Genomic DNA, 72,089 nt, shown 5'->3' on the forward strand with positions numbered 1-72,089 from the left:
CTCAAATAAATTGATATACAATGGCATAAGACCTTGTACCTTGGATGATTGAATGTGGAAGAGAATATAAGAATATAAGCTATAGGAGGTAGGATTAGGAAGATCCTAATTCACTTTTCGTGGTGTTTCTTGCTGCTTCACTGGGAGTTTCCTATTGGCTTCATGAAATACTAGGAGTTCAACTGTCACACAGTGCTGGAGAAAGTTCTGTCACGTGTGCTGACTCAGGGTCCTAGGAGAATGCACCAACCAGGCTTCTATCCCACAGAGCTTGCCCCCTTGAGCATAGCAACCTGATTCTGAACATTGCCCTGAGACCTCTTCATATAACAAGATGCCTCTACATATAAGGGTCTTCTGGGTGCACCATGTCAGTCACAAGCCATTTGAAAGCCAATGGCACATCCACATGTCCCCACCATAGATGATTTATCACACACCTGCACACCACTGCTCTAGGCCCACTAATCAGCAGGCTCCACTTACTGGAATCTCTGTTCTATACCATTTTCATGAAACCCAGTCAATCTAGGCACTGTCTTGTACACTCATGATCAGCAAACAGCACATCCAAAGGTTCTCCAGAGCAACCTAGTCATGGGAATTTCAAAAATTTCATGGTATTTATCAAGCCATTTTTCAAGGATGAAGTTGAAGGGACTATGGGTTTGTATTCATTCAGGAACCACTAAATGGTGAGGAAGCTCATTTCAATGAAAGCTCTGGAGAAACACTCAGAGGCAAGGCTTGCCAAGAGTGGCCAAAAGGTCACATGAATCCAGCTCCCTTGAGGTCTACAATGTGAGGTTTATGTGTGTTTTGACTCTCAACTATGGCTGCCAGTTCTCTAAGAATAAAATCATGTAATATCCTGGCTGAGATTCTCACTGCTCTGTGGAAAGCCACCCTTGGCCTAGATCTCAGTTTCCAAGTGTGACTCTCATGTGTGGCCTCATAAAATTCCAAAACAATTTATGGCAATACTTCTCTGAGTTAAAATCCAGAACTCTGTCTCTAAAAGAAATCAAGCTAGAATTCAAGCCCAGGTGGACCCACTTATCCCTTCCAACCGCCTCACAAATGAGCACAATTGAAACCAAAACACTCTCACATGGCCCTCATCTTCTTCCATATAGACACTCATCATAACCTCTGGCTGGTGGTTTCCATGAGGGGTGCAGCCCAAGACAGTGTCAAAAATAACCTCCCTTGCTTTTCATTTGCCTAATCTCAGGGTGGCCTGGACACCCTTTCTGTGAATCTGGAGTGATCAAATATGCCTGCCTTTCATACTGCTCTGCTTCTCCAATTTGAGGCCTACTGACTGTCAGGCATAGATTCTTTGTGTGAATTGGAGTCATGAGAAAACCCAAGCAACTATTGGCTAGCCTCTGCAGGGCTTTGAAGAACTCATTTGACCCAAAGGATCCCTATTCTAACTTAATGGAGGTCAGGACCCTTACAGAGGAAGGCAAGAGACTTCATCCACAATGACTGCTCTTTTTGCCATTTTGGCTTTAGATGCACACATGGGATCTTTCTTAAATCCATCAGGTGCTGAGAATCTAAGCCACAGCCTCATACAGGGCCTAAAGGCTGATTCAGACACATCCCTTTGCAAAGCAATGAAGCAAAAAGCCACAGGTGATGCCCATTCATTTCAATTTAAAAACTGTTTTCATCAGGCTTCACAAAGGGCTGGCCTGAGGTAAAGACCTTCCTGACATTCAGAGCAACAGAACAATAGGTAAGTAAAAGGCCCAAAGCAGGCTTTCTCCACTGACACTTGAGTGGTCACACTGATATCTGATTTTCCTGAGATGCTCTTCATTCCCTTCAGTTATCCAATACATGGCCATGTCACAGAAATGGGAGGTGGTATATATTTTAGAAACAAAACCATGAGCCTATTCTGGAGAGTGTCCAGAATTCAGGAAGAAAACAATAACTTAGGAAGATAGTAGTTGTTGCCCATCCATAAGGCAAGCCACAGTAAATTCATAAATTGGGCAGGGTGAATGCTGGGAAGTTTTCTACTAGACAGAACACATCCATTGGTGCATTCTCTTTTCTCATGTCTACAACCAGGGACACAGTGGGATACACAGACATAGAAACACTCGCCTTCTTAAGGACTTACTAGAAACAGTCCACTCAGAACCAAACGAACTGCCTTTCCTACCTATTCTCAGATCATGAGACAAAACCACAAACTCACACGCACACCCACAAAGACACCTCATTCCCCCAAGTAGGTCTCTGACTATCCAAAGTGTCGTCTGACTGGTGGGCCATACTATGTTCCCCCAAAATGGCCTGTCCTCTCTCAGATCTGGCCTACTTTACCAACTCTGTGAAGTTGTCAGGAGCCACCAGTGAGCTACTCAATACCTGCTTCCTCAGGAAACTCCCTCTTCAGACATTTCCTGGCATTTCTTTATTGCTGCGCCTCTCCCCTGACTCAGGCAATGGCAAGGCTCTACTGAGGTGGATGGCGCAAGGCGTCCATCCTCTGGAGGAGCACAGTATGTTTCTGGGAATGGGCTGATTTGTTTTTGTATTCCTTTAATAGATATGGTTTGGATTTCTCATATGACCATTAAGTATGAAGGAAAAATCATGACTTTCCCAATTAATGTAACTACTTCTAAAGCATAGATCTGTTTGCTCTAAATGCAGTGATTCAGCTGTGGAGTGTAAATTGTTAATGTCTAAAGAAAAACTCCCTGTATTCCTGTCAAGGAAGTTTTTGAGAAATTAAATTAAAATCTAGAGAAGAAAAATTAATGTTAAGAAGATAGATTAGTGCTTAGTACTGGGCAACTTGTTCTTGTTCCTGTGAACAATGGTTTGTGCTCTTACTTTTGTTTGATTAAAAGTCATAACAAGTCAACCCCTTGCCATAACCATGGCACCGGTTACAGTCAGTAAGTCAAGAAAGAATAGTCAAGGTATAGGCCAATAGTTTGGGACATTTGTAACTATTATTAAAAGTTAACTAAGCAGAAACTGCTCAAAGCAAAACTCGAACTGAAAGTACAAATGCTTGCTTATGTAAGCCAAGATACATTCTTCTATTCTAATTGTAGCTATGTAATATTTTGTTTTGTTTGAATAATGATTCCTGTTTTGTAACCACAAAGTACTGTAAGCCTGCCAAAATGAAAAGTATATATGATCAACTTCACAAGTAAAGATTGGGATCAACACCTTCACTTTGGTGTCTGTGTTGTTTCTCCACCCCCTCTTTCGCCGACTCCTCACCATCCGTTCGTCTCCTGAGACCCCCTGTTGGAGCTGGTCTCCCACAGGTTATCCTCACATCTGTAGGTACCAAGAAACACTGACTCTGTCCTTGGTAAATCCAAACAAGTGAGCCCACTGGGACTGGGACTGGGACTGGCTCTGGGTGCCTGGCTTCCTGGTTTCCATGATCAGAGAGTTCCATCACCAAGGAAGTGAGATGAGGTCACTTCCTTCAGGAACTGAATGAGGTCACTTGCTTGGCAACCACTTTGTCCTAACAGTTGCTTCCAAGGGTCCCATGAGATGAAGGCTGCCCCTGCTTCCTGTGACACTTTCACAAATTAGAATGGTATATCCACCAGGGGCACCCAAGAACAGCTGTCCACATAGGCCTGGTTTGGTCCATCTTCTCGACACAAAGAAGAGAGAGGCTCATTCAGACACATCCCTTCATTCTGACCAGGTTGTTTGCCATGGAAGATGACTTTTGCTCTCTCAGGTCCTTCATAGCTACCTACATCTTCTTCAGAAATCATTTCTGCATGGACCTTTGAGGTTCTCAGCAGGTGGCAGATGCCCTACATTCCTGTATTGTAAGACCAACTCTGTCACTGCACTTTTGTAAACTTGGATTGAGGGAACAGTGTATGGTTAGGGGTAAGAACATGTTCCATTTGGGTTAGGAATCATTCTCCTGGGTGAAGAATGGTATTGGGAACCTGCGATATTTATAATAATATATAGGTGAAATATCTGTATGAAAACAGAAATCTAAGTAAGATTTGAAGCCCAGAAGGGCATTGTGCCCTTGATTGGGATACTTAGCTTTGAATTAAAATCTGCACAGATTTCTCAGATAAATTGATATACAATGGCATAAGACCTTGTACCTTGGATGATTGAATGTGGAAGAGAATATGAGAATATAAGCTATAGGAGGTAGGATTAGTAAGATAGTCAGTAGGTTTAGGAAGAAGAGTGAGTAAAAAATTTGGACCAAAAGTTCTTTAGCAGTAGGGTGTCAGTTAGAGAGTGAATGTAAATGTCAGCAAATATGAAGAGTCAGTCACAATGATGAACTGGGGAAATTATGTAGGAAAGCTGATATCCATAGAGACATTAGGAAATCAGGCAAAGTGTAAAGTGAGTGATAGGATTAGATATTTTCAACAGGGTTGTGGGTGAATATATAATCCTAGGAGAAGCAACTGTGTAGTCACCAATAGGATTGACATTTGAGAGCCTTTGGAAACCTGGACAAGGATGTTTTTAGTAATCCATGCTCACTTTCCATTTAGCCTTCGGTATAAACATAAGTTTGAACTTTGTATTTTGTGCTCAGAATATCACTGTGACAAAATGTTTATGTAGATCAGGTGACAGGAGTATTTCTTTCACCATTTCTGGGAGCAATATCTTGAGGACGTATTAATTAGTATTTGGAGGCACAAATAGGTGTACCCTGTGTCTATGAATAGAGAGATAATGCATGAATAGACCATACTGTGAGTTAATAATATAACTGGTTCCAAATTAAATAATGGATTGAATTGATATTTGAAAATATATAGGAAATCTAATATTGATACACAATCATTCATTCCAACCAGATATATTTCTAATGGTAATATTAGAATTATGGTTTACCATGAAGGGTGTGTGAGTTTTGTTTGAAAAGTGATTTTGGAAATCGAAAATAATGTGTTTGGAAAGAAGTCTCCTGAAAAGACCAGTCCAGAAACATACAGGAGTACATGTGTTCTGAAGCAGGAAGTGATTGAAAGTGAACCAAATGCCTGGAAATTTGGGAACATGTGGATGAAATATGTATCCAATGATGTGCATAAACTGAAGAAATAGTAATGTACCAGTGTAGAATAAAAAGGAACGTCAAAATACACATCATGTCTCATAGGAATCTACTTGCATTGATGCTATACTTTAGAAATATTAGGATTTCTATGAACCATACACTGAAGTTACTTTTCTGTACTAAAAAACAAATATGTATTTCAGGTGAATGAATATTTCTGAGAATAATGTTGTGAAAAGTTGATTATAAATCCACATACTAGAACATGAATGATTTTAGGGAGTGTATAATAAGACACATATATTTCATATTTTGAAAAATCTCGAGAATGTGTGTCTATATATATATATATATATATATATATATATATATAAACAAAACAAACACACACAGACAATAAAAAGTAGAAATATATATGCCAATCAAAAGTCATCATGAAATATATATCATCCACAGATCCAAAAATATTTACTTTACTGAACATGGATTTATGTATCATGATGTTCAAGTAAAAAGCTCACCCATAGGTTGAAGTTTTAGTTCCAACAGCCTTTAGGAGGAGTGGTCTCTTCTCAAAATTTGTACCTGCCTAGTCAGCCACCTCTCAAGTATGTACGTGGGATGCCAGGTAGGATTCTACATGTGCATATAAAAATACATGTGCTTAATAAGCTACAGAGAAAGGGAGACAGGAATTCACATATTTGTTAACTTTACAAACAAATGGAGAACTACTTCTCTTAAATTGGACTAGATTTATAACACCTAGCCATTATAATGCAAAACGAAAGGCCAACTCTACACCAGGCCTCCTCTGAACTGCTTGTATTGCTATTCTGTTTGGGCTATTTTCCTCCATTATATCAGGATTCCTAATCAGAGTCTAGTAGGGTATGGGTTATTGTCAGGGATTAAGTATTTCCAATGGAAAATAGGAAAATGAATCCAATGTGTATGCAATTATGAGCTACACAAATATCTTCTCACTCTCATCCAGAACAATGCCTTGACATTACTTTTGCCCCATGTAAGACACAATTCGAGGAGAAGAGTTAGAAAACCTGTGAATACATATCTGCAATGGAAAATGCTCAGGAGTTCACAACCTTGGAAATGGTAGAGGATTTTCCATAAGTAAGGGACAGGGTAAACACTCCACAAACATGGAGCTCTGCTGGCCTAAAGACTTCATGGGAAACTGCCTCTGAGGTGAAGCACTTGAAATATATGTTGTTGTCAGGAGCTTGAGCTTCCTTTGTAGTGATACCATCAAAGCTTGGTCTGCATCTATGTGAGCTGGAAGACATGGTTTCTGATTTTACAATGAACATGAGGCAGCAGTGCTGAATTCTCTCTTTGTAGGTAAACTGTGGCCACTGGAGTCTAAGTATATCCCCGTGTGGACTGTGAGGCCATTTGGTCATCCGCCACTTTTTGAAGTGTTTCTAGCTGCTTCACTGGGAGTTTTCTATTGGCTTCATGAAATACAAAGAGTTCAACTGGCACACAGTGCTGGAGGGAGTTCTGTCCCGTGTGCTGACTCAGGATCCTAGGAGAATGCACCAACCAGGCTTCTATCCCACAGAGCTTGCCCCCTTGAGCATAGCAACCTGATTCTGAACATTGCCCAGAGACATCTTCATATAACAAGATGCCTTTACATATAAGGGTCTGCTGGCTGCACAATGTCAGTCACAAGGCATTTGGAAGCCAATGGCACATCCACATAGCCCCACCACAGATGATTTATCACACACCTGCACACCACTGCTCTAGGCCCACTAGTCAGCAGGCTCACACTTACTGGCATCTCTGTTCTACACCATTTTCATGAAACCCAGTCAATCAAGGCACTGTCTGGTACACTCATGATCAGCAAACAGCACATCCAAAGGTTCTCCAGTGCCACCTATTCATAGAAATTTCAAAAGTTTCATGGTATTTTTCAAGCCATTTTTCAAGGATGAAGTTGAAGGCACTATGGGTTTGTATTCATTCAGGATCCACTAAATGGTGAGGAAGCTCATTTCAGTGAAAGCTCTGATGAGACATTAAGAGGCAAGGCTTGCCAAGAGTGGCCAAAAGGTCACATGAATCCAGGCCCCTTGAGGTCTACAATGTGAGGATTATGTGTGTTTTGACTCTCAACTATGGCTGCCAGGTCTCTAAGAATAAAATCATGTGATATCCTGGCTGAGATTCCCACTGCTCTGTGGAAAGCCACCCTGGACCTAGATCTCAGTTTCCAAGGGTGACTCTCCCGTGTGGCTTCCTAAAATCCCAAAACAATTCATGGCAATACTTCTCTGAGTTAAGATCCAGAACTCAGTCTCCAAGGGGAATCAAGTTATAATTCAAGCCCTGGTGGACCCAGTTAGCCCTTCCAACCGCCACACAAATGAGCACAATTGAAACCAAAACACTGTCACATGGCCCTCATCTCCTTCCATATAGACACTCATTATAACCTTTGGCAGGTGGTTTCCATGAGGGGCGCAGCCTAAGACAGTGTCAAAAATAATCTCCCTTGCTCCTCATTTGTCTAATCACATGTGGGCTGGACACCCTTTCTGTGAAGCTGGAGTGATCAAATATGCCTGCCTTTCATACTGCTCTGCTTCTCCAATTTGAGGCTTACTGACTGTCAGGCATAGATTCTTTGTGTGAATTGGAGTCAAGAGAAAACCCAAGCAACTATGGGCTAGCCTCTACAGGGCTTTGAAGAACTCATTTGACCCAAATGATTTCTATTCTCACTTGATGGAGGTCAGGAACCTTAGAGGAAGGCAAGAGACTTCATCCACAATGACTACTCTTTTTGCCATTTTAGCTTTGGATGCACACATGGGATCTTTCTTTAATCCATCAGGTGCTGAGAATCTAAGCCACAGCCTCACACAGGGCCAAGACTTTGATTCAGACACATCCCTTTGCAAAGCAATTAAGCAAAAAGCCACAGGTGATGCCCACTCATTTCCATTTGAAAACTGTTTTCTTCAGGCTTCACAAAGGGCTGGCCTGAGGCAAAGACCTTGCTGACATTCAGGGCAACAGAACAATAGGGAAGCAAAAGGCCCAAAGCAGGGTTTCTCCACTGACACTTGAGTGGTCACACTGATACCTGAGTTTCCTGAGATGCTCCCCATTCCCTTCAGTTATCCAGTACATGGCCACGTCACAGAGATGCGAGGTGGTACATATCTTGGACACAAAACCATAAGCCTATTCTGGAGAGTGTCCAGAATTCAGGAAGAAAACAGGAACTTAGGAAGATGGTAGTTGTTGCCCATCCATAAGGCAAGCCGCAGTAAATTCATAAATTGGGCAGGGTGAATGCTGGGAAGTTTTCTACTAGACAGAACACATCCATTGATGCATTATCTTTTCTCATGTCTACAACCAAGGACAAAGTAGGATACACAGACATAGAAACACTCGCCTTCTTAAGGACTTACTAGAAACAGTCCACTCCAAACAAAACGAACTGCCTTTCCTACCTATTCTCAGATCATGAGACAAAACTACACACTCACATGCACACCCACAAAGACACCTCATTCCCCCAAGTAGGTCTCTGACTATCCAAAGTGTCGTGTGACTGGTGGACTATAATATGTTCCCCCAAAATACCCTGTCGTCTCTCAGATCTGGCCTCCTTAGCCAAGTCTGAGAAGTTGTCAGGAACCACCAGTGAGCTACTCAATACCTGCTTCCTCAGGAAACTCCCCTCTTCAGAGCTTTCCTGGCATTTGGCCTTCCTCACATCAGTAGGTACCAAGAAAGACTACTCTGTCCTTGGTAAATCCAAACAAGAGAGCCCACTGGGACTAGGACTGGGATTGGCTCTGGGTGTTTGGCTTCCTGGTTCCCAAGATCAGAGAGTTCCATCACCAAGGAAGTGAGGTGAGGTCATTTCCTACAGGAACTGAATGAGGTCACTTGTTTCGCAACCACTTTGTCCTAACAGTTGCTTCCAAAAGCCCCATGAGATGGAGGCTGCCCCTGCTTCCTGTGACACTTTCACAAGTTAGAATGGTATATCCCCCATGGGCACCCAGGAACAGCTGTCCACACAGGCCTGGTTTGGTCCATCTTGTCTACATTAAGAAGAGAGAGGCTCATTCAGACATATCCCTTCATTCTGACAAGGTTGTTTGCCATGGAAGATGACTTTTGCTCTCTCAGATCCTTCATAGCTGCCTACATCTTCTCCAGGGATCATTTCTGCATGGACCTTTGAGGTTTTCAGCAGGTGGAAGATGCCCTACATTCCTGTATTGTAAGACCAACTCTATCCCTGCTCTTCTGTAAACTTGGATTGAGGGAACAATGTATGGTTAGGGGTAAGAACATATTTCATTTGGGTTAGGAATCATTCTTCTGGGTGAAGAATGGTATTGGGAACCTGCGATATTTACAATAATATATAGGTGAAATATCTGTATGAAAACAGAAATCTAAGTAAGATTTGAAGCCCTAGGAGGGCATTGTGCCCTTGATTGGGATACTTAGCTTTGAATTAAAATCTGCACAGATTTCTTAGATAAATTGATACACAATGGCATAAGACCTTGTACCTTGGATGATTGAATGTGGAAGAGAATATGAGAATATTAGCTATAAAAGGTAAGATTAAGAAGATAGTCAGTAGGTTAGGAAGAATAGTGAGTATAAAATTTGGACCAAAAGTTCTTTAGCAGTATGGTGTCAGTTATAAAGTGAATGTAAATGTCAGCACATATGAAGAGTCAGTCACAATGATGAACTGGGAAAATTAGGTAGGAAAACTGATATCCATAGAGACATTAGGAAATCAGGCAAAGTGTAAAGAGAGTGATAGGATTAGATATTTTCAACAGGGTTGTGGGTGAATGTATAATCTTAGGAAGAAGCAACTTTTGAGATTGACATTTGAGAGCCTTAGGAAACTTAGACAAGGATGTTTTTAGTAATCCATGCTCTCTTTCCATATAGCCTTTGATATAAACATAAGTGTGAACTTTGCATATTGTGTCCAGAATATCACTGTGATAAAATGTTTATGTAGATCAGGTGACATGAGTATTTCTTTCACCATTTCTGGGAGCAATATCTTGAGGACGTATTAATTAGTATTTGGAGGCACAAATAGGTATACCCTGTGTCTATGAATAGAGAGATAATGCATGAATAGACCATACTCTGAGTAAATAATATAACTGGTTCCAATTTAAATAATGGATTGAATTGATATCTGAAAATATATAGGAAATCAAATATTGATACACAATCATTCATTCCAACCAGTTATACTTCTAATGATAATATTAGGGTTATGGTTTACCATGAAGGGTGTGTGAGATTTGTTTGAAAAGTGATTATGGAAATCGAAAATAATGTGTTTGGAAAAAAGTCTCCTGAAAAGACCAGTCCAGAAACATACAGGATTACATGTGTTCTGAAGCAGGAAGTGATTGAAAGTGAACCAAATGCCTGGAAATTTGCGAACATGTGGATGAAATATATATCCAATGATGTGCATCAACTGAAGAAATAGTAATGTACAAGTGTAGAATAAAAAGGAACGTCAAAATACACATCATGTCTCATAGGAATCTACTTGCATTGATGCTATACTTTAGAAATATTAGGATTTCTATGAACCATTCACTAAAGTTAATTTTCAGTACTAAAAAACAAATATGTATTTCAGGTGAATGAATATTTCTGAGAATAATGTTGTGAAAAGTTGATTATAAATCCACATACATGAACATGAATGATTTTAGGGAGTGTATAATAAGACACATAAATTTCATATTTTGAAAAATATGGAGAGTGTGTGTCTATATATATATATATATATATATATATATATATATATATACAAAACAAACACACACAGACAATAAAAAGTAGAAATATATATGCCAATCAAAATTCATCATGAAATATATATCATCCACAGATCCAAAAATATTTACTTTACTGAACATAGATTTATGTATCATGATGTTCAAGTAGAAAGCTCACCCATAGGTTGAAGTTTCAGTTCCAACAGCCTTTAGGAGGAGTGATCTCTTCTCAAAATTTGTATCTGCCAAGTCAGCCACCTCACAAGGATCTACGTGGGATGCAAGGTAGGATTCATTATGTGCATGTAAAAATAAATGTGCTGAATAGGCTACAGAGAAAGGGAGACAGGAATTCACAAATTTGTTAACTTTACAAAAACATGGAGAACTACTTCTCTTAAATTGGACTAGATTTATAACACATAGCCATTTTATGCACAAGGAATGTCCAACTATACACCTTGCCTCCTCTGAACTGCTTTTATTGCTATTCTGTTTGGGCTATTTTCCCTCATTATATCAGGTTTCCTAATCAGAGTCTAGTAGGGTATGTGTTAGTGTCAGGGATTCAGTATTTCCAATGGAAAGTAGGAAAATTAATGTAATGTGAATGCAATTATGAGCTACACAAGTATCTTCCCATTCTCATCCAGAACAATGCCTTGACATTACTTTTGCCCCAAGTAAGACACAATTCGAAGAGAACAGTTAGAAAATCTGTGAATACATATCTGCAATGGAAAATGCTCAGGAGTTCACAACCTTGGAAAAGGTAGAGGAGTTTCCATAAGTAAGGGACAGGGTAAACACTCCAAAAACATGGAGCACTGCTGGCCTAAAGACTTCTTGGGAAACTGCCTCTGAGGTTAAGCACTTGAAATATATGTTGTTGTCAGGAGCTTTAGCTTCCTTTGTAGTGAGACCATCAAAGCTTGGTCTGCATCTATGTGAGCTGGAGGACATGGTTTCTGATTTTCCAATGAACATGAGGCAGCAGTGCTGAATTCTTTTTTTGTAGGTAAACTGTGGCCACTGGCGTCTAAGTATCTCCCCGTGTGGACTGTGAGGCCATTTGGTCATCCTCCACTTTTCGTGGTGTTTCTTGATGCTTCACTGGGAGTTTCCTATTGGCTTCATGAAATACAAGGAGTTCAACTGGCACACAGTGCTGGAGGGAGTTCTGTCCCGTGTGCTGACTCAGGCTCCTAGAAGAATGCACCAACCAGGCTTCTATCCCACACAGCTTGCCCCCTTGAGCATAGCAACCTGATTGTGAACATTGCCCTGTGACCCCTTCATATAACAAGATGCCTTTACATATAAGGGTCTGCTGGCTGCACCATGTTAGTCACAATTTATTTGGAAGCCAATGACACATCCACATGGCCCCACCATAGATGATTTATCACACAACTGCACACCACTGCTCTAGGCCCACTAATCAGCAGGCTCACACTTACTGGCATCTCTGTTCTACACCATTTTCATGAAACCCAGTCAATCAAGGCACTGTCTGGTACACTCATGATCAGCAAACAGCACATCCAAAGGTTCTCCAGTGCCACCTAGGCATGGGAATTTCAATAATTTCATGGCATTCATCAAGCCATTTTTCAAGGATGAAGTTGAAGGCACTATGGGTTTGTATTCATTCAGGAACCACTAAATTGTGAGGAAGTTCCTTTCAAAGAAAGCTCTGGAGAAATACTCAGAGGCAAGGCTTGCCAATTGTTGCCAAAAGATCACATGAATCCAGGCCCCTTCAGCTCTACAATGTGAGGTTTATGTGTGTTTTGACTCTCAACTATGGCGGCCAGTTCTCTAAAAATAAAATAATGTGATATCCTGGCTGAGATTCCCACTGCTCTGTGGAAAGCCACCCTGGGCCTAGATCTCAGTTTCCAAGGGTGACTCTCATGTGTGGCCTCCTAAAATCCCAAAACAATTCATGGCAATACTTCTCTGAGTTAAGATCCAGAACTCAGTCTCCAAGGGGAATCAAGCTAGAATTCAAGCCCAGGTGGACCCATTTTTGTTCCATCCACCACACAAATGAGTACAATTGAAACCACAAAACTGTCACATGGCCCTCATCTTCTTCCATATAGACACTCATCATAACCTCTGGCTGGTGGTTTCCATGAGGGGTGCAGCCCAAGACAGTGTCAAAAATAATCTCCCTTGCTCCTCATTTGCCTAATCTCAGGGTGGCCTGGACACCCTGTCTGTGAAGCTGGAGTGATCAAATATGCCTGCCTTTCATACTGCTCTGCTTCTCCAATTTGAGGCGTACTGACTGTCAGGCATGAATTCCTTGTGTGAATTGGAGTCATGAGAAAACCCAAGCAACTATGGGCTAGCCTCTGCAGGGCTTTGAAGAACTCATTTGACCCAAAGGATCCCTATTCTCATTTGATGGAGGTCAGGAACCTTACAGAGGAAGGCAAGAGACTTCATCCACAATGACTGCTCTTTTTGCCATTTTGGCTTTAGATGCACACATGGGATCATTCTTTAATCCATCAGGTGCTGAGAATCTAAGCCACAGCCTCACACAGGGCCAAGAGGCTGATTCAGACACATCCCTTTGCAAAGCAATTAAGCAAAAAGCCACAGGTGATGCCCACTCATTTCCATTTGAAAACTGTTTTCTTCAGGCTTCACAAATGGCTTGCCTGAGGCAAAGACCTTCCTGACATTCAGGGCAACAGAACAATAGGTAAGCAAAAGGCCCAAAGCAGGCTTTCTCCAATGACACTTGAGTGGTCACACTGATATCTGAGTTTCCTGAGATGCTCCCCATTCCCTTCAGTTATCCAGTACATGGCCACGTCACAGAGATGGGAGGTGGTACATATCTTGGACACAAAACCATGAGCCTATTCTGGAGAGTGTCCAGAATTCAGGAAGAAAACAGGAACTTAGGAAGATAGTAGTTGTTGTCCTTCTATAAGGCAACCCACAGTAAATTCATAAATTGGGCAGGGTGAATGCTGGGAAGTTTTCTACTAGACAGAACAAATCCATTGATGCATTCTCTTTTCTCATGTCTACAACCAGAAACACAGTGAGATACACAGACATAGAAACACTCGCCTTCTTAAGGACTTACTAGAAACAGTCCACTCCAAACCAAACAAACTGCCTTTCCTACCTATTCTCAGATCATGAGACAAAACCACAAACTTACACGCACACCCAAAAAGACACCTCATTCCCCCAAGTAGGTCTATGATTATCCAAAGTGTCTTCTGACTGGTGGGCCATACGACGTTCCCCCAAAATGGCCTGTCCTCTCTCAGATATGGCCTCCTTAGCCAAGTCTGTGAAGCTTTCCGGAGCCACCAGTGAGCTACTCAATACCTGCTTTCTCAGGAAACTCCCCTCTTTAGAGCTTTTCTGGCATTTGGCCATCCTCACATCAGTAGGTACCAAGAAAGTCTGACTCTGTCCTTGGTAAATCCAAACAAGTGAGTCCACTAAGACTGGGACTGGGACTGGCTCTGGGTGCCAGGCTTCCTGGTTCCCAAGATCAGAGAGTTCCATCACCAAGGAAGTGAGGTGAGGTCACTTCCTTCAGGAACTGAATGATGTCACTTGCTTGGCAACCACTTTGTCCTAACAGTTGCGTCCAAGGGTCCCATGAGATGGAGGCTGCCCCTGCTTCCTGTGACACTTTCACAAGTTAGAATGGTATATCCACCATGGGCACCCAGAAACAGCTCTCCACACAGGACTGGTTTGGTCCATCTTGTCTACATTAAGAAGAGAGAGGCTAATTCAGACACATCCCTTCATCCTGACCAGGTTGTTTGCCATGGAAGATGACTTTTGCTCTCTCAGGTCCTTCATAGCTGCCTACATCTTCTCCAGGGATAATTTCTGCATGGAACATTGAGGTTCTCAGCAGGTGGCAGATGCCCTATATTCCTGTATTGTAAGATCAACTCTGTCCCTGCTTTTTTGTAAACTTGGATTGAGGGAACAGTGTATGGTTAGGAGTAAGAACATGTTCCATTTGGGTTAGGAATCATTCTCCTGGGTGAAGAATGGTATTGGGAACCTGTGATATTTATAATAATATATAGGTGAAATATCTGTATGAAAACAGAAATCTAAGTAAGATTTGAAGGCCAGAAGGGCATTGTGCCCTTGATTGGAATACTTAGCTTTGAATTATAATCTGCACAGATTTCTCAGATAAATTGATATACAATGGCATAAGACCTAGTACCTTGGATGATTGAATGTGGAAGAGAATATAAGAATATAAGCTGTAGGAGGTAGGATTAGGAAGATAGTCATTAGGTTTAGGAAGAAGAGTGAGTATAAAATTTGGACCAAAAGTTCTTTAGCAGTAGCGTGTCAGTTAGAGAGTGAATGTAAATATCAGCACATAGGAAGACTCAGTCACAATGATGAACTGGGGAAATTATGTAGGAAAGCTGATATCCATAGAGACATTAGGAAATCAGGCAAAGTGTAAAGTGAGTGATAGGATTAGATATTTTCAACACGGTTGTGGGTGAATATATAATCTTAGGAAGAAGCAACTGTGTAGTCACCAATAGGATTGACATTTGAGAGCCTTAGGAAAACTGGACAAGGATGTTTTTAATAATCCATGCTCACTTTCCATTTAGCCTTTGGTATAAACATAAGTGTGAACTTTTCATTTTGTTTCCAGAATATCAGTGTGATAAAATGTATATGTAGATCAGGTGACATGAGTATTTCTTTCACCATTTCTGGGAGCAATATCTTGAAGACGTATTAATCAGTATTTGGAGGCACAAATAGTTGTACCCTGTGTCTTTGAATAGAGAGATAATGCATGAATAGACCATACTGTGAATAAATAATATAACTGGTTCCAATTTAAATAATGGATTGAATTGATATCTGAATATATATAGGAAATCTAATATTGATACACAATTATTCATTCTAACCAGTTATACTTCTAATGGTAATATCAGGGTTATGGTTTACCATAAAGGGTGTGTGAGTTTTGCTTGAAAAGTGATTATGGAAATCGAAAATAATGTGTTTGGAAAGAACACTCCTAAAAACACCAGACCATAAACCTACAGGTTTACATGTGTTCTGAAACAGGAAGTAATTGAAAGTGAACCAAATGCCTGGAAATTTGTGAATATGTGGATGAAATATATATCCAATGGTGTGCATCAACTGAAGAAAAAGTAATGTACCAGTGTTGAATAAAAAGAAACTTCAAAATACACATCATGTCTTATAGGAATCTACTTGCATTGATGCTATACTTTAGAAATATTAGGATTTCTATGAACCACTCACTGAAGTTAGTTTTCAGTACTAGGAAACAAATATGTATTTCAGGTGGATGAATATTTCTGAGAATAATTTTGTGAAAAGTTGATTATAAATCCACATACATGAACATGAATGAATTTAGGGAGTGAATAATAAGACGCATATATTTCATAGTTTGAAAAATCTGGAGAGTGTGTGTCTATATACAAACAAAACAAACACACACAGACATTAAAAATTAGAAATATATATGCCAATCAAAATTCATCATGAAATACATATCATCCACAGATCCAAAAGTATTTACTTTACTGAACATGGATTTATGTATCATGATGTTCAAGTAAAAAGCTCCCCCATAGAGTGAGGTTTCAGTTCCAGCAGCCTTTAGGAGGAGTGATCTCTTCTCAAAATTTGTATCTGCCAAGTCAGCCTCCTCACAAGGATGTACGTGGGATGCCAGGTAGAATTCTATATGTGCATGTAAAAATACATGTGCTGAATAGGCTACAGAGAAAGGGAGACAGGAATTCACATATTTGTTAACTTTACAAAGACATGGAGAACTACTTCTCTTAAATTGGACTAGATTTATAACACCTAGCCATTATAATGCAAAAGGAAACTCCAACTATACAACATGCCTCATCTGAACTGCTTGTATTGCTATACTGTTTAGGCTGTTTTCCTCCATTATATCAGGATTCATAATCAGAGTCTAGTAGGGTATGGGTTAGTGTCAGGGATTCTGTATTTTTAATGGAAAATAGGAAAATGAATCCAATGAGTATGCAATTATGAGCTACACAAATATCTTCCCACTCTCATCTAGAACAATGCCTTGACATTACTTTTGCCCCAAGTAAGACACAATTCGAAGAGAAGAGTTAGAAATTCTGTGAATACATATCTGAAATGGAAAATTCTCAGGAGTTCACAACCTTGGAAATAGAAGAGGAGTTTCCATAAGTAAGGGACAGGGTAAACACTCCATAAACATGGAGATCTGCTGGCCTAAAGAATTCTTGAGAAACTGCCTTTGAGGTTAAGCACTTGAAATATATGTTATTGTCAGGAGCTTTAGTTTCCTTTGTAGTGAGACCATCAAAGCTTGGTCTAGATCTACGTGAGCTAAAGGACATGGTTTCTGATTTTCCAATGAACATGAGGCAGCAGTCCTGAATTCTCTCTTTGTAGGTAAACTGTGGCCACTGGGGTCTAAGTATCTCCCCGTGTGGACTGTGAGGCCATTTGGTCATCCTCCACTGTTCGGGGTGTTTCTCGCTGCTTCACTGGGAGTTTCCTATTGGCTTCATGAAATACAAGGAGTTCAACTGGCACACAGTGCTGGAGGGAGTACTGTCAACGTGTGCTGACTCAGGGTCCTAGGAGAATGCACCAACCAGGCTTCTATCCCACAGAGCTTGCCCCCTTGAGCATAGCAACCTGATTCTGAACATTGCCCTGAGACCTCTTCATATAAAAAGATGCGTTTACATATAAGGTTCTGCTGGCTGCACCATGTCAGTCACAAGCCATTTGGAAGCCAATGGCACATCCACATGGCCCAACCACAGATTATTTATCACACAACTGCACACCACTGCTCTAGGCCCACTAATCAGCAGGCTCACACTTACTGGAATCTCTGTTCTTCACCATTTTCATGGAACCCAGTCAATCAAGGCACTGTCTGGTACACTCATGATCAGCAAACAGCACATGCAACGGTTCTCCAGTGCCGCCTAGTCATGAGAATTTCAAAATTTTATGGTATTTATCAAGCCATTTTTCAAGGATGAAGTTGAAGGCACTATGGGTTTGTATTCATTCAGGAACCACTAAATGGTGAGGAAGCTCATTTCAATGAAAGCTCTGGAGAAACACTCAGAGGCAAGGCTTGCCAAGATTGGCCAAAAGGTCACATGAAGCCAGGCCCCTTGAGGTCTACAATGTGATGTTTATGTGTGTTTTGACTCTCAACTATGGCTGCCAGTTCTCTAAGAATAAAATCATGTGATATTCTGGCTGAGATTCCCACTGCTCTGTGGAAAGCCACCCTGGGCCTAGATTTCAGTTTCCAAGGGTGACTCTCATGTGTGGCCTCCTCAAATCTCAAAACAATTCATGGCAGTACTTCTCTGAGTTAAGATCCAGAACTCAGTCTTTAAGGGGAATAAAGCTAGAATTCAAGCCCCGGAGGACCCAGTTATCCCTCCCAACCTCCACACAAATGAGCACAATTGAAACCAAAACACTGTCACATGGCCCTCATCTTCTTCTATATGGACACTCATAATAACCTCTGGCTGGTGGTTTCCATGAGGGGCGCAGCCCAACACAGTGTCAAAAATAATCTCCCTTGCTCCTCATTTGTCTAATCTCATGTGGGCTGGACACCCTTTCTGAGAAGCTGGAGTGATCAAATATGCCTGTCTTTCATACTTCTCTGCTTCTCCAATTTGAGGCCTACTGACTGTCAGGCATAGATTCTTTGTGTGAATTGGAGTCATGAGAAAACCCAGGCCACTCTGGGCTAGCCTCTGCAGGGCTTTGAAGAACTCATTTGACCCAAAGGATCCCTATTCTCACTTGATGGAGGTCAGGTATCTTAAAGAGAAAGGCAAGGGACTTCATCCACAATGACTGCTTTTTTTGCCATTTTGGCTTTGGATGCACACATGGGATCTTTCTTTAATCCATCAGGTGCTGAGAATCTAAGCCACAGCCTCACACAGGGCCAAGAGGCTGATTCAGACACATCCCTTTGCAAAGCAATTAAGCAAGAAGCCACAGGGGATGCCCACTCATTTCCATTTGAAAACTGTTTTCTTCAGGCTTCACAAAGGGCTGGCCTGAGGCAAAGACCTTCCTGACATTCAGGGCAATAGATAAATACATAAGCATAAGGCCCAAAGCAGGCTTTCTCGACTGACACTTGAGTGGTCACACTGATATTTGAGTTTCCTGCGATGCTCCCCATTCCCTTCAGTTATCCAGTACATAGCCATGTCACAGAGATGGGAGGTGGTACACATCTTGGACACAAAACCTTGAGCCTATTCTGGAGATTGTCCAGAATTCAGGAAGAAAGCAGGAACTTAGGAAGATAGTAGTTGTTGCCCATCCATAAGGCAAGGCGTAGTAAATTCATAAATTGGGGAGGGTGAATTCTGGGAAGATTTCTACTAGAAAGAACACATCCATTGATGCATTCTCTTTTCTCATGTCTACAACCAGGGACACAGTGGGATACAACGACATAGAAACACTCGCCTTCTTAAAGACTTACTAGAAATAGTCCACTCCAAATCAAACAAACTGCCTTTCCTACCTATTCTCAGATCATGAGACAAAACCACAAACTCACACGCACACCCACAATGACACCTCATTCTCTCAAGTAGGTCTGTGACTATCCAAAATGTCATCTGACTATGTTTTCCAAAAATGAACTGTCCTCTCTCAGATCTGGTCTCCTTGGCCAAGTCTTTTAAGTTGTCAGGAGCCACCACTGAGCTACTCAACCTGCTTTCTCAGGAAACTCCCCTCTTCAGAGCTTTCCTGGCATTTGTCTATCCTCACATCAGTAGGTACCAAGAAAGACTGACTCTGTCTTTGGTAAATCCAAACAAGTGAGCCCACTGGAACTGGGAATTGGACAGGCTCTGGGTGCCTGGCTTCCTGGTTCCCAAGATCAGAGAGTTCCATCACCAAGGAAGTGAGATGAGGTCACTTCCTTCAGGAACTGAATGAGGTCACTTGCTTGGCAAACACTTTGTCCTGAAAGTTGCTTCCAATGGTCCCATGAGATGGAGGCTGCCCCTGCTTCTTGTGACACTTTCAAAAGTTAGAATAGTATATCCTCCATGGGCACCCAGGAACAGCTGTCCACACAGGCCTGGTTTGGCCCATCTTGTCTACAGTAAGAAGAGAGAGGCTCATTCAGACCCATCCCTTCATCCTGACCAGGTTGTTTGCCATGGAATATGACTTTTTCTCTCTCAGGTCCTTCATAGCTGCCTACATCTTCTCCAGGGATCATTTCTGGATGGACCTTTGAGGTTCTCAGCAGGTGGCAGATGCCCTACATTCCTGTATTCTAAGACCAACTCTGTCCCTGCTCTTTTGTAAACTTGGATTGAGGGAACAGTGTATGGTTAGGGGTAAGAACATGTTCCATTTGGGTTAGGAATCATTCTCCTGGGTGAAGAATGGTATTGGGAACCTGCGACATTTATAATAATATATAGGTGAAATATGTGTATGAAAACAGAAATCTAAGTAAGATTTGAAGCCCAGAAGGGCATTGTGCCCTTGATTGGGATACGTAGCTTTGAATTTCAATCTGCACAGATGTCTCAGATAAATTGATATACAATGGCATAAGACCTTGTACCTTGAATAATTGAATGTGGAAGAGAATATCCAGTCAAAAAGTGATAGTAGGTAGGATTAGAAAGATAGTCAGAAGGTTTAGGAAGAAGAGTGAATATAAAATTTGGACCAAAAGTTCTTTAGCAGTAGGGTGTCAGAGAGTGAATGTAAATGTCAGTACATGTGAAGAGTCAGTCACAATGATGAACTGGGGAAATTATGTAGAAAAGCAGATATCCATAGAGACATTAGGAAATCAGGCAAAGTGTAAAGTGAGTGATAGGATTAGATATTTTCAACAGGTTTAAGGGTGAATATATAATCTTAGGACGAAGCAACTGTGTAGTCCTCAATAGGATTGACATTTGAGAGCCTTAGGAAAACTGGACAAGGATGTTTTTAGTAATCCATGCTCACTTTCCATTTAGCCTTTGGTATAAACATAAGTGTGAACTTTGCATTTTGTGTCCAGAATATCACTGTGATAAAATGTATATGTAGATCAGGTGACATGAGTATTTCTTTCACCATTTCTGGGAGCAAAATCTTAAAGACGTATTAATTACTATTTGGAGGCACAAATAGGTGTACCCTGTGTCTATGAATAGAGAGATAATGCATGAATAGACCATACTGTGAATAAATAATATAACTGGTTCCATTTTAAATAATGGATTGAATTGATATCTGAAAATATATAGGAAATCTAATATTGATACACAATCATTCATTCCAACCAGTTATACTTCTAATGGTAATATTAGGGTTATGGTTTACCATGAAGGGTGTGTGAGTTTTGTTTGAAAAGTGATTATGGAAATCGAAAATAATGTGTTTGGAAAGAAGTCTCTTAAAAGACCAGTCCAGAAACATACATGAGTACATGTGTTCTAAAGCAGGTAGTGATTGAAAGTGAACCAAATGCCTGGAAATTTGGGAACATGTGGATTAAATATATATCCAAATATGTGCATCAACTGAAAAAATAGTAATGTACCAGTGTAGAATAAAAAGGAACGTCAAAATACACATCATGTCTTATAGGAATCTACTTGCATTGATGCTATACTTTAGAAATATTAGGATTTCTATGAACCACTCACTGAAGTTAGTTTTTAGTACTAGGAAACAAATATGTATTTCAGGTGGATTAATATTTCTGAGAATAATTTTGTGAAAAGTTGATTATAAATCCACATACATGAACATGAATGAATTTAGGGAGTGAATAATAAGACGCATATATTTCATAATTTGAAAAATCTGGAGAGTGTGTGTCTATATACAAACAAAACAAACACACACAGACATTAAAAATTAGAAATATATATGCCAATCAAAATTCATCATGAAATACATATCATCCACAGATCCAAAAGTATTTACTTTACTGAACATGGATTTATGTATCATGATGTTCAAGTAGAAAGCTCACCCATAGGGTGAGGTTTCAGTTCCAGCAGCCTTTAGGAGGAGTGATCTCTTCTCAAAATTTGTATCTGCCAAGTCAGCCTCCTCACAAGGATGTACGTGGGATGCCAGGTAGAATTCTATATGTGCATGTAAAAATACATGTGCTGAATAGGCTACAGAGAAAGGGAGACAGGAATTCACATATTTGTTAACTTTACAAAGACATGGAGAACTACTTCTCTTAAATTGGACTAGATTTATAACACCTAGCCATTATAATGCAAAAGGAAAGTCCAACTATACACCATGCCTTCTCTGAACGGCTTGGATTGCCATTCTGTTTGGGTTATTTTCCTCCATTATATCAGGATTCGTAATCAGAGTCTAGAAGGGTATGGGTTAGTGTCAGGGATTCAGAATTTCCAATGGAAAATAGGAAAATAAATCCAACGTGTATGCAATTATGAGCTACACAAATATCTTCCCACTCTCATCTAGAAAAATGCTTGACATTACCTTTGCCCCAAGTAAGACACAATTCGAGTAGAAGAGTTAGAAAATCTGTGAATACATATCTGCAATGGAAAATGCTCAGGAGTTCACAACCTTGGAAATGGTAGAGGAGTTTCCATAAGTAAGGGACAGAGGAAACACTCCACGAACATGGAGCTCTGCTGACCTAAAGACTTCTTGGGAAACTGTCTCTGAGGTTAAGCACTTAAAATATACGTTGTTGTCAGGAGCTTTAGCTTCCTTGGTATTGAGACCATCAAAGCTTGGTCTGCATCTATGTGAGCTGGAGGACATGGTTTCTGATTTTCCAATGAACATGAGGCAGCAGTGCTGAATTCTCTCTTTGTAGGTAAACTGTGAGCACTGGGGTCTAAGTGTCTAAACGTGTGGACTGTGAGGCCATTTGGTCATCCTCCACTTTTCGTGGTGTTTCTTGCTGCTTCACTAAGAGTTTCCTATTGGCTTCATTAAATACAAAGTGTTCAACTGGCACACAGTGCTGGAGGGAGTTCTTTCACGTGTGCTTACTCAGGTTCCTAGCAGAAAGCACCAACCACCCTTCTATCCCACAGTGCTTGCCCTCTTATCCATAGCAACCTGATTCTGAACATTGCCATGAGACCTCTTCATATAAGAAGATGCCTTTACATATAAGGGTCTGCTGGCTGCACCATGTCAGTCACAAGCCATTTGGAAGCCAAAGCACATCCATGTGCCCCCACTACAGATGGTTCATCACACACCTGCACACCACTGCTCTAGGCCCACTAATCAGCAGGCTCACACTTACTAGCATCTCTGTTCTACACCATTTTCATGAAACCAAGTCAATCTAGGCACTGTTTGGTACACTCATGATCAGCAAACAGCACATGCAAAGGTTCTCCAGTGCCACCTAGTCATGGGAATTTCAAAAATTTCATGGTATTTATCAACCCATTTTTCAAGGATGATGTTGAAGGCACTGTGGGTTTCTATTCATTCAGGAACCACTAAATGGTGAGGAAGCTCATTTCAATGAAAGCTCTAGAGAAACACTAAGAGGCAAGGCTTGCCAAGAGTGGCCAAAAGGTCACATGAATCCAGGCCCCTTGAGGTCTACAATGTGAGGTTTATGTGTGTTTTGACTCTCAACTATGGCTGCCAGGTCTCTAAGAATAAAATCATGTGATATCCTGGCTGAGATTCCCATGGCTCTGCAGAAAGCCACCCTGGGCCTAGATCTGTTTCCAAGGGTGACTCTCATGTGTGGACTCCTAAAATCCCAACACAATTTGTGGCAATACTTCTCTGAGTTAAGATCCAGAACTCAGTTTCCAAGGGGAATCAAGCCAGAATTCAAGCCCAGGTGGACCCAGTTATCCCTTCCAACCTCCAGACAAATGAGCAAAATTGAAACCAAAACACTGCCACATGGTCCTCATCTTCTTCCATATAGACACTCATAATAACCTCTTGTTGGTGATTTTCATGAGGGGCGCAGTCCAAGACAGTGTCAAAAATAAGCTCCCTTGCTCCTTATTTGCCTAATATTAGGGTTGCCTGGACACCCTTTCTGTGAAGCTGGAGTGATCAAATATGCCTGCCTTTCATACTGCTCTGCTTCTCCAATTTGAGGCCTACTGACTGTCAGGCATAGATTCTTTGTGTGAATTGGAGTCATCAGAAAACCCAAGCAACTATGGGCTAGCCTCTGCAGGGCTTTCAAGAACTCATTTGACCCAAAGGATCCTTATTCTCACTTGATGGAAGTCAGGAACCTTACAGAGGAAGGCAAGAGACTTCATCCACAATGACTGCTCTTTTTGCCATTTTTGCTTTAGATGCACACATGGAATCTTTTTTTAATCCATCAGGTGCTGAGAATCTAAGCCACAGCCTCACACAGGGCATAGAGGCTGATTAAGACACATCCCTTTGCAAAACAATTAAGAAAAAAGCCACAGGTGATGCCCACTCATTTCCCTTTGAAAACTGTTTTCTTCAGGCTTCACAAAGGGCTGGCCTGAGGCAAAGACCTTCCTCACATTCAGGGCAACAGAACAATAGGTAAGCAAAAGGCCCAAAGCAGGCTTACACCACTGACACTTGAGTGGTCACACTGATATCTGAGTTTCCTGAGATGCTCCCCATTCCTTTCAGTTATCCACTACATGGCCACGTCAAAGAGATGGGAGGTGGTACATATCTTGGACACAAAACAATGAGCCTATTCTGGAGAGAGTCCAGAATTCAGGAAGAAAACAGGAACGTAGGAAGATATTAGTTGTTGCCCATCCATAAGGCAAGCAGCAGTAAATTCATAAATTGGGCAGGGTGAATGCTGGGAAGTTTTCTACTAGACAGAAAACATCCATTGATGCATTCTCTTTTCTCATGTCTACAACCAGGGACACAGTGAAATACACAGACTTAGAAACACTCGCCTTCTTAAGGACTTACTAGAAACAGTCCACTCCAAACCAAACAAACTGCCTTTCCTACCTATTCTCAGATCAAGAGACAAAACCACAAACTCACACGCATACCCACAAAGACACCTCATTCCCCCAAGTAGGTTGCTGACTATCCAAAGTGTTGTCTGACTGGTGGGCCATACTATGTTCCCCAAAAATGGCCTGTCCTGTCTCAGATCTGGCCCCTTAAGCCATTTCTGTGAAGTTTTCAGGAGCCACCAGTGAGTTACTCAATACCTGCTTCCTCAGGGAACTCCCCTCTTCAGAGCTTTCCTGGCATTTGGCCATTCTCACATCAGTAGATACCAAGAAAGACTGACTCTGTCCTTGGTAAGTCCAAACAAGTGAGTCCACTGGGACTGGGACTGGGACTGGCTCTGGGTGCCTGGCTTCCTGGTTCCAAAGATCAGAGAATTCCATCACCAAGGAAGTGAGGTGAGGTCATTTCTTTCAGAAACTGAATGAGGTCACTTGCTTGGCAAGCACTTTGTCCTAACAGTTGCATTCAAGGGTCCCATGAGATGGAGGCTGCCCCTGTTTCCTGTGACACTTTCACAAGTTAGAATGGTATATCCACCATGGGCACCCAGGAACAGCTCTCCACACAGGCCTGGTTTGGTCCATCTTGTCTACATTAAGAAGAGAGAGGCTCATTCAGACATATTCCTTAATCCTGACCAGGTTGTTTGCCATGGAAGATGACTTTTGCTCTCTCAGGTCCTTTTGCTCTCTCAGGTCCTTCATAGCTTCCTACATCTTCTCCAGGGATCATGTCTGCATGGACCTTTGAGGTTATCAGCAGGTGGCAGATGGCCTACATTCCTGTATTGTAAGACCAACTCTGTCCCTGCTCTTTTGTAAACTTGGATTGAAGGAACAGTGTATGGTTAGGGGTAAGAACATGTTCCATTTGGGTTAGGAATCATTCTCCTGGGTGAAGAATGGTATTGGGAACCTGCGATATTTATAATAATATATAGGTAAAATATCTGTATGAAAACAGAAATCTAAGTAAGATTTGAAGCCCAGAAGGGCATTGTGCCCTTAAGTAAGATACTTAGCTTTGAATTAAAATCTGCACAGATTTCTCAGATCAATTGATATACAATGGCATAAGACCTTGTACCTTGGAAGATTGAATGTGGAAGAGAATATAAGAATATAAGCTATGGGAGGTAGGATTAGGAAGATAGTCAGTAGGTTTAGGAAGAAGAGTGAGTATAAAATTTGGACCAAAAGTTCTTTAGCAGTAGGGTGTCAGTTATAGAGTGAATGTAAATGTCAGCACACAGGAAGAGTCAGTCACAATGATGAACTGGGGAAATTATTTAGGAAAGCTGATATCCATAGAGACATTAGGAAATCAGGCAAAGTGTAAAGTGAGTGATTGGATTAGATATTTTCAACAGGGTTGTGGGTGAATATATAATCTTAGAAAGAAGCAACTGTGTAGTCCTCAATAGGATTGACATTTGAGAGCCTTAGGAAACCTGGACAAGGATGTTTTTAGTAATCCATGCTCACTTTCCATTTAGCCTTTGGTATAGACATAAGTGTGAACTTTGCATTTTGTGTCCAGAATATCACTGTGATAAAATGTATATGTACATCAGGTGACATGAGTATTTCTTTCACCATTTCTGGAAGCAGTATCTTGAAGACGTATTAATTAGCATTAGGAGGCACAAATAGGTGTACCCTGTGTCTATGAATAGAGAGATAATGAATAGACCATACTGTGAATAAATAATATAACTGGTTCCAATTTAAATGATGGACTGAATTGATATCTGAAAATATATAGGAAATCTAATATTGATACACAATCATTCATTTCAACCAGTTATACTTCTAATGGTAATATTAGGGTTATGGTTTACCATGAAGGATGTGTGAGTTTTGTTTGAAAAGTGATTATGGAAATCGAAAATAATGTGTTTGGAAAGAAGACTCCTGAAAACACCAGTCCAGAAACATACAGGAGTACATGTGTTCTGAAGCAGGAAGTGATTGAAAGTGAACCAAATGCCTGGAAATTTGGGAACATATGGATGAAATATATATCCAATGATGTGCATCAACTGAAGAAATAGTAATGTACCAGTGTAGAATAAAAAGGAACGTGAAAATACACATCATGTCTTGGAGGAATCTACTTGCATTGATGCTATAATTTAGAAATATTAGGATTTCTATGAACCATTCACTGTTGTTAGTTTTCAGTACTGAAAAACAAATATGTGTTTCAGGTGAATGAATATTTCGGAGAATAATCTTGTGAACAGTTAATTATAAATCCACATACATGAACATGAATGCCTTTAGGGAGTGTAAAATAAGACACATATATTTTATAGTTTGAAAAATCTTGAGAGTGTGTATATATATATATATATATATATATATATATATATATAAACAAACACACACAGACATTAAAAAGTAGAAATATATATGCCACGAGTGAGCTACTCAATACCTGCTTTGTCAGGAAACTCTCCTCTTTAGAGCTTTCCTGGCATTTGGCCATCCTCACATCAGTAGGTACCAAGAAAGTCTGACTCTGTCCTTGGTAAATCCAAACAAGTGAGTCCACTAAGACTGGGACTGGGACTGGCTCTAGGTGCCAGGCTTCCTGCTTCCCAAGATCAGAGAGTTCCATCACCAAGGAAGTGAGGTGAGGTCACTTCCTTCAGGAACTGAATGATGTCACTTGCTTGGCAACCACTTTGTCCTAACAGTTGCTTCCAAGGGCCCCATTAGATGGAGGCTGCCCCTGCTTCCTGTGACACTTTCACAAGTTAGAATGGTATATCCACCATGGGCACCCAGAAACAGCTCTCCACACAGGCCTGGTTTGGTCCATCTTGTCTACATTAAGAAGAGAGAGGCTCATTCAGACACATCCCTTCATCCTGACCAGGTTGTTTGCCATGGAAGATGACTTTTGCTCTCTCAGGTCCTTCATAGCTGCCTACATCTTCTCCAGAAATCATTTCTGCATGGAACATTGAGGTTCTCAGCATGTGGCAGATGCCCTATATTCCTGTATTGTAATATCAACTCTGTCCCTGCTTTTTTGTAAACTTGGATTGAGGGAACAGTGTATGGTTAGGAGTAAGAACATGTTCCATTTGGGTTAGGAATCATTCTCCTGGGTGAAGAATGGTATTGGGAACCTGCGATATTTATAATAATATATAAGTGAAATATCTGTATGAAAACAGAAATCTAAGTAAGATTTGAAGGCCAGAAGGGCATTGTGCCCTTGATTGCGATACTTAGCTTTGAATTACAATCTGCACAGATTTCTCAGATCAATTGATATACAATGGCATAAGACCTTGTACCTTGGATGATTGAATGTGGAAGAGAATATAAGAATATAAGCTGTAGGAGGTAGGATTAGGAAGATAGTCATTAGGTTTAGGAAGAAGAGTGAGTATAAAATTTGGACCAAAAGTTCTTTAGCAGTAGCTTGTCAGTTAAAGAGTGAATGTAAATATCAGCACATAGGAAGAGTCAGTCACAATGATGAACTGGGGAAATTATGTAGGAAAGCTGATATCCATAGAGACATTAGGAAATCAGGCAAAGTGTAAAGTGAGTGATAGGATTAGATATTTTCAACACGGTTGTGGGTGAATATATAATCTTAGGAAGAAGCAACTGTGTAGTCACCAATAGGATTGACATTTGAGAGCCTTAGGAAATCTGGACAAGGATGTTTTTAATAATCCATGCTCACTTTCCATTTAGCCTTTGGTATAAACATAAGTGTGAACTTTCCATTTTGTGTCCAGAATACCACTGTGATAAAATGTACATGTAGATTATATGACATGAGTATTTCTTTCACCATTTCTGAGAGCAATATCTTGAAGATGTATTAATTAGTATTTGGAGGCACAAATAGGTATACCCTGTGTCTATGAATAGAGAGATAATGCATGAGTAGACCATACTGTGAGTAAATAATATAACTGGTTTCAATTTAAATAATGGATTGAATTGATATCTGAAAATATATAGGAAATCTAATATTGATACACAATCATTCATTCCAACCAGTTATACTTCTAATGGTAATATTAGGGTTATGGTTTACCATGAAGGGTGTGTGAGTTTTTTTTCTGAAAAGTGATTATGGATATCAAAAATAATGTGTTTGTAAAGAAGTCTCCTGAAAAGACCAGTCCTGAAAAGACTGCCAATTAAGCCACCTCACAAAGATGTACGTGGGATACCAGGTAGGATTCTATATGTGCATGTAAAAATACATGTGCTGAGTAGGCTACAGAGAAAGGAAGACAGGAATTCACATATTTTTAAATTTACAAACACATGGAGAACTACTTCTTTTAAATTGGACTAGATTTATAACACTTAGCCATTATAATGCAAAAGGTAATTTTAACTATACACCATGCCTCTTCTGAAAAGCTTGTATTTCTATTCTGTTTGGGCTATTTTCCTCTATTATATCAGGATTCCTAATCAGAGTCTAGTAGGGTATGGGTTACTCTCAGGGATTCAGTATTTCCAATGGAAATTAGGAAAATGAATCCAATGTGTATGCAATTAGGAGCTAAACAAATATCTTCCCACTCTCATCCAGAACAATGCCTTGACATTACTTTTGCCCTAAGTAAGACACAATTTGAGGAGAAGAGTTAGAAAATCTGTGAATACATATCTGCAATGGAAAATGCTCAGGAGTTCACAACCTTGAAAATGGTAGAGGAGTTTCCATAAGTAAGGGACACGGTAAACACTCCAGAAACATGGAGCTCTGCTGGCCTAAAGACTTCTTGGGAAACTGGCTCTGAGGTTAAGCACTTGATATATATGTTATTATCAGGAGCTTTAGCTTCCTTTGCAGTGAGATCATCAAAGCTTGGTCTGCATCTACGTGAGCTGGAGGACATGGTCTCTGATTTTCCAATGAACATGGGGCAGCAGTGCTGAATTCTCTTTGTAGGTAAACTGTGGCCACTGGGCTCTAAGTATCTCCACGTGTGGACTGTGAGGCCATTTGGTCATCCTCCACTTTTTGTAGTGTTTCTTGCATCTTCACGGAGAGTTTTTTATTGGCTTCATGAAATACAAGGAGTTCAACTGGCACACAGTGCTGGAGGGAGTTCTGTCACGTGTGGTGACTCAGGGTCCTAGGAGAATGCACCAAGCAGGCTTCTATCCCACACAGCTTACCCCCTTGAGCATAGCAACCTGATTCTGAACATTGCCCTGAGACCTCTTCATATAACAAGATGTCTTTACATATAAGGGTCTGCTGGCTGCACCATGTCAGTCACAAGCCATTTGGAAGCCAATAGCACATCCACATGGCCCCACCACAGATGATTTATCACACACCTGCACACCACTGCTCTAGGCCCACTAATCAGCAGGCTCACACTTACAGGCATATCTGTTCTACACGATTTTCATGAAACCCAGTCAATCAAGGCACTGTATGGTACACTCATGATCAGAAAACAGCACATCCAAAGGTTCTCCAGTGCCACCTAGTCATTGGAATTTCAAAAATTTCATGGTATTTAACAAGCCATTTTTCAAAAATGACGTTGAAGGCACTATGGGTTTGTATTCATTCATTTCCAAGAGTGGCCAAAATGTCACATAAATCCAGGCCCCTTGAGGTCTACAATGTGAGGTTTATGTGTGTTTTGACTCTCAAATATGGCTGCCAGTTCTCTCAGAATAAAATCATGTGATATCCTGGCTGAGATTCCCACTGCTCTGTGGAAAGCCAACCTGGGCCTAGATCTCAGTTTCCAAGGGTGACTCTCATGTGTGGCCTCCTAAAATCCCAAAACAATTCATGGCAATACTTCTCTGAGTTAAGATCCAGAACTCAGTCTCCAAGGGGAATCAAGCCAGAATTCAAGCCCAGGTGGACCCAGTTATCCCTTCCAACCGCCACACAAATGAGCACAATTGAAACCAAAACACTGTCACATGGCCCTCATCTTCTTCCATATAGACACTCATCATAACCTCTGGCTGCTGGTTTCAATGAGGGGCGCAGCCCAAGACAGTGTCAAAAATAATCTCCCTTGCTCCTCATTTGTCTAATCACATGTGGGCTGGACACGCTTTCTGTGAAGCTGGAGTGATCAAATATTCCTGCCTTTCATACTGCTCTGCTTCTCCAATTTGAGGCCTACTGACTGTCAGGCATAGATTCTTTGTGTGAATTGGAGTCATCAGAAAACCCAAGCAACTATGGGCTAGCCTCTGCAGGGCTTTGAAGAACTCATTTGACCCAAAGGATCCTTATTTTCACTTGATGGAGGTCAGGAACCTTACAGAGGAAGGCAAGAGACTTCATCCACAATGACTGCTCTTTTTCCCATTTTTGCTTTAGATGCACACATGGAACATTTTTTTAATCCATCAGGTGCTGAGAATCTAAGCCACAGCCTCACACAGGGCTTAGAGGCTGATTCAGACACATCCCTTTGCAAAGCAATTAAGCAAAAAGCCACAGGTGATGCCCACTCATTTCCCTTTGAAAACTGTTTTCTTCAGGCTTCACAAAGGGCTGGCCTGAGGCAAAGACCTTCCTCACATTCAGGGCAACAGAACAATAGGTAAGCAAAAGGCCCAAAGCAGGGTTTCTCCACTGACACTTGAGTGGTCACACTGATATCTGAGTTTCCTGAGATGCTCCCCATTCCCTTCAGTTATCCAATACATGGCCACGTCACAGAGATGGGAGTTGGTACATATCTTGGACACAAAACCATGAGCCTATTCTGGAGAGTGTCCAAAACTCAAGAAGAAAACAGGAACTTAGGAAGATAGTAGTTGTTGCCCATCCATAAGGCAAGCCGCAGTAAATTCATAAATTGGGCAGGGTGAATGCTGAGAAGTTTTCTACTAGACAGAACACATCCATTGATTCATTCTCTTTTCTCATGTCTACAACCAGAGACACAGTGGGATACACAGACATAGAAACACTCGCCTTCTTAAGGACTTACTAGAAACAGTCCACTCCAAACCAAACAAACTGCCTTTCCTACCTATTCTCAGATCATGAGACAAAACCACAAACTCACACACACAAAGACACCTCATTCACCCAAGTAGTTCTCTGACTATCCAAAGTGTAGTCTGACTGGTGGGCCATACTATGTTCCCCCAAAATGGCCTGTCCTCTCTCAGATATGGCCTCCTTAGCCAAGTCTGTGAAGTTGTCAAAAGCCACCAGTGAGCTACTCAATACCTGCTTTCTGAGGAAACTTTCCTCTTCAGAGATTTCCTGGAATTTGGCCATCCTCACATCAGTAGGTACAAAGAAAGACTGACTCAACACTTGGAAAAATCCAGACAAGTGAGACCACTGTGACTGGGACTGGGACTGGCTCTGGGTGCCTGTCTTCCTGGTTTCCATTATCAGAGAGTTCCATCACCAAGGAAGTGAGGTGAGGTCACTTCCTTCAGGAACTGAATGAGGTCACTTGCTTGGCAACCACTTTATCCTAACAGTTGCTTCCAAGGGTCCCATCAGATGGAGGCTAGCCCTGCTTCCTGTGACACTTTAACAAGTTAGAATGGTATATCCACCAAGGGCACCCAGGAACAGCTGTCCACACAGGCCTGGTTTGGTCCATCTTCTCTACAATAAGAAGAGAGAGGCTCATTGAGACACATCCCTTCATCCTGACCAGGTTGTTTGCCATGGAAGATGACTTTTGCTCTCTCAGATCTTTCATAGCTACCTACATCTTCTTCAGGGATCATTTCTGCATGGACCTTTAAGGTTCTCAGCAGGTGGCAGATGCCCTAGATTCCTGTATTGTAAGACCAACTCTGTCCCTGCACTTTTGTAAACTTGGATTGAGGGAACAGTGTATGGTTAGGGGTAAGAATATGTTCCATTTGGGTTAGGAATCATTCTCCTGGGTGAAGAATGGTATTGGGAACCTGCGATATTCATAATAATATATAGGTGAAATATCTGTAAGAAAACAGAAATCTAAGTAAGATTTGAAGGCCAGAAGGGCATTGTGCCCTTGATTGGGATACTTAGCTTTGAATTACAATCTGTACAGATTTCTCAGATAAATTGATATACAATTGCATAAGACCTTTTACCTTGCATGATTGAATGTGGAAGAGAATATAAGTATATGACTTATAGGAGGTAAAATTAGGAAGATAGTCTGTAGGTTCAAAAAGAAGAGTGAGTATAAAATTTGGACCAAAAGTTCTTTAGCAGTAGGGTGTCAGAGAGTGAATGTAAATGTGAGTACATGTGAAGAGTCAGTCACAATAATGAACTGGGGAAATTATGTAGGAAAGCTGATATCCATAGAGACATTAGGAAATCAGGCAAAGTGTAAAGTGAGTGATAGGATTAGATATTTTCAACAGGGTTGTGGGTGAATATATAATCTTAGGAAGAAAAAAGGATTGACATTTGAGAGCCTTAGGAAACTTGGACAATGATGTTTCTAGTAATCCATGCTCACTTTCCATTTAGCCTTTAATATAAACATAAGTGTGAACTTTTCATTTTTTGTCCAGAACATCACTGTGATAAAATGTACATGTAGATCAGGTGACATTAGTATTTCTTTCACCATTTCTGGGAGCAATATCTTGAAGACCTATAAATTAGTATTTGGAGGCACAAATAGGTGTACCCTGTGTCTATGAATAGAGAGATAATGCATGAATAAACAATACTGTGAATAAATAATATAACTGGTTCCAATTTAAATAATGGATTGAATTGATATCTGAAAATATATAGGAAATCAAATATTGATACACAATCATTAATTCCAACCAGTTATACTTCTAATGGTAATATTAGGGTTATGGTTTACCATGAAGGGTGTGTGAGTTTTGTTTGAAAAGTGATTATGGAAATCGAAAATAATGTGTTTAAAAAGAAGTCTCCTGAAAAGACTTGTCCAGAAACATACAGGAGTACATGTGTTTCGAAGCAGGAAATGATTGAAAGTGAACCAAATGCCTGGAAATTTGGGAACATGTGGATGAAATATATATCCAATGATGTGCATCAATGGAAGAAATAGTAATGTACCAATGTAGAATAAAAAGGAACGTCAAAATACACATCATGTCTCATAGGAATTTACTTGCATTGATGCTATACTTTAGAAATATTAGGATTTTTATGAACCATTCACTGAAGTTAGTTTTAAGTAATAAAAAACAAATATGTATTTCAGGTGAATGAATATTTCTGAGAATAATGTTGTGAAAAGTTGATTATAAATCCACATACATGAACATGAATAATTTTAGGGAGTGTATACTAAGACACATATATTTCATATTTTGAAAATTCTGGAGAGTGTGTGTATATATGTGTATATATATATATATATATATATATATATATATATATATATATATATATACACACATAACAAACACAGACAATAAAAAGTAGAAATATATGTGCCAATCAAAATTCATCATGAAATACATATCATCCAGAGATGCAAAAATATTTACATTACTGAACATGGATTTATGTATCATGATGTTCAAGTAGAAAGCTCACCCATAGGTTGAAGTTTCAGTTCCAACAGGCTTTAGGAAGAGTGATCTCTTCTCAAAATTTTTATCTGCCAATTAAGCCACGTCACAAAGATGTACGTGGGATGCCAGGTAGGATTCTATATGTGCATGTAAAAATACATGTGCTGAATAGGCTACAGAGAAAGGGAGACAGGAATTCACATATTTTTTAATTTACAAACACATGGAGAACTACTTCTTTTAAATTGGACTAGATTTATAACACTTAGCCATTATAATGCAAAAGGTAATTTTAACTATACACCATGCCTCTTTGGAAAAGCTTGTATTTCTATTCTGTTTGGGCTATTTTCCTCCATTATGTCAGGATTCCTAATCAGAGTCTAGTAGGGTATCGGTTACTGTCAGGGATTCAGTATTTCCAATGGAAAATAGGAAAATGAATCCAATGTGTATGCAATTAGGAGCTAAACAAATATCTTCCCACTCTCATCTAGAACAATGCCTTGACATTACTTTTGCCCTAAGTAAGACACAATTTGAGGAGAAGAGTTAAAAAATCTGTGAATACATATCTGCAATGGAAAATGCTCAGGAGTTCACAACCTTGGAAATGGTAGAGGAGTTTCCATAAGTAAGGGACACGGTAAACACTCCAGAAACATGGAGCTCTGCTGGCCTAAAGACTTCTTGGGAAACTGGCTCTGAGGTTAACCACTTGATATATATGTTATTATCAGGAGCTTTAGCTTCCTTTGCAGTGAGACCATCAAAGCTTGTCTGCATCTATGTGAGCTGGAGGACATGGTTTCTGATTTACCAATGAACATGGGGAAGCAGTGCTGAATTCTCTTTGTAGGTAAACTGTGGCCACTGGGGTCTAAGTATCTTCCCATGTGGACTGTGAGGCCATTTGGTCATCCTCCACTTTTCGTGTTGTTTCTTGCTGCTTCACTGGGAGTTTCCTATTGGCTTCATGAAATACAAAAAGTTCAACTGGCACACAGTGCTGGAGGGAGTTCTGTCACGTGTGCTGACTCAGGGTCCTAGGAGAATGCACCAACCAGGCTTCTATCCCACAGAGCTTGCCCCCTTAAGCATAGCAACCTGATTCTGAACATTGCCCTGAGACCTCTTCATATAACAAGATGCCTTTACATATAACGGTCTGCTGGCTGCACCATGTCAGTAACAAGCCATTTGGAAGCCAATGGCACATCCACATAGCCCCACCACAGATGATTTATCATACACCTGCACACCACTGCTCTAGTCCCACTAATCAGCAGGCTCACACTTACTGGCATCTTTGTTCTACACCATTTTTATGAAACTCAGTCAATCAAGGCACTGTCTGGTACACTCACGATCAGCAAACAGCACATCGAAAGGTTCTCCAGTGCCACCTAGTGATGGGAATTTCAAAAATTTTTAGGTATTTATCAAGCCATTTTTCAAGGATGAAGTTGAAGTCACTGTGGGTTTGTATTCATTCAGGAACCACTAAATGGTGAGGAAGCTCATTTCAATGAAAGCTCTGGAGAAACACTCAGAGGCAACGCTTGCCAAGAGTGGCCAGAAGTCACATGAATCCAGGCTCCTTGAGGTCTACAATATTAGGTTTTTGTGTGTTTTGACTCTCAACTATGGCTGCCAGTTCTCTAAGAATAAAATCATGTGGTATCCTGGCTGAGATTCCCACTGCTCTGTGGAAAGCCACCCTGGGCCTAGATATCAATTTCCAAGAATGACTCTTCATGTGTGGCCTCCTAAAATCCCAAAACAATTCATGGCAATACTTATCTGAGTTAAGATCCAGAACTCAGTCTCCAAGGGGAATCAAGCTAGAATTCAAGCCCAGGTGGACCCAGTTATCCCTTCCAACAGCCACACAAATGAGCACAATTGAAACCAAAACACTGTCACATGGCCCTCATCTTCTTTCATATAGACACTCATCATAACCTCTGGCTGGTGGTTTCCATGAGGGGCGCTGCCCAAGACAGTGTCAAAAATAATTATCCTTGTTCCTTATTTGCCTAATCTCAGGGTGGGCTGCACACCCTTTCTGTGAAGCTGGAGTGATCAAATATGCCTGCCTTTCATACTGCTCTGCTTCTCCAATTTGAGGCCTACTGACTGTCAGACATAGATTCTTTCTGTGAATTAGAGTCATTAGAACACCCAAGATGGTCTAGTCTCTGCATGGCTTTGAAGAAGTCATTTGACCCAAAAAATCCCTATTCTCACTTGATGGAGGTCAGGACCCTTACAGAGGAAGGCAACAGAATTCATCCACAATGACTGCTCTTTTTGCCATTTTGGCTTTAGATGCACACATGGGATCTTTTTCTAATCCATCAGGTGCTGAGAATCTAAGCCATAGCTTCACACAGGGCCAAGAGGCTGATTCAGACACATCCCTTTGCAAAGCAATTAAGCAAAAAGCCACAGGTTATTCCCACTCATTTCCATTTGAAAACTGTTTTCTTCAGGCTTCACAGAGGGCTGGCCTGAGGCAAAGACCTTCCTGACATTCAGGGCAACAGAACAATAGGTAAGAAAAAGTCCCAAAGCAGGGTTTCTCCACTGACACTTGAGTGGTCACACTGATATCTGAGTTTCCTGAGATACTCCCCATTCCCTTCAGTTATCCAGTACATGGCCACGTCACAGAGATGGGAGGTGGTACATATGGTGGTACATATCTTAGTCACAAAACCATGAGCCTATTCTGGAGAGTGTCCAGTATTCAGGAAGAAAACAGGAACTTAGGAATATAGTAGTTGTTGCCCATCTGTAAGGCAAGCCGCAGTAAATTCATAAATTGGGCAGGGTGAATGCTGGGAAGTTTTCTACTAGACAGAACACATCCATTGATGCATTCTCTTTTCTCATGTCTACAACCAGGGACACAGTGGGATACACAGACATAGAAACACTCGCCTTCTTAAGGACTTACTAGAAACATTCCACTCCAAACCAAACAAACTGCCTTTCCTACCTATTCTCAGATCATGAGACAAAACCACAAACTCACACGCACACCCACAAAGATACCTTATTTCCCCAAGTAGGTGTCTGACTTTCCAAAGTTTCGTCTGACTGGTGGGCTATACTATGTTCCCCCAAATGGCTGCAATCAGGTGGAATCCCGCCAGCCAAGCCCCCACTGACCCCCGGGCTGAGTATGGGAGTTTAGACAGGGAAGGAAGCGGTACAGTCCCATCCCCCACAGCAGACACTCCACCAAGGCAATCAGCAGTCAGCATCTTGAACAGCTGAAATATCCGCCACCATTCTCCGACAGATCTCAACAACAAAACAGGTGTGTGGCACTCATCCCATCCCCCATACATCGGGAATTCGCATAAAATCTCTCCTAGGCTTGCTGGGGGAGGGAGAATCAGAGTGAGCCTGCATAAAGACTAGGGGGGAACTAGAGGCACCTGACCTGCAACCCCCCCTCCCCATCTGCAGCCAAAAGGAAACCTGTCTAGCTAGAGCTGGGGGAGGGGCAAGCAGGAAAAATCCAAAGGACAGAGTGCCTGGGATCCCAAATGCCAACTGTGGGACCCCGGAGATCCAGGCCGACTGATTCGTGCGGCCTGCCCTTCGGCTACAGAAGGCTAGCAGGAGAAACCAGGAGGCTAGAGACAAGGCCCTCGAGACTGGGCAGCTGGAAATTGCAGTCCCGCCGGCGACAGTTCACCCACTGCCCGCATAGCTGGGCGGTAGGAGAACACCCGGCCGCAGGTGACCGATCACCCGCCCGCGGCCTGTGATACTGGGCAGCTGGAGACTGCCTGCCTGCCGCGACTGGGAGCGGAAATCAAACAGAGACAGTCCAGTCACACCACCTCATCAGGACACCCCGGCAAGAAACTGGGGCCGTTCATAGCAAAGTAGTGTCGTCACTGGAGCTCGGACGTCGGATCTTCCTTCACAGTGGAATCCACGTCAGCAGGCATAGTTTAACAACACTAAGGAGAGGCATCAGAGTAATACAGAACCAAAACAAATCTATAGAAGAGAGCAGAAACACGACAATCAAATAGAGCTGGAAAGCAACGGGGACAACATGAGAAAACAAGGGAAAAAAGGAGTACAAACAATGCAAGACAACTTAATTCTACAAGAGGACATAGAAACATCAGAAGCAGGAATAGGGAAAGAACTCAAGGCATACCTAACTCAAATGGAAAGGAATATTAGAGAAGACATGAGACAGCAAGTCCAAGCAATAAAAATATATTTTGAAAATGAATTAAACAAACAAATTCAAATGGCAAAGAACGAGCTCTACCAGGAGATAGAGATCTTAAAAAAGAATCAAACTATAATCCTAGAATTGCGGGAAACTATAAACCAAATTAAAAACTCAAACGAGAATATTACAAATAGACTTGATCAAGTAGAAGTCAGAACATCAGATAATGAAGACAAGGTTTATCAACTTGAAAAGAGTATAGTCAACACAGAAAAGATGCTTAAATCCTATGAGCAATCTATTCAAGAGATATGGGATGTCATTAAAAAAACCAAATTTGAGAGTCATCGGGATAGAAGAAGGCACAGAGATTCAAACCAAAGGAATGGACAGCATATTAAATGAAATAATTGTAGAAAACTTCCCAGAGATGAAAGATGGAATGGATTGCCAAATCCTGGAAGCCTACAGGACCCCAAACATTCAAAACTATAATAGACCAACTCCAAGACACATAATTATGAAGATAGCCAACATACAGGACAAGGAGAGAATATTAAAAGCTACCAGAGAAAAGAGACAGATTACATTCAGGGGTAAACCAATTAGGTTAACGAGTGATTTCTCAGCACAGACTTTGAAAGCGAGAAGATCCTGAAACAATGTATTTCAAACGCTGAAAAATAATGGATTTCAACCAAGATTACTGTATCCAGCAAAATTGAGCTTCAGATTGGACAACGAAATTAAAATCTTTCACGATAAACAAAAGCTAAAAGAATTTGAAGCAAGAAAACCAGCACTGCAAAGCATTCTGAGCAATATACTACAAGAAGAGGAATTGAAAAATAGTGCCCAAAACTAACAACAAGAGGTATCTCAGTAAAGGAGGAGGAAAATAACCAAAAAAGTAAAACTAGCCAAACTAAAATAAATAAATAAAGAAGCATGACTGGAAGTACAAATCATATCTCAATTGTAACTTTAAATGTTAATGGCCTAAACTCACCAATCAAGAGACATAGGCTAGCAACCTGGATCAAAAAAACAAATCCAACAATATGCTGCCTTCAGGAGACTCATATGATAGGAAAAGACATACACAGGCTGAAGGTAAAAGGTTGGGGAAAATCATACCACTCACATGGCCCTCGGAAGCAAGCAGGAGTGGCCATACTCATATCAAATAAAATCAACTTCAAACCTAAGTTAATTAAGAAGGATAAAGAAGGACACTATATACTGTTAAAAGGGACCATCCACCAACAAGACATAACAATTATCAATTTGTATGCACCAAACAATGGAGCTGCAATCTACATAAAACAAACGCTCCTCAAGTTCAAGAGTCAAATAGACCATAACACAATAATTACGGGTGACTTCAACACACCGCTCTCGCCATTAGACAGATCCTCTAGACAAAAACTGCATAAAGAAACTATAGAACTCAACAGCACAATCAATAACCTAGACCTAACTGACATATATAGAATATACCAACCATCATCAAGTGGATACACGTTCTTCTCAGCAGCACATGGATCCTACTCAAAAATAGACCATATATTATGCCATAAGGCAAATCTTAGTAAATATAAAAGTGTGGAGATAATACCATGCACCATATCTGACCATAATCGAATGAAATAGGAAATCAATGATAAAAAAGGAAGGAAAAATCCTACACCACATGGAAAATGAACAATATGTTATTGAATGATCAATGGGTTACAGAAGACATAAAGGAAGAGATAAAAAAATTCTTAGAGTCAAATGATAATACAGACACAACATACCGGAATCTATGGGACACAATGAAAGCAGTTTTAAGAGGGAAATTCATATCCTGGAGTTCTTTCATCAAAAAAAGAAAAAAACAACAAATAAATGAACTCACACTACACCTCAAAAACCTAGAAAAGGAAGAACAAAACAACAGCAATTGTAGTAGAAGACAAGTAATAATTAAAATTAGAGCAGAAATAAACGAAATTGAAACAAAAAAAAACCATTGAAAAAATTGATAAAATTAAAAGTTGGTTCTTTGAAAAAATAAATAAGATAGACAAGCCCTTAGCTATGCTAACAAAAAGAAGAAGAGAGAGAACTCAAATTACTAATATACGGGATGAAAAAGGCAATATCACAACAGACACTACAGAAATACAGAAGATAATTAGAAAGTATTTTGAAACCCTATATTCTAATAAAATAGAAGATAGCGAAGATATCGATAAATTTCTTAAGGCATATGATTTGCCCAGATTGAGACAGGAAGACACACACAATTTAAACAGACCAATAACAAAGGAAGAAATAGAAGAAGCCATCAAAAGACTACCAACCAAGAAAAGCCCTGGACCTGATGGGTATACAGCGGAGTTCTACAAAACCTTCAAAGAAGAACTAATACCAATACTTTTCAAACTATTTCAAGAAATAGAAAAAGAAGGAGCTCTTCCAAATTCATTCTATGAGGCCAACATCACCCTGATCCCAAAACCAGACAAAGACACTTCAAAGAAAGAAAACTACAGACCAATATCTCTAATGAACTTGGATGCAAAAATTCTCAATAAAATTCTGGCGAATCGAATACAAAAACATATCAGAAAACTTGTGCACCATGATCAAGTAGGATTCATCCCTGGGATGCAAGGCTGGTTCAATATACGGAAATCAATACATGCTATTCACCACATCAATAGGCTTAAAGACAAGAACCATATGATTATCTCGATAGATGCAGAAAAAGCATTTGACAAAATACAACATCCCTTTATGTTCAAAACATTAGAAAAACTAGGGATATCAGGAACTTACCTCAACATTGTAAAAGCTATATATGCTAAACCTCAGGCTAGCATCATCCTAAATGGAGAAAAACTGAAGGCATTCCCTCTAAAATCTGGAACAAGACAGGGATGTCCTCTATCACCACTTCTATTCAATTTAGTTCTCGAAGTACTAGCCAGAGCAATTAGACAGACAAAAGAAATTAAAGGCATAAAAATAAGAAAAGAAGAAATTAAATTATCGCTATTTGCAGATGACATGATAATTTACTTAACAGACCCAAAAGGATCTACAAAGAAGCTGCTAGAGTTAATAAATGAATTCAGCAAAGTGGCAGGATATAAAATCAACACGCACAAATCAAAGGCATTCCTGTATATCAGCAACAAAACCTCTGAAATGGAAATAAGGAAAACCACTCCATTCACAATATCCTCAAAGAAAATAAGATACTTGGGAATCAACCTAACAAAAGAGGTGAAAGATTTCTACAATGAAAACTACATAACCTTAAAGAGAGAGATAGAAGAATATCTCAGAAGATGGAAAAATGTACCCTGTTCATGGATAGGCAGAACTAACATCATCAAAATGGCGATATTACCCAAAGTTCTCTACAGGTTTAATGCGATGCCAGTCAGAATCCCAAAGACATTTCTTGTAGAAATAGATAAAGCAATCATGAAATTCATATGGAAAAACAAACGACCCAGAATAGCAAAAGCAATTCTAAGCAGGAAGTGTGAATCTGGAGGTATAGCGATACCAGAGCTCAAACTGTACTACAAAGCAATAGTAATAAACACAGCATGGTACTGGTACCAAAACAGGCAGGTGGACCAATGGTACAGAATAGAGGACACAGAGACAAATCCACAAAGTTACAACTATCTTATATTTGATAAAGGGGCTAAAAACATGCAATGGAGGAAGGATAGCATCTTCAACAAATGGTGCTGGGAAAATTGGAAATCCATATGCAACAAAATGAAATTGAATCCCTTTCTCTCGCCAGCCACAAAAGTTAACTCAAAATGGATCAAGGAGCTAGATATAAAAACAGAGACACTGCGTCTGATAGAAGGAAAAGTTGGCTACGATCTAGATATTGTGGGGTCGGGCTCCAAATTCCTTAATAGAACGCCCGTAGCCCAAGAGTTAATAACAAGAATAAACAAATGGGACCTACTTAAACTAAAAAGTTTCTTCTCAGCAAGAGAAACAGTAAACGAGGTCAATAGAGAGCCTACATCCTGGGAACAAATTTTTACCCCTCACACCTCAGATAGAGCCCTAATATCCAGAATGTACAAAGAACTCAAAAAATTAAACAATAAGATAACAAATAATCCAATCAACAAATGGGCCAAGGACCTGAACGGACACTTCTCAGAGGAGGACATACAATCAATCCACAAGCACATGAGAAAATGCTCACCATCTCTAGCAATCAGAGAAATGCAAATCAAAACCACCCTAAGATACCATTTCACTCCTGTAAGATTGGCAGCCATTATGAAGTCAAACAACAATAAGTGTTGGCGAGGATGTGGGGAAAAGGGCACACTTGTTCACTGCTGGTGAAACTGCAAAATGGTGAGGCCAATTTGGAAAGCAGTATGGAGATTCCTGGGAAAGCTGGAAATGGATCCACCATTTGACCCAGCTATTGCCCTTCTTGGACTATTCCCTGAGGACCTTAAAAGGGCACACTATACGGATATGGCCACATCAATGATTATAGCAGCACAATTCACAATAGCTAGACTGTGGAACCAACCTAGATGCCCTTTTCAATAGATGAGTGGATAAAAAAATTGTGGCAGCTATACACAATGGAGTATTATGCAGCACTAAGAAACGACAAAATCATAGAATTTGCAGGGAAATGGATGGCATTAGAGCAGATTATGCTAAGTGAAGCTAGCCAAGACCTAAAAAACAAATGTCAAATGTCTTCTTTGATATAAAGAGAGCCACTAAGAATAGAACAGGAAGGAAGAGCATGAGGTAAAGACTAACAGTAAACTAAGATGAATGGGGGGAGAGAAAGGAAGAGAGAAGGGAAAACATATGGAAATGGTAGGAGACCTTCAGTGATACACAAAATTATAAGAGGATATGAGGGGCAAGGGGGTGGGGGGAAAAAAGGGGAGAGAATTGAAAAACAGCAGAGGAGGTAGAGAGGGAAGATGGGAGGGGAGGGGAGGGGAGGGGGGATAGTAAGGGATAGGAAAGGTAGCAGAAAACAACAGTCACTAATATGCCATTATGTAAAAATATGAGTATGTAACAGAAGTGAGTCTGTATTATGTATTTAGGGAGTTAAAAACCCAATTGAGTCGAATGTATGAAAGATGATATGTCTTGAGCTCTGTAATGTTTTGAACAATCAATAAAAAAAACCAAATAAATACAAAAAATAAATAAATAAAAAAGAAACACTCGCCTTCTTAAGGACTTACTAGAAAAAGTCCACTCCAAACCAAACAAACTGCCATTCCTAAATATTCTCAGATCATGAGACAAACCACAAAATCACATGCACACCCACAAAGACACCTCATTCCCCCAAGTAGGTCTCTGACTATCCAAAGTGTCGTCTGACTGGTGGGCCATAATATGTTCCCCCAAAATGGCCTGTCCTCTCTCAGATATGGCCTCCTTAGCCAACTCTGTGAAGTTGTCAGTAGCCACCAGTGAGCTACTCAATACCTGCTTCCTCAGGAAACTCCCCTTTTCAGAGCTTTCCTGGCATTTGGCCATCCTCATATCAGTAGGTACCAAAAAGACTGACTCTGTCCTTGGTAAATCCAAACAAATGAGCCCACTGGGACTGGGAGTGGGACTGGCTCTGGGTGCCTGGCTTCCTGGTTCCCAAGATCAGAGAGTTCCATCACCAAGGAAGTGAGGTGAGGTCACTTCCTTCAGGAACTGAATGAGGTCACTTGCTTGGCAACCACAATGTCCTAACACTTGCATTCAAGGGGCCCATGAGATGGAGGCTGCCACTGCTTCCTGTGACACTTTCACAAGTTAGAATGGTATATCCACCATGGGCACCCAGGAACAGCTCTCCACACAGGCCTGGTTTGGTCTATCTTGTCTACATTAAGAACAGAGAGGTTCATTCAGACTCATCCCTTCATCCTGACCAGGTTGTTTGCCATGGAAGATGACTTTTGCTCTCTCAGGTCCTTCATAGCTGCCTACATCTTCTCCAGGGATCATTTCTGCATGGACCTTTGAGGTTCTCAGCAGGTGGCAGATGCCCTACATTCCTGTATTGTAAGACCAACTCTGTCCCTGCTCTTTTGAAAACTTGGATTGAGGGAACAGTGTATGGTTAGGGGTAAGAACATGTTCCATTTGGGTTAGGAATCACTCTCCTGGATGAAGAATGGTATTGGGAACCTGCGATATTTACAATAATATATAGGTGAAATATCTGTATGAAAACAGAAATCTAAGTAAGATTTGAAGGCCAGAAGGGCATTGTGCCCTTGATTGGGATACTTAGCTTTGAATTACAATCTGCACAGATTTCTCAGATAAATTGATATATAATGGCATAAGACCTTGTACCTTGCATGATTGAATGTGGAAGAGAATATAAGAATATAAGCTATAGGAGGTAGGATTAGGAAAATAGTTAGTAGGTTTAGAAATAAGAGTGAGTATAAAATTTGGACCAAAAGTTCTTTAGCAGTAGGGTGTCAGAGAGTGAATATAAATGTCAGTACATGTGAAGAGTCAGTCACAATGATGAACTGGGGAAATTATGTAGGAAAGCTGATATCCATAGAGACATTAGGAAATCAGGCAAAGTGTAAAGTGAGTGATAGGATTAGATATTTTCAACAGGGTTGTGGGTGAATATATAATCTTAGGAAGAAGCCACTGTGTAATCACCAATAGGATTGACATTTGAGAGCCTTAGGAAACCTGGACAAAGATGTTTTTAGTAATCCATGTTCACTTTCCATATAGCCTTTTGTATAAACATAAGTGTGAACTTTGCATTTTCTGTCCAGAATATCACTGTGATAAAATGTATATGTAGATCAGGTGACATGAGTATTTCTTTCACCATTTCTGAGAGAAATATCTTGAAGACGTATTAATTAGTATTTGGAGGCACAAATAGGTGTACCCTGTTTCTATGCATAGAGAGATAATGCATGAATAGACCATACTGTGAGTAAATAATATAACTGGTTCCAATTTAAATAATGGATTGAATTGATATCTGAAAATATATAGGAAATCTAATATTGATACACAATCATTCACTCCAACCAGTTATACTTCTAATGGTAATATTAGGGTTATGGTTTACCATGAAGGGTGTGTGAGTTTTGTTTGAAAAGTGATTATGGAAATCAAAAATAATGTGTTTGAAAAGAAGTCTCCTGAAAAGGTCAGTTCTGAAACACACAGGAGTACATGTGTTCTGAAGCAGGAAGTGATTGAAAGTGAACCAAATGCCTGGAAATTTGGGAACATGTGGATGAAATATATATCAAATGATGTGCATCAACTGAAGAAATAGTAATGTACCAGTGTAGAATAAAAATGAACGTCAAAATACTCATCATGTCTCATACGAATCTACTTGCATTGATGCTATACTTTAGAAATATTAGGATTTCTATGAACCATTCACTGAAGTTAGTTTTCAGTCCAAAAAACAAATATGTATTTCACGTGAATGAATATTTCTGAGAATAATGTTGTGAAAAGTTGATTATAAATCCACATACATGAACATGAATGATATTAGGAAGTGTATAATAAGACACATATATTTCATATTTTGAAAAATCTTGAGAGTGTGTGTGTATATATATATATATATATATATATATATATATATATATATATATACAACACAAACACACACAGACAATAAAGAGTAGAAATATATATGCCAATCAAAATTCATCATGTAATATATATCATCCACAGATCCAAAAGTATTTACTTTACTGGACATGGATTTATGTATCATGATGTTCCAGTAGAAAGTTCACCCATAGGTTGAATTTTCAGTTCCAACAGCCTTTAGGAGGAGTGATTTTCTCTCAAAATTTGTATCTGCCAAGTCAGCAACCTCACAAGGATATACGTGGGATGCCAGGTAGGATTCTATATGTGCATGTAAAAATACAAGTGCTGAATAGGCTACAGAGAAAGAAAGACAAGAATTCACATATTTGTTAACTTTACAAACACATAGAGAACTACTTCTCTTAAATTGGACTAGATTTATAACACCTAGCCATTATAATGCAAAAGGAAATTCCACCTATACACCATGCCTCCTCTGAACTGCTTGTATTGCTATTCTGTTTGGGCAATTTTTCTCCATTATATCAGGATTTCTAATCAGAGTCTAGTAGGGTATGGGTTAGTGTCAGAGATTCAGTATTTCCAATGGAAAATAGGAAAATGAATCCAATGTGTATGCAATTATGAGCTACACAAATATCTTCCACTCTCATCCAAACAATGCCTTGACATTACTTTTGCCCAAAGTAAGACACAATTCGAGGACAAGAGTTAGAAAATCTGTGAATACATATCTGCAATGGAAAATGCTCAGGATTTCACAACCTTGGAAATGGTAGAGGAGTTTCCATAAGTAAGGGACAGGGTAAACACTCCACAAACATGGAGCTCTGCTGGCCTAAAAACTTCTTGGGAAACTGCCTCTGAGGTTAAGCACTTGAAATATATGTTGTTGTCAGGAGCTTTAGCTTCCTTTGTAGTGAGACAATCAAAGCTTGGTCTGCATCTATGTGAGCTGGAGGGCATGGTTTCTGATTTTTCAATGAACATGAGGCAGCAGTGCTGAATTCTCCCTTTGTAGGTAAACTGTGGCCACTGGGGTCTAAGTATCTCCCCGTGTGGACTGTGAGGCCATTTGGTCATCCTCCACTTTTTGTAGTGTTTCTTGCTGCTTCACTGGGAGTTTCCTATTGGCTTCATGAAATACAAGGAGTTCAACTGGCACATAGTCCTGGAGGGAGTTCTGTCCCATGTGCTGACTCAGGGTCCTAGGAGAATGCACCAACCAGGCTTCTATCCCAAAGAGCTTGCCCCCTTGAGCATAGCAACCTGATTCTGAACATTGCCCTGAAACCTCTTCATATAACAAGATGCCTTTACATATAAGGGTCTGCTGGCTGGACCATGTCAGTCACAAGCCATTTGGAAGCCAATGGCACATCCACATGGCCCCACCACAGATGATTTATCACACACCTTCACACTACTGTTCAAGGCCCACTAATCAGCAGGCTCACACTTACTGGCATCTCTGTTCTACACCATTTTCATGAAACCAGTCAATCAAGGCACTGTCTGGTACACTCATTATAAGCAAACAGCACATCCAAAGGTTCTCCAGTGCCACCTAGTCATGGGAATTTCAAAAATTTCATGGTATTTATCAAGCCATATTTTCAAGGATGAAGTTGAAGGCACTATGGGTTTGTATTCATTCAGGAACCACTAAATGGTGAGGAAGCTCATTTCAATGAAAGCTCTGGAGAAACACTCAAAGTCAAGGCTTGCCAAAAGTGGCCAAAAGAAGACATGAAGCCAGGCCCCTTGAGGTCTACAATGTGAGGTTTATGTGTGTTTTGACTCTCAACTATGGCTGCCAGGTCTCTAAGAATAAAATCATGTGATATCCTGGCTGAGATTCCCACTGTTCTGTGGAAAGCAACCCTGGGCCTAGATCTCAGTTTCCAAGGGTGACTCTCATGTGTGGCCTCCTAAAATCCCAAAACAATTCATGGCAATACTTCTCTGAGTTAAGATCCACAACTCAGTCTCCAAGGGAAATCAAGCTAGAATTCAAGCCCAGGTGGACCCAGTTATCCCTGCCAACCGCCACACAAATAAGCACAATTGAAACCAAAACACTGTCACATGGCCCTCATCTTCTTCCATATAGACACTCATCATAACCTCTGGCTGGTGGTTTCCATGAGGGGCGCAGCCCAAGACAGTGTCAAAAATAATCACCCTTGATCCTCATTTGCCTAATCTCAGGGTGGGCTGCACACCCTTTCTGTGAAGCTGGAGTGATCAAATATGTCTGCCTTTCATACTGCTCTGCTTCTACAATTTGAGGCCTACTGACTGTCAGGCATAGATTCTTTGTGTGAATGAGAGTCATGAGAAAACTTAAGCAACTATGGGATAGCCTCTGCAGGGATTTGAAGAACTCATTTGACCCAAAAGATCCCTATTCTCACTTGATGGAGGTCAGGAACCTTACAGAGGAAGGCAACAGAATTCATCCACAATGACTGCTCTTTTTGCCATTTTGGCTTTAGATGCACAAATGGGATCTTTCTTTAATCTATCAGGTGCTGATCATCTAAGCCACAGCCTCACAAAGGGCCAAGAGGCTTATTCAGACACATCCCTTTGCAAAGCAATTAAGCAAAAAGCCACAGGTGATGCCCACTCATTTCCATTTGAAAACTGTTTTCTTAAGGCTTCACGAAGGGCTGGCCTGAGGCAAAGACCTTCCTGACATTCAGGGCAACAGAACAATAGGTAAGCAAAAGGCCCAAAGCAGGCTTTCTCCACTGACACTTGAGTGGTCACACTGATATCTGAGTTTCCTGAGATGCTCCCCATTCCCTTCAGTTATCCAGTACATGGCCACGTCACAGAGATGGGAGGTGGTACATATCTTGGACACAAAACCATGAGCCTATTCTGGAGAGTGTTCAGAATTCAGGAAGAAAGCAGTAACGTAGGAAAATAGTAGTTGTTGCCCATTTATAAGGCAAGCTGCAGTAAATTCAAAAATTGGGCAGGGTGAATGCTGGGAAGTTTCTCCTTGACAGAACACATCCATTGATGCATTCTCTTTTCTCATGTCTACAACCAGGGACACAGTGGGATACACAGACATAGAAACACTTGCCTTCTTAAGGACTTACTAGAAACATCCACTCCAAACCAAACAAACTGCCTTTCCTACCTATTCTCAGACCATGAGACAAAACCACAAACTCACACGCACACCCACAAAAACACCTCATTTCCCCAAGTAGGTCTCTGACTATCCAAAGTGTCCTATGACTGGTGGGCCATACTATGTTCCCCCAAAATGGCCTGTCCTCTCTCAGATCTGGCCTCTTTAGCCAAGCCTGTGAAGTTGTCAGGAGCCACCAGTGAGCTACTAAATACCTGCTTCCTTAGGAAACTCCCCTTTTTAGAGCTTTTCTGAAATTTGGCCATCCTCACATTAGTAGGTATCAAAAAAGACTGACTCTGTCCTTGGTAAATCCAAACAAGTGAGCCTATTGGGACTTGGAATGGGACTGGCTCTGGGTGCCTGGCTTCCTGGTTCCCAAGATCAGAGAGTTCCATTACCAAGGAAGTGAGGTGAGGTCACTTACTTCAGGAACTGAATGAGGTCACTTGCTTGGCAACCACTTTGTCCTAACAGTTGCTTCCAAGGTTCCCATGAGATGGAGGCTGCCCTTGCTTCCTATGACACTTTCACAAGTTAGAATGGTATATCCACCATTGGCACCCAGGAACAGCTCTCCACACAGGCCTGTTTCTGTCCATCTGCTCTACATTAAGAAGAGAGAGGCTCACTCAGAAACATCCCTTCATCCTGACCAAGTTGTTTGCCATGGAAGATGACTTTTGCTCTCTCAGGTCCTTCATAGCTGCCTACATCTTCTTCAGGGATCATTGCTGCATGAACATTTGAGGTTCTCAGCAGGTGGCAGATGCCATACATTCCTGTATTGTAAGACCAACTCTGTCCCTGCTCTTTTGTAAACTTGGATTGAGAGAACAGTGAATGGTTATGTGTAAGAACATGATCCATTTGGGTTAGGAATCAATCTCCTGGATGAAGAATGGTATTGGGAAACTTCTATATTGATAATAATATATAGGTGAAATATCTTTATGAAAACAGAAATCTATGTAAGATTTGAAGGCCAGAAGGGCATTGTGCCCTTGATTGGGATACTTAGCTTTGCATTACAATCTGCACAGATTTCTCAGATAAATTGATATACAATGGCATAAGACGTCATACCTTGGAAGATTGAATGTGGAAGAGAATATAAGAATATAAGCTATAGGAGGTAGGATTAGGAAGATAGTCAGTATGTTTAAGAAGAAGAGTTAGTATAAAATTTGGACCAAAAGTTCTTTAGCAGTAGGGTGTCAGAGAGTGAATGTAAATGTCAGCACATAGGAAGAGTCAGTCACAATGATGAACTGGAGAAATTATGTAGGAAACCTGATATCGATAGAGACATTAGGAAATCAGGCAAAGTGTAAAGTGAGTGATAGGATTAGATATTTTCAACAGGGTTGTGGGTGAATATATAATTTTAGGAAGAAGCAACTGTGTAGTCACCAATAGGATTGACATTTGAGAGCCTTAGTAAACCTGGACAAGGATGTTTTTAGTAATCTATGCTAACTTTCCATTTGGCCTTTGGTATAAACATAAGTGTGAACTTTGCATTTTGTGTCCAGAATATCACTGTGATAAAATGTATATGAAGATAAGGTTACATGAGTATTTCTTTCACCATTTCTGAAAGCAATATCTTGTAGACGTATTAATTAGTAATTGGAGGCACAAATAGGTGTACCCTGTGTCTATGAATAGAGATATAATACATGAATAGAACATAGTGTGAATAAATAATATAACTGGATCAAATTTAAATAATGGATTGAATTGATATCTGAAAATATATAGGAAATCTAATATTGATACACAATCATTCATTCCAACCAGTTATACTTCTAATGGTAATATTAGGGTTATGGTTTACCATGAAGGGTGTTTGAGTTTTGTTTGAAAAGTGATTTTGGAAATCGAAAATAATGTGTTTGGAAAGAAGTCTCCTGAAAAGACCAGTCCAGAAACATACAGGAGTACATGTGTTCTGAAGCAGGAAGTGATTGAAAGTGAACCAAATGCCTGGAAATTTGGGAACATGTGGATGAAACATATATCCAATGATGTGAATAAACTGAAGAAATAGTAATGTACCAGTGTAGAATAAAAAAGAACGTCAAAATACACATCATGTCTCATAAGAATTTACTTGCATCCATGCTATACTTTAGAAATATTAGGATTTCTATGAACCATTCACTGAAGTTAGTTTTCAGTACTAAAAAACAAATTTGTATTTCAGGTGAATGAATATTTCTAAGAATAATGTTGTGAAAAGTTGATTATAAATCCACATACATGAACATGAATGATTTTAGGGAGTGTATAATAGGACACATATATTTCATATTTTGAAAAATCTGCAGAGTGTGTGTCTATATATATATATATATATATATATATATAAAAACACAAACACACAGACAATAAAAAGTAGAAATATATATGCCAATCAAAATTCATCATGAAATATATATCATCCACAGATCCAAAAAAAGTTACTTTACTAATAATGGATTTATGTATCATGATGTTCAAGTAGGAAGCTCACCCATAGGTTGAAGTTTTAGTTCCAACAGCCTTTAGGAGGAGTGATCTCTTCTCAAAATTTGTATCTGCCAAGTCAGCCACCTCACAAGGATGTACCTGGGATGCCAGGTAGTATTCTATATGTGCATGGAAAAATACATGTCCTGAATAGGCTACAAAGAAAAGGACACTGGAATTCACATATTTGTTAACTTTACAAACACATGGAGAACTACTTCTCTTAAATTAAATTAGATTTATAACACGTAGCCATTATAATGCAAAAGGAAATTCCAACTATACACCATGCCTCCTCTGAATTGCTTGTATTGCTCTTCTGTTTGGGCTATTTTCCTCCATTATATCAGGATCCCTACTCAGAGTCTAGGAGGGTATGGGTTAGTGTCAGGGATTCAGTATTTCCAATGGAAAATAGGAAAATGAATCTAATGTGTATGCAATTATGAGCTACACAAATATCTTCCCACTCTAATCCAGAACAATGCCTTGACATTACTTTTGCCCCAAGTAAGACACAATTCGAGAAGAAGAGTTAGAAAATCTGTGAATACATATCTGCAATGGAAAATTCTCAGGAGTTTACAACCTTGGAAATGGTAGAGGAGTTTCCATAAGAAAGGGACAGGGTAAACACTCCACAAACATGGAGCTCTGCTGGCCTAAAGACTTCTTGGGAAACTGCCTCTGAGGTTAAGCACTTGAAATATATGTTGTTGTCAGGAGCTTTAGCTTCCTTTGTAGTGAGACCATCAAAGCTTGGTCTGCATCTATGTGAGCTGTACGACATGATTTCTGATTTTCCAATGAACATGAGGAAGCAGTGCTGAATTCTCTCTTTGTAGGTAAACTGTGGCCACTGGGGTCTAAGTATCTCCCCGTGTGGACTGTGAGGCCATTTGGTCATCCTCCACTTTTCGTGTTGTTTCTTGCTGCTTCACTGGGAGTTTCCTATTTGCTTCATGAAATACAAGGAGTTCAACTGGCACACAGTGCTGGAGGGAGTTCTGTCCCGTGTGCTGACTCAGGGTCCTAGGAGAATGCACCAACCAGGCTTTTATCCCACAGAGCTTTCCCCCTTGAGCATAGCAACCTGAATCTGAACATTGTACTGAGACCTCTTAATATAACAAGATGCCTTCACATATAAGGGTCTGCTGGCTGCACCATGTCAGTCACAAGCCATTTGGAAGCCAATGGCACATCCACATGGCCCCACCACAGATGATTTATCACACACCTGCACACCACTGCTCTAGGCCCACTAATCAGAAGGCTCACACTTACTGGCATCTCTGTTCTACACCATTTTCATGAAACCCAGCATATCAAGGCACTTTCTGGTACACTAATGATAAGCAAACAGCACATCCAAAGGTTCTCCAGTTCCACTTAGTCATGGGAATTTCAAAAATTTCATGGTATTTATCAAGGCAATTTTCAAGGATAAAGTTGAAGGCACTATTGGTTTGTATTCATTCAGGAACCACTAAAGGATGAGGAAGCTCATTTCAATGAAAGCTCTGGAGAAAAACTCAGAGGCAAGGCTTGCCAAGAGTGGTCAATGGGTCACATGAACCCAGGCCCCTTGAGGTCTACAATGTGAGGTTTATGTGTGTTTTGACTCTCAACTATGGCTGCCAGGTCTCTAAGAATAAAATCATGTGATATCCTGTCTGAGATTCCCACTGCTTTGTGGAAAGCCACCCTGGGCTAAGATCTCAGTTTCCAAGGGTGACTCTCATGTGTGGCCTCCTAAAATCCAAAAAAAATTCATGGCAATACTTCTCTGAGTTGAGATCCCGAACTCAGTCTCCAAGGGGAATCAAGCCAGAATGAAAGCCCATGTGGACCCAGTTATCCCTTACAACCGGCACACAAATGAGCACAGTTGAAACCAAAACACTGTCACATGGCTCTCATCTTCTTCCATATATACACTCATCATAACCTCTGGCTGGTGGTTTCCATGAAAGGCCCAGCCCAAGACAGTGTCAAAAATAATCTCCCTTGCTCCTCATTTGCCTAATCTCAGGGTGGCCTGGACACCCTTTCTGTGAAGCTGGAGTGATCAAATATGCCTGCCTTTCATACTGCTCTGCTTCTCCAATTTGAGGCCTACTGACTGTCAGGCATAGATTCTTTGTGTGAATTGGAATCATGAGAAAACCCAAGCAAATATGGGCTAGCCTCTGAAGGGCTTTGAAGAACTCATTTGACCCAAAGGATTCTTATTCTCACTTGATGGAGGTCAGGAACCTTACAGAGTAGAGAAGATACTTTATCCACAATGACTGCTCTTTTTGCCATTTTGGCTTTGGATGCACAAATGGGATCTTTCTTTTATCCATCAGGTGCTGAGAATCTAAACCACAGCCTCACACAGGGCCAAGAGGCTGATTCAGACACATCCCTTTGCAAAGCAATTAAGCATAAAGCCACAGGTGATGCCCACTCATTTCCATTTGAAAACTGTTTTCTTCAGGCTTCACAAAGGGCTGGCCTGAGGCAAAGACCTTCCTGACATTCTTGGCAACAGACCAATAGGTAAGCAAAAGGCCCAAAGCAGGCTTTCTTCACTGACACTTGAGTGGTCACACTGATATCTGAGTTTCCTGAGATGCTCCTCATTCCCTTCATTTATCTAGTACATGGCCACGTCACAGAGATGGAAGGTGGTACATATCTTGGACACAAAACCATGAGACTATTCTGGAGAGTGTCCAGAATTCAGGAAGAAAACAGGAACTTAGGAAGATAGTTGTTGTTGCCCATCCATTAGGCAAGCCACAGTAAATTCATAAATTGGGCAGGGTGAATGCTGGGAAGTTTTCTACTAGACAGAACACATCCATTGATGCATTCTCTTTTCTCATGTCTACAACCAGGGACACAGTGGGATACACAGACATAGAAACACTCGCCTTCTTAAGGACTTACTAGAAACAGTCCACTCCAAACAAAACAAACTGCCTTTCCTACCTATTCTCAGATCATGAGACAAAATCACAAACTCACATGCACACCCACAAAGACACCTCATTTCCCCAAGTAGGTCTCTGACTATCCAAAGTGTCGTTTAACTGGTGGGCCATACTATGTTCCCCCAAAATGGCCTGTCCTCTCTCAGATCTGGCCTCCTTAGCCAAGTCTGTGAAGTTGTCAGGAGCCACCAGTGAGCTACTCAATACCTGCTTCCTCAGGAAACTCCCCTCTTCAGAGCTTTCCTGGCATTTGGCCATCCTCACATCAGTAGGTACCAAGAAAGACTGACTCTGTCTTTGGTAAATTTAAACAAGTGAGCCAACTGGGACTGGGACTGGGACTGGCTCTAGGTGCCTGGCTTCCTGGTTCCCAAGATCAGAGAGTTCCATCACCAAGGAAGTGAGGTGAGGTCACTTCCTTCAGGAACTGAATGAGGTCACTTGCTTGGCAACCACATTGTCCTACCAGTTGCTTCCAAGGGTCCCATGAGATAGAGGCTGCCCCTGCTTCCTGTGACACTTTCACAAGTTAGAATGGTATATCCACCATGGGCACCCAGGAAAATCTGTCCACACAGGCCTGGTTTAGTCTATCTTCTCTACATTAAGAACAGAGAGGCTCATTCAGACACATCCCTTCATCCTGACCAGGTTGTTTGCCATGGAAGATGACTTTTGCTCTCTCAGGTCCTTCATAGCTGCCTACATCTTCTTCAGGGATCATTTCTGATTGGACCTTTGAGGGTCTCAGCAGGTGGCAGATGCCCTACATTTCTGTATTGTAAGACCAACTCTGTCCCTGCTCTTTTGTAAACTTGGATTGAGGAAACAGTATATGGTTAGGGGTAAGAACATGTTCTATTTGGGTTAGGAATCATTCTCCTGGGTGAAGAATGGTATTGGGAACCTGTGATATTTATAATAATATATAGGTGAAATATCTGTATGAAAACAGAAATCTAAGTAAGATTTGAAGCTCAGAAGGGCATTGTGCCCTTGATTGGGATACTTAGCTTTGAATTACCATCTGCACAGATTTTTCAGATCAATTGATATACAATGGCATAAGACCTTGTACCTTGGATGATTGAATGTGGAAGAGAATATAAGAATATAAGGTATAGGAGGTAGGATTAGGAAGATAGTCAGTAGGTTTAGGAAGAAGAGTGAGTATAAAATTTGGACCAAAAGTTCTTTAGCAGTAGGGTGTCAGTTAGAGAGTGAATGTAAATGTCAGCACATACGAAGAGTCAGTCACAATGATGAACTGGGGAAATTATGTAGAAAAGCTGATATCCATAGAGACATTAGGAAATCAGGCAACGTGTAAAGTGAGTGATAGGATTAGATAGTTAAAACAGGGTTGTGGGTGAATATATAATCTTAGGAAGAAGTAACTGTTTAGTCACCAATAGGATTGACATTTGAGAGCCTTAGGAAACCTGGACAAGGATGTTTTTAGTAATCCATGCTCACTTTCCATATAGCCTTTCATGTAAACATAAGTGTGAACTTTGCATTTTGTGTCCAGAATATCACTGTGATAAAATGTATATGTAGATCAGGTGACATGAGTATTTCTTTCACCATTTCTGGGAGCAATATCTTGAAGACGTATTAATTAGTAATTGGAGGCACAAATAGGTGTACCCTGTGTCTATGAATAGAGAGATAATGCATGAATAGACCATACTGTGACTAAATAATATAACTGATTCCAATTTAAATAATGGATTGAATTGATATCTGAAAATATATAGGAAATCTAATATTGATACACAATCATTCATTCCAACCAGTTATACTTCTAATGGTAATATTAGGGTTATGGTTTACCATGTGCTAGGAGCCACTGCAAAAGTATTACATTCATATGGAAATTGGACTGCTACTATTCACCTTGGCCCATTTGGTATCTCAAGTTACAAGACTCCTGGAGAGTTCCCATTGGTTGGGGAAGGATGGTAGGAGGGTGTTCCGGGGGAAGTGGAGCCCCCCGTGTTCGATAGAGAAACCCGTGTGTGCGGACCGGCTTGTTAGGGGGACGCACACGGCCTCTCCCAAAATAAAACTTTGTTTCAATTTGACTGGCTTTTTTTTTTGCTCAGCCGGGTTGCAGGATCGCAAGCCGGCGTGCACTGACAGCGACCTGTGGAAGCGCCCAGCAGGAAGGTGGCAGGTGAAAACAGCAGCGGGCAGGAGCGGAGCTAAGGCTCACGCGGCCCCCGCCGTGCAGCCTGCAGCATTTCGGTGGCCCGCACGGAGAACGCCTAAAATTTAAAGGTGAGTAATATCGCTTGCCCCTAAGGAAAGGCGACAGAATGGGTATTTTTGTTTTGATTTATTCTGCTTTTATTTCAGGCTCTCTAGCCTTACAATTTTTTCAGGCGAATTGGGAAAAATGGTTGGCTCAAGGTTTGAAGTTATTCGGCCCTGAGAAAGAAAAAATTGATATAATCATTTTCCTCCTCTCCGTTTCTGTTTCATTCTGTTTTGGCTTTCTTCAATCCTACCTTATTGGGTTATGTTACCTTTATAGTAGATTAGAATCTAGTAAAAAACAAACCGAAAGACTGTTAAGTAAATTGTTAGAGGTCCAGGCTATGGCAGAAAACATATTGGGTCAAGCAAAACAAAAGGTCCCTCAAGCTAGTCAGACAGAAGAAAATTTGAAGAAGGCAAGCTTAGGGAAAAAACGGCCCTCCGATAGGGAGGCTACTACTAACTCTGTTCCACCACCAGATGGCGTAATTCAACCAACAGCTTCACCTGTAGCTGAGCAGCCCTCAGTTTCCATAGGTGATGAACGGAATCCTGAGGCAGGACCCCAAAAGTTAGCATGCCCTGTAGTTGAGCGGGGAGAAGAAAGGGAACGAGTTTACCGTGCCTTAGATTTCAAAATAGTAAAGCAATTAAAGGAAGCTATACAAACCTACGGCCCTGCCGCTCCCTTTACTGTCAGAATGGTCAAATCTATTACCAGCTGGGACTTAACACCAGAAGATTGTGCTAGCGTGTGTCACTCTGTGCTAAATGGAGGACAATATTTATTATGGAAAATTGCCAATGAGGAATTTTGCAGGGAGACAGCTAGGCGAAATGAAGCAGCAGGTTACCCTGAAAGAGATATACAAATGCTATTAGGAAGAGGACCTTATGAGGGTCAGAGGCAACAGATTAGATATGATCCTGGCGTATACGCTCAGATCGCTATAAATGCAATTAAGGCATGGAAAACTTTGAAGGGACAAGGGGATTTACAAGGTCAACTATCTAAGATAATACAAGGAGTTAATGAGCCCTACGCTGACTTTGTAGCTAGACTTATTGAAACAGCCTCTAAGACATTTGAAAATACAGAACAGGCAATGCCATTTATAAAACAACTGGCTTATGACCAAGCAAATCGTTGCTGCAAAGAGGTCATTAGACCGTGGAAACATGAAGATTTAAACACATATATTAAATTATGTAGAGACATTGATGAACAAGGACAAGTCATGGCAGCTGAAGTAAAACAGGCTTTAGATACCAAGCCAAAAACATGCTATAATTGCAATCAGAAAGGGCATTTTAAAAGAAATTGCCCCATAAGAGGAGGGTTTAACAAAGCTAGGTATCAAAGGAGTAGAATCCCGGGTATTTGCCCACGATGCCACAGAGGGAGACATTGGGCTAATGAATGCCATTCTCAAACGACCATAGAGGGTATTCCGTTATCAAAAAATGGACAAAGACCAAGTGTCTACCCACGATATTGTGGAGAAAGGTATCAGGCCCCGTTGCCAAAAAACGAATTGGAGGGCCCAATGCCCCGGGGCCCAAAGCCACAAATATACGGGGCAATGGAGGAACCCAGCAGCACCATCAAGGTAGTGCCCAGGACGCATTATCCATTAGATCCCTCATCAGACAAACTAGAGGGAGCGCAGGGTTGGACATCTGTGCCTCTGCCAGAGCAGTATTAACTCCAGAGATGGGAGTTCAAATCATTCCCACAGGAATAAAAGGACCTCTTCCCCAAGGAACAGTAGGCTTATTATTAGGACGCAGTTCTTCTACACTAAAAGGACTTATGATAAGTCCTGGGGTAATTGATCCCGATTATGAGGGTGAAATAAAAATTATAGCCAGTTCTCCAAGAGGTATATCCGTAATTTCATCAGGAGATAGAATAGCACAGTTATTAATAATACCCAGCCTACATGATGAATTTTCCAGTTGTAATGTAGAAAGAGGTTCCAAGGGATTAGGCTCTACAGGTGTAGATTGGGCTATGCTTTCTTTAAATTTAGATCCTCGCCCAATGCTAAAATTAAATATTCAAGGACATGATTTTAATGGGCTGCTGGACACAGGTGCTGACCTCAGCATCATATCTCATCAGGAATGGCCAAAGCACTGGCCATTGCAACAAGCCACACAAACGCTTTGAGGCCTAGGAGTGGCAACTAACCCCCATAGAAGTGCTATGGTATTAGATTGGAGGGATGCTGAAGGATGTGAAGGAACTATACAGCCCTATGTTTTGGACCATCTTCCCATAAATTTATGGGGACGAGATGTCCTAGATCAATTAGGATTGACATTAACAAATAACGTCAATTCTAACACGCCCACTAGTAGGGCTAAACAAGGCTTTAGAAAAGAAAAAGGATTAAGGAAACAAGATCAAGATATGACAGCACCAATTCAAATAGATCAAGAAATAAATAAACATGGATTGGGTTTTCAAAAAGGGCCACTGAGACAATCAAAATTACATGGAAATCAGAAAGACCAGTGTGGGTTCCTCAGTGGCCCCTGACTAAAGAAAAGATACAAGTAGCCCATGATCTGGTCAAACAACAATTAGCGGAAGGACATTTACAACCTTCCGTATCTCCCCATAATACTCCCATTTTTGTCATTAAAAAGAAATCTGGTAAATGGAGATTATTACAAGATTTAAGAGCCATTAATAATGAGATGGTTATTATGGGACCTGCTCAATCAGGGATTCCCCAATTGTCTGCTTTACCAAAAACCTGGCATGTGTTAACTATAGATATTAAGGATTGTTTCTTTTCAATTCCAATTCATCCTGAGGATAGTCGACATTTTGCATTTACTATCCCTGCACTAAATCATGAAGGTCCTGATCAGAGATATGAGTGGAAAGTTTTACCCCAGGGGATGGCGAATGCCCGACTATGTGTCAAATTTATGTTAATAAAGCAATCCAGCCACTTAGAAATCAAAATCCTGAACTACAAATATTTCACTATATGGATGATGTGTTATTAGCACATAAAGATAAGAACACATTGCTAGAATGTTATGCCACACTTACAAACTTACTAAAAAATTATAATCTAGACATAGCAATAGATAAAGTACAATTAAATTTTCCAATTAATTATTTAGGAGTTTTATTATCCTCAACCATGGTCCGTCCACCAAAAATTCAAATACGAGTAGATCAACTCAAATCACTTAATGACTTTCAAAAATTATTGGGAGACATAAACTGTATAAGGCCTTACCTAGGCATACCAACAGGAGAATTAGGACCCTTATTTGATATTCTAAAAGGTCCATCAGATCCAAATTCACCCCGCATATTAACGCCTGAAGCAAGAAAGGCATTAAAAATCATTGAAACGTATATGGAAAATATGCATTTGGATAGAATTGATATAAGTTTGCCTTTATTAATTATTGTACTACCAACAAAAAAATATTCCTACAGGAGTATTTTGGCAAGAAGGTCCATTATTGTGGATACATTTATCGTATTCCCCTAATACTATTCTTACTAGATATCCTGAGGCTGTAGGACAATTAATACTCAAAGGAATAAAAGCAGCGAAGGGAGTGTTTGGGATTTCTCCCAATAAAATTATTACTCCATATACTATGGATCAAATTGATGAGTTAGCTAATGAGTTGAATACTTGGGCAATAATCATGTGTAAATCTAGTGTCTCATTTGATAATCACTTGCCATCTAATCCCTTGTTGTCCTTTTGGTCTAAGCATCCTGTAGTTTTTCCAAAAATGACCAAAAAAACCCCTATCATGAATGCTCCAAATATATTCACTGATGGGTCAAACAATGGTACAGCAGCGGTAGTTACCCCTGATCAAACTTATACATTTTTAGTACCCAAACAATCAGCTCAAAAGGTAGAGCTCAATGCAGTATTACAAGCTTTTATGATGTTCAAAGATTCTGTATTTAATTTATTCTCTGATAGCCAGTATGTAGTTAATGCTATAGCATCCCTTGAAGATGCTGGTAGGATTTCTCCTTCCTCTACTGTTTTCTCTTTGTTTTCTGCTATACAAACTCTAATCTGGGACAGAAAAGATCCATTCTTTATTGGACATATCAGGGCACATACAGGGTTGCCTGGAGCCCTTAGTTTGGGTAATAAACTACCAGATAAATCTACACATGACATACATATTTTCTCCACAATAGAAGAAGCTATAAATTTTCATAAAAGGTTCCATGTCAATGCTAATACCTTACAAAAACGTTTTAAAATAACTAAGGAACAAGCCAGACATATAATAAAACAATGTCAAAATTGTGTGACATTTATACCACAAGTTAATCTTGGAGTCAATCCTAGAGGACTGATACCTAACCATATTTGGCAGATGAACTTTACACACTTGCCAGAATTTGGAAATTTATAATATTTACATGTTACAGTTGATACTTCTTCTGGACTTTTAATGGGCTCCCTTCATGCCGGAGAAAAAACTAAAGATGTTATAGCTCATTGCTTACAAAATTTTGCCACTGTGGGTGTTCCTAAACAGTTAAAAACTGATAACGCTCCTGGTTATACGTCTAACTCTTTTAAACAATTTTGCTCATCATTTGGCATTACTCATATAACAGGAATCCCATACAATCCACAGGGACAAGGCATAGTTGAAAGAGCTCATCAAACTATTAAAATGTACTTATTAAAACAAAAGGAGGGAATTGGAAAAGGGTATATATCCCCCAAAGATACACTTAAAATAACCCTTTTTACTCTAAACTTTCTAAATTCGGATTCATCAGGACTTAGTGCTGCGGAAAGACATATGTATCCGAAAAATGTACATAAGCCTAAGGTACTTTGGAAAGATATTCTAACAGGACAATGGAAAGGTCTGAACCCAGTAATAGTCTGGAGTCGGGGCTCCGTCTGTGTTTTTCCACAGGAGGAACAGCAACCAATTTGGATTCCAGAGAGATTAACTAAAACAATTTCTACAGAAAAAGAAGATGATTTGACTCAAATACATAACAGCTGATATCCAGAGTTCCAGCTTGGCTATTCTTACATCTACAACAGTGATTTACCACGGTGCCTTTTTCAATATCTATATTATTATTACATTTTTCCCACATCATAAAGTTCTATTTTATTCATTTATTTATTTTTTTCTCTTTTTTTTTGAGCTCATACAAACGTAGGTTAATGTCTTTCTAATCAGTTTTATTTTTTGACTGTGTTTTATTTTTTTTTTAACTGTAAATTTTTTAAACATTGCAATGGAGATTTCACATAGGTATAGCTACAAGGCCTTTATTTACTATTGTCTTATATGTTCTATGTTATGTATGCACTGTTTTGTGTTGTATGTCTGTATGTGTGTATGTCCATATTTCATTTATAAGGAGCGCTCATGTATAAATAGATATAAATGGATGCCAAAAAAAAATTAAATCATGTGACTTATATGGTTTAATTTTAATTAGGTAAACAGCTGTTATAAATTTTGCTTTTAAAGGTGGTTAACAGATCTGTTTGTTTACTTTCACCTTTCCTTTTCATTATATTTAATAATTCTGTTCAGGATAATGTCTTTTTAGCACCATGGCCAGTATTCCCATCTCCATCCCAGTGCCGGTGAAGACTAAGATAAAACCAAACTACAACTTCTATGATAGCTATCACAGTAAACTGTATAAACTGATACATCAATCAATATAACTCAATAAGTATGCTCAATCAAGGACTTAATTTACTTTGGGAGGAAATGGACATATTGACAGACTCCTCCACTTTGAACTGCTCAATCAAGGACTTAATTTACTTTGGGAGGAAATGGACATATTGATAGACTCCTCCACTTTGAACTGCTTACACAACTTGCCTGGACTATGTATCACCTGTATGCATTGTGCTCTTTTTGTTGATACAGCGAATTATGGTAGTGCTAAAATATCTTAGCTGCTGTGTCACCAGTGTTACTGTTCTTCCTAAGGAGCCATCAATTGACTTGATGTCGTGGCATTTCTGTATCTTCCTCCCTTCTACTAGTGATGGTCTAAAACTTGGGGGCCAACAGAGGTGAGGCAAGAACCTCACCCCCCCACTCTCACCAAGGTTAAATTTGGGGGCCAACAGAGATGAGGCAAGAACCTCACCCCCCCACTGGTGCTTAGGCCTATCCACAAGCATGGCTATGCTAGACCCGTAGTCAGTGACGGGTTGATCTGGTTACAGTGGATTCAACCTAAGACAGGAAACTGACGTGTAAAATTCAGTTCTCCCATGACGGGTAAGAACCACATGTTAAATTGGACAACCTACCAGGCACGGTCCCTAGCCACATTGCCATTGCTTAATTAAACAGAAGGGGGCAGATGCTAGGAGCCATTGCAAAAGTATTACATTCATATGGAAATTGGACTCCTAATGTTCACCTAGGCCCATTTGGGAACTCAAGTTACAAGACTCCCGGAGAGTTCCCATTGGTTGAGGAAGGATGGTAGGAGGGTGTTCAGGGGGAAGTGGAGCCCCCGTGTTCAGTAGAGAGACACGTGTGTGCGGACAGGCTTGTAAGGGGGACGCACACGGCCTATCACAAAATAAAACTTTGTTTCAGTTTGACTGGCTTGTGTTTTTGTGCTCAGCCGGGTTGCAGGATCCCAAGCCAGCGTGCACAGAAAGCGACCCGAAGAAGCGCCCAGCAGGAAGGTGGCAGGTGAAAACAGCAGCGGGCAGGAGCGGAGCTAAGGCTCACGCGGCCCCCGCCTTGCAACCTGCAGCACCATGAAGGGAGTGTGAGTTTTGTTTGAAAAGTGATTATGGAAATCGAAAATAATGTGTTTGGAAAGAAGTCTCCTGAAAAGACTAGTCCAGAAACATACAGGAGTACATGTGTTCTGAAGCAGGAAGTGATTGAAAGTGAACCAAATGCCTGGAAATTTGGGAACATGTGGATGAAATACATATCCAATGATGTGCATCAACTGAAGAAATAGTAATGTACCAGTGTAGAATAAAAAGGAACGTGAAAATACACATCATGTCTCCTAGGAATCTACTTGAATTGATGCTATACTTTAGAAATATTAGGATTTCTATGAATCATTCACTGAAGTTTGTTTTCAATACTAAAAAACAAATATGTATTTCAGGTGAATGAATATTTCGGAGAATAATGTTGTGAAAAGTTGATTATAAATCCACATACATGAACATGAATGATTTTAGGGAGTGTATAATAAGACACATATATTTCATATTTTGAAAAATCTGGAGAGTGTGTGTCTATATATATATATATATATATATATATATATATATATATATATATATACAAAACAAACACACACAGACAATAAAAAGTAAAAATATATATGCCAAGCAAAATTCATCATGAAATATATATCATCCACAGATCCAAAAATATTTATTTACTGAACATAGATTTATGTATCATGATGTTCAAGTAGAAAGCTCACCCATAGGTTGAAGTTCCAGGTCCAACAGCCTTTAGGAGGAGTGATCTCATCTCAAAATTTGTATCTGCCAAGTCAGCCACCTAACTAGGATGTACGTGGGATGCCAAGTAGGATTCTATATGTGCATGTAATAATACATGTGCTGAATAGGCTACAGAGAAAGGGAGACAAGAATTCACATATTTGTTAACTTTACAAACACATGGAGAACTACTTCTCTTAAATTGGACTAGATTTATAACACCTAGCCATTATAATGCAAAAGGAAAGTCCAACTCTACACCATGCCTTCTCTGAACTGCTTGTATTGCTATTCTGTTTGGGCTATTTTCCTCCATTATATCAGGATTCATAATCAGAGTCTAGTAGGGTATGGGTTAGTGTCAGGGATTCAGTATTTCCAATGGAAAATAGGAAAATGAATCCAATATGTATGCAATTATGAGCTACACAAATATCTTCCCACTCTCATCCAGAACAATGCCTTGACATAACTATTGCCCCATGTAAGACACTATTCGAGGAGAAGAGTTAGAAAATCTGTGAATACATATCTACAATGGAAAATGCTCAGGAGTTCACAACCTTGGAAATGGTAGAGGAGTTTCCATAAGTAAGGGAGAGGGTAAACACTCCACAAACATGGAGCTCTGCTGGCCTAAAGACTTCTTGGGAAACTGCCTCTGAGGTGAAGCACTTGAAATATATGTTGTTGTCAGGAGCTTTAGCTTCCTTTGTAGTGAGACCATCAAAGCTTGGTCTGCATGTATGTGAGCTAGAGGACATGGTTTCTGATTTTCCAATGAACATGAGGCAGCAGTGCTGAATTCTCTCTTTGTAGGTAAACTATGGCCACTGGGGTCTAAGTATCTCCCCGTGTTGACTGTGAGGCCATTTGGTCATCCTCCACTTTTCGTGGTGTTTCTTGATGCTTCACTGGGAGTTTCCTATTGGCTTCATGAAATACAAGCACTTCAACTGGCACACAGTCCTGGAGGGAGTTCTGTCACGTGTGCTGACTTATTGTCCTAAGAGAATGCACCAACAAGGCTTCTATCCCACAGAGCTTGCCCCCTTGAGCATAGCAACCTGGTAATGAACATTGCCCTGAGACCTCTTCATATAACAAGATGCCTTTACATATCAGGGTCTGCTGGCTGCACCATGTCAGTAACAAGCCATTTGGAAGCCAATGGCACATCCACATGGCCCCACCACAGATGATTTATCACACACCTGCACACCACTGCTCTAGGCCCACTAATCAGCAGGCTCATACTTACTGGCATCTTTGTTCTACACCATTTTCATGAAACCCACTCAATCAAGGCACTGTCTGGTACACTCATGATTAGCAAACAGCACATCCAAAGGTTCTCCAGTGCCACCTAGTCATGGGAATTTCAAAAATTTCATGGTATTTAGCAAGCCATTTTTCAAGGATGAAGTTGAAGGCACTATAAGTTTGTATTCATTCAGGAACCACTAAATGGTGAGGAAGCTCATTTCAATGAAAGCTCTGGAGAAACACTCAGAGGCAACACTTGCCAAGTGTGGCCAAAATGTCACATGAATTCAGGCTTCTTAAGGTCTACAATGTGAGGTTTATGTGTGTTTTGACTCTCAACTATGGCTTCCAGGTCTCAAAAAATAATTTTGTGATATCCTGGCTGAGATTCCCACTGCTCTGTGGAAAGCCACCCTGGGCCTAGATCTCAGTTTCCAAGGGTGACTCTCATGTGTGGCCTCCTAAAATCTGAAAACAATTCATGGCAATATTTCGCTGAGTTAAGATCTAGAACTCAGTCTCCAAGGGGAATCAAGCTAGAATTAAAGCCCAGGTGGACCCAGTTATCCCTTCCAAATGCCACACAAAAGAGCACAATTGAAACCAAAACACTGTCACATGGCCCTCATCTTCTTCCATATAGACACTCATCATAACCTCTGGCTGGTGGTTTTCATGAGGGGCCCGGCCCAAGACAGTTTCAAAAATAATCTCCCTTGCTACTCATTTGCCTAATCTCAGGGTGGCCTGGACACCCTTTCTGTGAAGCTGGAGTGATCAAATATGCCTGCCTTTCATACTGCTCTGCTTCTCCAATTTGAGGCCTACTGACTGTCAGGCATAGATTCTTTGTGTGAATTGGAGTCATGAGAAAACCCAAGCAACTATGGGCTAGCCTCTGCAGGGCTTTGAAGAACTCATTTGCCCCAATGGATCCCAATTCTAAATTGATGAAGGTCAGGAACCTTACAGAGGAAGGCAAGAGACTGCATCCACAATGACTGCTCTTTTTGCCATTTTGGCTTTGGATGCACACATGGGATCTTTCTTTAATCTATCAGGTGCTGAGAATCTAAGCCACAGCCTCACACAGGGCCAAGAGGATGATTCAGACACATCCCTTTCCAAAGCAATTAAGCAAAAAGCCACAGGTGATGCCCACTCATTTCCATTTGAAAACTGTTTTCTTCAGGCTTAACAATGGGCTGGCCTGAGGCAAAGACCTTCCTGACATTCAGGGCAACAGAACAGTAGGTAAGCAAAAGGCCCAAAGCAGGCATTCTCCACTGACACTTGAGTGGTCACACTGATATCTGAGTTTCCTGAGATGCTCCCCAATCCCTTCAGTTATCCAGTACATGGCCACGTCACAGAGATGGGAGGTGGTACATATTTTGGACACAAAACCATGAGCCCATTCTGGAGAGTATCCAGAATTCAGAAAAAAAGCCAGAACTTAGGAAGACAGTAGTCGTTGCCCATCCATAAGGCAAGCGGCAGTAAATTCATAAATTGGGCAGCGTGAATGCTGGGAAGTTTTCTACTAGACAGAACATATCCATTGTTGCATTCTCTGTTCTCATGTCTACAACCAGGTACACAGTGGGATACACCGACATAGAAACACTCGCCTTCTTAAGGACTTACTAGAAACAGTGCACTCCAAAACAAACAAACTGCCTTTCCTATCTATTCTCAGATCATGAGACAAAACCAAAAACTCACACGCACACGCACAAATAACCTCATTCCCCCAAGTAGGTCTCTGACTATCGAAAGTGTCGTTTAACTGGTGGGCCATACTATGTTCCCCCAAAATGGCCTGTCCTCTCTCAGATCTGGCCTCCTAAGCCAAGTCTGTGAAGTTGTCAGGAGCCACCAGTGAGCTACTCAATACCTGCTTCCTCAGGAAACTCCCCTCTTCAGAGCTTTCCTGGCATTTGGCCATGCTCACATCAGTAGGTACCAAAAAAGACTGACTCTGTCCTTGATAAATCCAAACAAGTGAGCCCACTGGGACTGGGACTGGGACTGGCTCTGGGTGCCTGGCTTCCTGGTTCCCAAGATCAGAGAGTTCCATCACCAAGGTGAGGTGAGGTCACTTCCTTCAGGAACTGAATGAGGTCACTTGCTTGGCAACCACTTTGTCCTAACAGTTGCTTCCAAGAGTCCCATGAGATGGAGGCTGCCCCTGCTTCCTGTGACACTTTCACAAGTTAGAATGGTATATCCACCATGGGCACCCAGGAACAGCTGTCCACACAGGCCTGGTTTGGTCCATCTTGTCTACATTAAGAAGACAGAGGCTCATTCAGACACATCCCTTCATCCTGACCAGGTTGTTTGCCATGGAAGATGACTTTTGCTCTCTCAGGTCCTTCATAGCTGCCTACATCTTCTCCAGGGATCATTTCTGCATGGACCTTTGAGGTTCTCAGCAGGTTGCAGATGCCCTACATTCCTGTATTGTAAGACCAACTCTGTCCCTTCTTTTTTGTAAACTTGGATTGAGGGTACAGTGTATGCTTATGGGTAAGAACATGTTCCATTTGGGTTAGGAATCATTCTCCTGGGTGAAGAATGGTATTGGAAACCTGCGATATTTATAAAAATATATAGGTGAAATATCTGTATGAAAACAGAAATCTAAGTAAGATTTGAAGCCCAGAAGGGCATTGTGCCCTTGATTGAGATACTTAGCTTTGCATTACAAAGTGCACAGATTTCTCAGATAAATTGATATACAATGGCATAAGACGTTGTACCTTGGATGATTGAATGTGAAAGAGAATATAAGAATATAAGGTATAGGAGGTAGGATTAGGAAGATAGTCAGTAGGTTTAGGAAGAAGAGTGAGTATAAAATTTGGACCAAAAGTTCTTTAGCAGTATGGTGTCAGAGAGTGAATGTAAATGTCAGCACATAGGAAGACTCAGTCACAATGATGAACTGGGGAAATTATGTAGCAAAGCTGATATCCATAGAGATATTAGGAAATCAGGCAAAGTGTAAAGTGAGTTATAGGATTAGATATTTTCAACAGCGTTGTGGGTGAATATATAATCTTAGGAAGAAGCAACTGTGTAGTCACCAATAGGATTGACATTTGAGAGCCTTAGGAAACCTGGACAAGGATGTTTTTAGTAATCCATGCTCACTTTCGATTTAGCCTTTGCTATAAACATAAGTGTGAACTTTGCATTTTGTGTCCAGAATATCACTGTGATAAAATGTATATGTAGATCAGGTGACATGAGTATTTCTTTCACCATTTCTGGGAGCAATATCTTGAAGACGTATTAATTAGTATTTGGAGGCACAAATAGGTGTACCCTGTGTCTATGAATAGACAAATAATGCATGAATAGAACATACTGTGAGTAAATAATATAACCGGTTCCAAATTAAATAATGGATTAAATTGATATCTGAAAATATATACGAAATCTAATATTGATACACAATCATTCATTCCAACCAGTTATACTACTAATGGTAATATTAGGGTTATTGTTTACCATGAAGGGTGTGTGAGTTTTGTTTGAAAAGTGATTATGGAAATCGAAAATAATGTGTTTGGAAAGAAGTCTCCTGAAAAGACCAGTCCAGAAACATACAGGAGTAAATGTGTTCTGAAGCAGGAAGTGATTGAAAGTGAACCAAATGCCTGGAAATTTGGGAACATGTGGATGAAATATATATCCAATTATGTGCATCAACCGAAGAAATAGTAATGTACCAGTGTAGAATAAAAAGGAACGTCAAAATACACATCATGTCTAATAGGAATCTACTTGCATTGATGCTATACTTTAGAAATATTAGGGTTTGTATGAACCATTCACTGAAGTTATTGTCAGTACTAAAAAACAAATATGTATTTCAGGTGAATGAATATTTCTGAGAATAATATTGTGAAGAGTTGATTATAAATCCACATACATGAACATGAATGATTTTAGGGAGTGTTTAATAAGACACATATATTTCATATTTTCATAAATCTGGAGAGTGTGTGTATATATATATATATATATATATATATATATATATAAACAAAACAAACACACAGAGACAATAAAAAGTAGAAATACATATGCCAATCAAAATTCATCATGAAATATATGTCATCCACAGATCCAAAAATAGTTACTTTACTGAACATGGATTTATGTATCATGATGGTCAAGTAGAAAGCTCACCAATAGGTTGAAGTTTCAGTTCCAACAGCCTTTAGGAGGAGTGATCTTTTCTCAAAATTTGTATCTGCCAAATCAGCCACCTCACAAGGATGTACATGGGATGCCAGGTAAGATTCTATATGTGCATGTAAAATTACATGTGCTGAATAGGCTACAGAGAAAGGGAGACAGGAATTCACATATTTATTAACTTTACAAACACATGGAGAACTACTTCTCTTAAATTGGACTAGATTTATTACACCTAGCCATTATAATGCAAAAGGAAAGTCCAACTATACACCATGCCTCCTCTGAACTACTTGTATTGCTATTCTGTTTGGGCTATTTTCCTCCATTATATCAGGATTCCTAATCAGAGTCTAGTAGGGTATGGGTTAGTGTCAGGGATTCAGTATTTCCAATGGAAAATAGGAAAATGAATCCAATGTGTATGCAATTATGAGCTACACAAATATCTTCTTACTCTCATCCAGAACAATGCCTTGACATTACTTTTGCCCCAAGTAAGAAACAATTCGAGGAGAAGAGTTAGAAAATATGTGAATACATATCTGCATTGGAAAATGCTCAGGAGTTCACAACCTTGGAAATGGTAGAGGAGTTTCCATAAGTAAGGGACAGGGTAAACACTCCAGAACATGAAGCTCTGCTGGCCTAAAGACTTCTTGGGAAACTGCCTCTGAGGTTAAGCACTTGAAATATATGTTGTTCTCAGGAGCTTTAGCTTTTTTTTGTAGTGAGACCATCAAAGCTTGGTCTGCATCTATGTGAGCTGGAAGACATGGTTTCTGATTTTCCAATGAACATGAGGCAGCAGTGATGAATTCTCTCTTTGTAGGTAAACTGTGGCCACTGGGGTCTAAGTATCACTCCGTGTGGACTGTGAGGCCATTTGGTCATCCTCCACTTTTCGTGGTGTTTCTTGCTGCTTCACTGGGAGTTTCCTATTGGCTTCATGAAATACAAGGAGTTCAACTGGCACACAGTCCTGGAGGGAGTTCTGTCACGTGTGCTGACTTATTGTCCTAGGAGAATGCCCCAACAAGGCTTCTATCCCACAGAGCTTGCCCCCTTGAGCATAGCAAACTGATAATGAACATTGCCCTGAGACCTCTTCATATAACAAGATGCCTTTACATATCAGGGTCTGCTGGCTGCACCATGTCAGTCACAAGCCATTTGGAAGCCAATGGCACATCCACATGGCCCCACCACAGATGATTTATCACACACCTGCACACCACTGCTATAGGCCCACTAATCAGCAGGCTCACACTTACTGGCATCTTTGTTCTATACCGTTTTCATGAAACCTAGTCAATCTAGGCAATGTCTGGTACACTCATGATCAGCAAACAGCACATCCAAAGGTTCTCCAGTGCCACCTAGTCATGCGAATTTCAAAAATTTCATGGTATTTATCAAACCATTTTTCAAGGATGAAGTTGAAGGCACTATGGGTTTGTATTCATTCAGGAACCACTAAATTGTGAGGAAGCTCATTTTAACGAAAGCTCTGGAGAAACACTCACTGGCAAGGCTTGCCAAGAGTGGCCAAAAGGTAACATGAAGACAGGCCCCTTGAGGTCTACAATGTGAGGTTTTGGTGTGTTTTGACTCTCAACTATGGCTGCCAGTTCTCTGAGAATAAAATCATGTGATATCCTGACTGAGATTCCCACTGCTTTGTGGAAAGCTACCCTGGGCCTAGATCTCAGTTTCCAAGGATGACTCTCATGTGTGGCCTCCTAAAATCCCAAAACAATTCATGGCAATACTTCTCTGAGTTAAGATCTGGAACTCATGCTCCAAGGGGAATCAAGCCAGAATTCAAGCCCAGGTGGACCC

Source organism: Ictidomys tridecemlineatus, chromosome 6 (genome assembly GCF_052094955.1).
Source record: "Ictidomys tridecemlineatus isolate mIctTri1 chromosome 6, mIctTri1.hap1, whole genome shotgun sequence".
Classification (NCBI taxonomy): domain Eukaryota; kingdom Metazoa; phylum Chordata; class Mammalia; order Rodentia; family Sciuridae; genus Ictidomys; species Ictidomys tridecemlineatus.